The sequence below is a fragment of the Meriones unguiculatus genome, chromosome 6 (assembly GCF_030254825.1).
Source record: "Meriones unguiculatus strain TT.TT164.6M chromosome 6, Bangor_MerUng_6.1, whole genome shotgun sequence".
NCBI lineage: Eukaryota > Metazoa > Chordata > Mammalia > Rodentia > Muridae > Meriones > Meriones unguiculatus.
In genome coordinates, this window is record NC_083354.1 from 28,399,528 (window position 1) to 28,468,809 (window position 69,282).

The following is a 69,282-nucleotide window of genomic DNA, read 5'->3' on the forward strand; positions in this document are numbered from 1 at the left end:
TATTTTCTGGGCCTTGGAGCAGGGAATCTTCTTTTTCCTCTATTCCTATTATTCTTAGGTTTTGTCTTTTTATGTTGTCTTGAATTTCTTGGATGGTCTGTGTCAGGATTTTTTAGATTTAAGATTTTCTTTGACAGATACATCTATTTTTTCCATTGTATCTTACACACCTGAGATTCTTTCTTCCATTTCTTGTAGTCTATTGGTTATGTTAACCTCTGTAGTTCCTGTATTCTTCCCAAGTTCTTTCTCTCCACAATTTCCTCCATTGGTGTTTCTTTAATTTTTCCAATTCCATCTTCAGATCTTGAGCCGTTTTGTTGATTTCCTTCATCCATCTGACTGTATTTTCCTCTTTTTCCTTCAATTCCTTCAGCTGTTTGTTTGAACAATCCTCTGTTTCTTTTATTTCTTTCAGTGATTTAAGCATTTCCTCTCTAAAGGCCACAAACTGTTTGGCTGCAACTTCCTGTATTTCTTTATAGATGGCCATAATCTGTTTTTGTCTTCCTCTATTTCTTTACAGATGGCCATAATCTGTTTGAGTTTATCTTCCTCTATGTCTTTTTGCATTTTATTTGTTTCCTCTGTTATATTCTTCATGAGCATACATGTTAGGTCATCTTCTTGAATTTCAATTATGCTGGGGTGTCCAGAGCTACTTGCCCCTGGATAACTGGGTTCTGGAGATGCCATATTGCTCTGTCTTTTGTTGGTTGAGCTTTTATGCTGGCCTCTAGCCATTGGGCAATCTTAGGTGTTTGGAATTAGTTTCTGGTGGTTCCTTGGATCCTGTGGTGGAAAGAATCCCCTTGGCAGGAAGTTGGTTTTTCCTGAAGGAAGCCTTCTCAGCTTTTTGGGTATAGTCACTGGATGGTCAGTGTTTTTCAGGAGTTGCCACTGCTCACCTCAGGCATAGAGACCTGAGTGGTAACTGTGGTCCTTGTTAGTCAAGAGGACTCTCTTCTCACCCAGAGAAGTCCTGAAGACAGCTGCCCTGTTTCTGGGTTTCTGCTGCTGTAACCTGTGTGTCCCGTGGTTTGGTCAGTTTTGTTAGGGATAACTGGTTTCCCCTTGGAGCAGTATCTGGGAGTTGATCTCGGGGATTCCGCACTTCTGTAGGTCTGAAGTTGGGGCTCTGTGCCCCAATATCCAAGCTGTAATCTGTGGCAGGTGGGTACCGCTCTCCTGGTAACAGCAGACTATCTGGTGCACAGCAGGTCCCTAGGTTGGGCTGGTCGGCAGGACCTTTTCCAGGGATATACTGAGTGGCCTAAGTCCATCCCCTTTTCTTTGTTGCCTATGAGGATTTCTCCTGACAGTGACTCCCAGTCTCTGTTGCCCTGGGGCTCACAGCTCTGTCTGTGCTGGAGAGCTGGGCACGCAGCAACTGTCTGTGCTCGCGGCTAGAGCCCAGTTCAGTGATGGCGGCTTGTACCCACCGGTATGCGAGACTTTTTCTAGGGAAAGACTGGGGGACCCAAGTCAGTCCGGTTTTCTTCCTTCCCTGTGGGGTTTTCTCGTGACTGGGACTCCCAGTCTCTGGTGTTTTTGTGCCCACCGATCCTGGGAAGGTGATCAGGACATGCAGGCGTGTGGCTCTGGTCTGGCGACCTAGTGCCTGCCCGACCTGGGATCTCTTCCAAGTTCTGACTGGGTGGCCTGAGCATGGACCCGACTGATTCCCACACCGTGGGGGTTTCCTCTCACCTGGGAAACACAATCACTGCTGTTTTAGGGCCCAGAGTTCAGTCTCTTGGTCGCTGTACAGAAAAGGTTGTCCTGCTCTTCAGACAAGAAGGCGCCACCATCTTGTCACCTATTTTTTATTTTTTTTAATTAAAATTACACACGCACACCCTCTTCTACTAACCATACACTTACTTCTCTTGGCTCCCTCTTGAAACCATGGTCTCTTTATCTTAATGGTTATTGTCGCAGTATTATATGTGTGTGTGCATGTACGTACCTAAACATAAAAATGCAACCTCTCTAGTTCTTTTGGTGTTACTTGTTTGCACAGGATTTGAGGGCCTACTACTTGGTATTGGATAACCAACTGGGGGCTCATCTCAGGGAATACTATTTCTCGTGTTCTCAGTGTTTCTTAGTTATACAAGGTTTTTTATCTGGGGTAAGACCTGTGAGAGTCCTTCCTTTCAGGCCAGCATATATACTGGTGTTGTCATTGGCTGGGCCTTGTTTAGGCAGCCACATTGTTGAGGTATCCTGAGTGAAGCTTCCCTGTCATTTTTAGGAGACACAGTCTCACAGCAGACTTCCTGGTCCTTTGTATCTTAAAATCTCTTGAACTCCTCTTCCAAGATATTCCCTGAGCTTTAAGGGCACAAGTCATGTTGTAGATGTATCAGTTGTGCTTGTGCACCCAAGATCATGTGCTCTCTCGGTTTCGATTGGCTGATATTCTCTATAATGTTCTCTGGTGAAGGCATTTTATCAATTGAGGCTCATTCTGCCCACATGACTCTAGCTTGTATTAAGTTGACAAAAATACTAACCAGTGAGTTAGGGCCATTAATATTAAAGTTAATGTTGTTATTGAAAGTGTATGTTCATTGCTGTCGTTTTGCTGTTTACGGTGTTAATCCTTTTTTTATTATTATTTCAATTATTATAAAAGTTTACTTTCTTCAGTTGCTTGGCTATGCTTATTTTCAGTTCAAAGAATTGCTCCTCTGTTGGTCTGGTTTACTGGAAAAGAATTCTTTTATCCTGTTTATACTTTGAAAAGTTTTTCTTTGTCCTTCAGCTATGAGAGATAGTTATGCTGCATACAGTAGTTTAAAATGGTGTCTTACTTATGCTCTCTATTATTGCGATGAAGCATCATGACTAAAAAGCAAGTTGGGAAGAAAAGGGTTTATTTGGATTACACTTTCCCATTTTATTCCACCATTGAAGGAAGTCAGGACAGGAACCCAAACAAGACAGGAACCCGGAGGCAGAAGTTGATACAAAAGCCATGGATGGGTGCTACTTACAGGCTTGCTCCACACAGCTTGCTCAGCATGTTTTTTTACAGAACTCCCGTCCCAGGGATGGCACCACCCAAAATAGGCTGGTCCTGTCCATCAATAATTAAGAAAATGTCTTACATCCTGATTTTATGCAGGCAATTTATCAATTGAGGTTCTCTCTTCCCAGATGCCTATAGATTGTGTCAAGTTGTCGTAAAACTAGTTGGCACAGCCACTGGCCTTGGATTCTTCTCCTTCTTCTGTGCCTATAATTAGAAGATTTTGGTCTTTTCACGATGTTCCAAAGTTCCTGCATGTTCCTTTCATGTAGTTTTAGAGAGTTTACGCATTATTTCCTTGAGTGGTCCAGTTCCTCTACTTTATCTAATATTCTAATATCCAATATAAGAATAGTCCTAATATTCTCTCTTCTCTTTGATACATTCTATTGGTAAGGCTCCAATTTAATTTAGCTGAGCAGCCATGTTTCATTGTACATATGATTCCAACAATCTGAAGTTGAACTGATAGTGCCAGTTAACCAGCCTAGCTGGTTAAACTGAGAAAAACAAGATCTAACATAAATTCCTAGGATTTACTTGCATTTATCTTAAGAAACCCAACCTACTAAGTTAATTTTCTAGATACAAGATAACGAATGGGGGGCACAAATATTGGCTGAGCTCCTTGAGAAATCACATATGTTTGAGAATTTTGTAACTTCCTCCTTGAATGGAGTGGATGTTGGGGAGGAGTTAGATGTGTGGTTTGAATGAAAGCAGATTCTTCAATGACTTCAATGACTTCAAATAGTCATTGTCCAAAAGGTTGTGGTGGAGTCTCAGAACTCATGTTTAAAGAAGTGTCAGATACTTATTTGTGCCTAGGACAGCCTCTTGATGGTCACCCACATGGCCACTAGGATGCTGGGCTAGGAATCCATGAAGACTCCTGACCACTCTTTTCTCTTGGGAAATCAGTTCTCAGTTCATAAGCAGATTTTAATTCCTATTACAGAGAGACATGGAGTTTTGATATGTGAAATCCCATTGCAAGAAACCACCGGAGAAGAAGCAGGACCCTGACCATATTGAAGGTAAAAGGAACTCAGAAGACCATTAGCAAAGCCAGTGCCTGACAGACACCAAAATCCTTAAGAGGATGCATGTGGTTGACCCAGCTATTCTTATTTCAGGAATTTACTCTGGGGAGATTTTTTAAATGTTGGAAATATTTATTAATATCATTACAAGAATATTGAATATTGAATTCATCTTTATGTATGAAGAAGGACAATGGCTTAAATGATCCACATTTGGGGAGTAATTAAACAATTATGTATGAACATATTTTTAAAAATGGAAGAGTTGGGGAGCAAGATGGATGGCTCAGTGAGTAAAAGTACATATCTTACGAGCCTAATGGCTTGTGTTGATCCCTGTATTCCACTAGAGAGGGAAGATGAAAGGAATTGAAACAACCTCTAAAAGTCCTCTGACTTCCAAAGAGCTCTGAGGCATGTGTGCACTTACACCACACACACATATACACTCACACTTCTCATACACTCATAGACATTCACATTCACACACACATACTCATACATGAAGTGTTGCCAAGGAAACGAGAATTCGTTTTAAGGATTATGAGTCTTGTAACAACAAATTAAAAGGAATCAGAAGGAAACTTGAGGACCATTTTATTAGTGTCTGATCAAAAACAAGTAGGACAAGCTGTAAATCTTGGTAACTGCCAGCAGGAAAGAGATGGGGGGGGAGGCCATACCTTTGGAGATGGGTCCAAGAAAACAGGCAGGTTTGACAATCAAGGTCAGTAACCATCTGGACAGAGAGTGTGTAGGGAGTCTGCAGAGGAAGGGAGTCCAGAGTGTCAAGAAAAGCATGCATAGATTTTGGATCAGTATGTGAAAAAGAGATAGAAAGCAGAGGAAAAGTTAATACTTTTAACTTAGAATTCAGAAAAGTGGAGAGGCTTAGCTGTGGAAGCCACTACATAGGGGTGAGGGCTTCTGAGAAGTGTATCTTCTTTCTTAGGGGATAAGTATTCCTCCCATTTCTTTACCTTGTCTTCTAGTGACTCTGGTGTGAACTCCCAGCCAGGTGATTCATAGGCTTAGCTAGATTTACTCTTAAAGGAGAACACAGTAATAAGCAACATTGCAATCTTTGGAACAGTGGAGAATGTCATATCTCTAACTCGGGCCAGAAGTAGAACTCAGATTTCATTCCTTTATCCAAGAGGAAACAGCTTTGCGATGGAAAGTGGTGTCCAAATCCAGCTGTAAGGGAGGGCTCCATCAGTTCCATCAAAGGCTGCTAGTCTCTATTTGGCTACCTAGCATTGGCATCTCAAGTGTTGAGACCCTGGAATCGTTTTACATTTGGTGTCAAGTCAGTCTGGCTACTTCTGGCTTCCAGTCAAGGAAACTTCTTGTTTTCCAGTTACTTGAGCTCAGACTGCCTGAGTAGCTTGTATCCTCTAGTCTCATGAGAAGTATGGTGGAAGAACATGTATGGTGATGCAGGCCTGTTAGCTCAGCACTACAGATGGAGAAAAAGGAAGATAGCCACACATTTGATGCTAACCTGGTCTCTATATTGTGTTCCAGATTAGTTTGGGATATACAGTGAGCCCCTGTGTCAAAAATGTAAACAAAACCAGCAGGATGGTGGTGGCACATGCCTGTAATCCTAGCATTCAGGAAGCAGAGGCAGGCAGATCTCTGTAAGTTTGAGGCCAGCTTGGTCTACAGAGTGAGTTCCAGGATGGTGAAGACTATACTGTGAAACTCTGTCTCAAACAAAAACAAAACCAAAAACAGATGACAGTGCTGGCTGGGCCTGCTGCTCAGTGGTGGGTACTGATTAGCAGAGCCAAGGCCTTGGGCTCGTTCCTACAAGCACACATAGCCAAAATTCAATACATTGCAAATATTTGTCAATTTTACACTGTAAAATAGTCTGTATAGTCTATTGTAGTCATTTCAATAATTGTGAGTCGGAAGAATAGGGAACTGGGTGAAGAAAGAGGTTCCAGAAATTAACAAGAAAGGTGTAAGGCTGGAAGCCCTTCCCCACCTGGGCTTCATTAACAAAGGGAGCATGTTCATGAAGAGCTAGCTTTGTAAAATCATCAAGGCAGTAAGGTTCTATGCAAATTTTATATCAGATGTCATGCTTAGCCACTTCCATCCTCTCTTGGCACCAGGTCATAGCCCAGGTCTGGTTTGATTCTGAGCTCATCAGTATCTCTCCTTTAATAAGGACTCTTCACCCTATCACTATCCACATGCTCTCTACAACCCATTGTAAAGAGTTTTAAGAACCTATGAACCCCAGCAGCTGCCTCCCAGACTCAAATCCATGCCTGAAACAGGGAGCATCCGGAGATCATATGAAGCACTAAGACTGGAGAGCAAACATGACAAAAACAATGTGTTTGGAGGCTGGAGAGATGGCCTTACAGTTGAATGGATTTACCCTTGCAATGGAGCCAAATTTGGCTCACGACCCGGAGGCCAAGCCACTCACAACTACCAGTAACTGCAGTTTATGGGGGCCCAACACCTTTTCTGAAATATATACACACATACTTAAAAATAAAATATTCAAGAATAATTTTAACTGAATGATATTATCAGATTGTCACTCTCAGGCTACATAATTGTGCATATTTTTTCTTTAACATACGTGGTAAACCTATGTCATTGTCTTTATACTTCAGAGGTGGAGCTGGGCATGGTGACACATATCTCAGCATCCAAGAGGCTGAGACACTGGGTTTATCATTCCAAGAGATAAAGGGTCCCATGGATTTGCACAAAAACAAAATAACCTTAGCTGGAAGGAAACAGTGGCACAGACTTTTACCTTCAAGACTGATAGTTGACCACTTGAGTGAGAGTGTTTAGGGAGTCTCATCATTGTTTAGGGATTTCTTTTATGGGGCTCAGGAGATGGAAAGGCTGGTTGCTAAGTAAGGGCCCTCTGTTTTGACTGGCGGATTTGAATTATCCAAGTCCTTGGTCATTGCGCATGTCACATGTATGTCATAGAATGTGTGTGATTTTAAGTATATATGTGCCTAAGATAGAAAATAGAGGATTCTCCTTAAACATTAAAGACACAGTTTTGCCTGCCTGCATCTGCACCCAAATCCAGGTCAGTTTGATCAGCATTTCCAATCCTCCTATCCCAATACATTGGGAATGTACTTGACTAGAGACTGACTAAAGTTGATTACTGTTAGGGACAGGGAAATCTATACTGTTGTCCAGAGATGAGGCTACAAGCTGTGTCTTGAAGGAGGGGTGTGCAAAGAGTGTGTACAGGTGAAGGACTTAGGAACACCAAGCACATTATTACAAAACCAAATATGGTACCAGACCAAATGCTCTACTATGCTTGTCGGCTTCACCCTTAAGTGCAAGATTCTGTCTAAGAAAAACAAGCAAACAGTCAAGCTAAAGGACACTTGCAAGGCTCCATGAGTGGATCTGGCTCTCTGTGTCTAGTTCACTGCCAGTCCTCAAGGCCTAGCCCATTGCTTGACACACAGGTAGGTGCTTAGCAAATATTTGTTGATTGAGTGAGTGAATATTGATGTTTCATAGGTTCTCAAGCAACTTCTGTCTTTCACAAGTGGAGGTCAGATGGCAACATACAAAATTTGCTGGTCTTCTACCTACCATGTGGGTCCTGGGGAACAAACTGAAATCATCGGGCTTGTGGCAAGCCTCTTTACCCACTGAGCCATCTTCCTGGCTCAGAGACACAACCCTTTATAATAAAGATATTGCAGACACCAAAATCATCCACATTCCTGTCTCATTTAGAAAATGGCATCCCAGGGAGAAGCCTGCGAGGAGAGAATTTACGAGTTTGATGATGATTTGGCCTCTGAGTTCTCTGCTCTTCTTGGTGTAGACTCACTTCGGATCTTAAAGAGACAGCATGAAGAAGACCACAAAGAACAAATGAAGATGAAGAAAGGTTTTAACTCACAGATGCGCAGTGAAGCAAGAAGATTAAAGACTTTTGTGACCTATGAGTCATTCAAATCATGGACACCTCAAGACATGGCAGCTGCTGGGTTTTACCATACCTGGGTGAAAGTTGGGGTGCAGTGCTTTTGCTGTAGCTTAATCCTCTTTAGCACCAGACTCAAGAACCTTCCCATAGAAATCCACAAGAAATTACGTCCAGAATGTGAGTTCCTGTTGGGCAAAGATGTCGGTAACATTGGCAAGTATGACATAAGGGTGAAGAGTCCAGAGAAGACGCCGAGAGGTGGCAAAACACAGTACCAAGAAGAGGAGGCCAGGCTGGAGGCCTTTGAGAAGTGGCCGTTTTATGCCCATGGGACCTCGCCACATGGACTCTCCACAGCCGGCTTTGTATTTATAGGTAACTAACTGGGTCCCATTTTGTGAGGTGTTTCTGTAAAAATTTAGTTTCCAAACTAAATCAAGAGGGAGGACTCTGGCTAAAATGCTCAATCCCTCTCCCGAAAGGCAAAGAGGATGGACATCAGAAGAAGAAGAAAACAGGAAACAAGTTAGGAGTCTGCCTTGAGGGCCTCTGAAAGGCTCTGCCCTGCAGACTATCAAAGCAGATGCTGAGACTTATGGCCAACTGTTAGGCAGAGTGAGTGGAATCTTATGAAAGAAGTAGGAAATAGTAAGACCTGGAGAGGACAGGAACTTCAAAAGGAGAGCAACAGAACCAGAAAATTTGAGCACAGGGGTCTTTCCTGAGACTCATACTCCAACCAAGTATCATGCATGGAGATAACCTACAACCCCTGCACAGATGTAGCCCATGGCAGTTCAGTGTCCAAGAGGGTTCCATAGTAATGGGAAGAGGGACTGCCTCTGACATAATCTGATTGGCCTGCTCTTTGATCACCTTCCCCTGAGGGGGGAGCAGCCTTACTAGGCCACAGAAGATGACAATGCAGCCACTCCTGATGAGATCTGGTTGACTAGGATCAGAAGGAAGAAGAGGACTTCCCTTAACAGTGGACTTAGGGAGGGGAATGTGTAGAGAAGGGGGAGAGAAGGTGGGGTTGGGAGAGGAGGAAGTAAGGGTTTATGGGGAGATAAAAAAGTGAATAAAGTGTAATTAATAAAATTTAAAGAAATGATGTATTTGTGAGGGGTGGGTGGGATGTGAGTCCCCTGGCCCAGTGGTTACATGTGGTTGAGAAATGCCTGAGGTGGGTGCTGGGAACCAAACTCCAGTCTCCTGCATGAACCTTCTTAACCACTGAACCATCTCTCCAACCTTTCTTTTCTTTTCCTCCTTCTCTTCCTCCTTTTTACTCGTTCTCTTCTGTTCTTGTTCTTGTTCTTCTTGGACTTGGTCTTCTTATTGTTCTCCTTTTTCTTCTTGTTCTTATCTCTGTTGTTCTTGGTCTTCATCTTCTTCATCTTCTTGTTCTTCTTGTTGTTTTGATATTTCTCTTCTTCCTCCTCCTTTTTTTCTCCTTGTTCTCCTCCTACTTCGTCTCCTCCTCCTTTTTCTCCTCCTTCTGTTTCCTTTTCTTCTCCTCATCTGCATTCTTCTTATTCGTGTTGTTCTTCTTCCTCTTCCTTTCTCCTCCTTCTCTCTTCCTCCTCCTTCTTTTACTACTTCTTGTTAATCATTCCTTATTTGTTAATTGTTATATTAAAGATCTAGTTCATTAAACTTTAATAATTTTACTTCCGCTATAATTTACTTTACTGTAGCATTATTAACTTGCCAAATATGTATAAAATAAAAGGTTTTCTGTAAATATGGACAAATTTCTGTAAATGTGGGCCTAGAAATATATTAACTGAAGGTTGAGCTGTAGCTCATTACTTGAGGCCTATCTTAGGATGTGAAAGGCCATTGGTTTAGTCCCAGCACTGGAAAACAGAATAAGAAGACTCCAGAAAACACTAGCTCCATTCATAAGGACCTGAAAATGGATTATGAGATAGCTTAAATCCACTTTCTTCTCATTTCACAAATATTACTATTTATATGTTTCCTTGATTGATTTAATTTCTATAGTTTTGGAAGGGTTTGTTTTTACTTATTTAACTCCCATCCATGAGGCAAACTATCCTCAAGAAGACTACACTTTTGAAAGGCCCCGGCCACACACAGGTGTTAGGACAGATGTGGACGACAATTACAACAGGATCTGTGGGTGCTGAGTACCTGCTTATGCTATACATGGATTGAACACTAATTCTAATTCACTCAGTTTGCCCTTCCCCCGTGTTTGATAGTTGAGTTCACTGAGGCTCAGAGAATTAGAGAACTGTGCCTCTATTTCCATAGACGTGACATGGCAAAGCTAACTCTTAGACCTTCTGACAGCATTATTCCAGGTAGTTCTAGCTTTTTCCTACTTCTCCATCTCTTAGGTCCTGAAAGCCAAAGAGCAGCCTGTATATGTAAGAAACTAGCATGTTGAGGGTTAAGTCTATGGAAGATGGCCATGGCTGGGAAATGTAGGTCCAGAGCTCAGGAATGGGTCATTTAGGGCTGTGGGATGTGGCCACGGATTCAGCCAGAGGAGACATGGAAGAACAAGCATGCTGGGGTCTGTGTTGCTCTGGTTCAGTATGATCAGCTCCAAGACACACCTGGTGCCATCGCTTCCCTGCATCTGTAGGTGAAAGGGACACTGTGCAGTGCTTCTCCTGCAGTGGATGCCTGGGACACTGGGAAGAAGGAGAGGATCCCTGGAAGGAGCATGCCAAGTGGTTCCCCACGTAAGTTTCAAATGCTTCTCTCTTAAAGATTTCAGCTTTTATTTCTGTTTCTGTTGCTTGATATTTAGCAAAATAAAACTGGAGATAAAAGAGCAACCTTGTTGGAGTACCACATGAGTTTTGATCTTTCTCCTGTCCAATATGGGGTCACCCTAGAAATTTTCAAGCAAGGAAATCTGGTCACATAGTGAAAAGCTTGAATCACATCAACTTAAATGGCCCTTTTCTCTTTTGTGTTATTTTTTCTTTTTATCTTTTCGTTTTCATATTTCCTGTGTAGTATGTTGGTGAATGTAGACTGTGTTAATATGTGTGGTGTGTTGGTGTGTAGTGTACATACTTGCCATTGTGCATTCCTGTGGAGGTCACATGCTAACCTAGCCCACCTTCACCTTATCTTTTGAGACAAGCCACATGGGATCCATCTGCCCCCATCCCTCCGGGGTTAGAATTAGTGATATGGTGGCCTGGTCCCTGCTTTTATATGGGCAACACAGATTCTAACTCAGGGCCTCATGCCTAACCTAAGGTGCTTTACCTGCTGAGACAATCCCCAGACCCAATTGTTTACTTCAGTTTTAATATTTGGGACATTGGGGATGTGCATTAGTGCAGGCACCCTCAGGACAGATGTGTCAGACTTCCTTACCACTGCAGTTACAGGTGGCTGCCCAAAGTGGGTGCCAGTGCTGAGCCCAGGTATTCTGCAAGTACATTGAGCGCATGCTCTCCAGCCCTCTCAACAGTTACTACTGTTGTTTTATTGTCCCTAACACTACAATATGTCGGGTCGAGCAGTTTCATGATTTACCTTAACTACCAAATGAATCAATCTGCACAGGAATGGAAACGATGTATTGATGGAAAAGACGAGAACAGTCTTTAAAATATTACAAGTGGTTTCCCATATTCAGAAAAATATGCACCAAATGAAAATTCTCGCTGGATATGGTGGCACACACCTGTAATCTCATAACTGTGGTTCTCCTCCTGCCTGGGGGGCTGCCTCCCAGCAGCTGACGAAGTCAGGAGGAGCAGGAGACGAGAAGCCTGCCTGGAATGGCCAGCGAGAACCATATAGGGATCACATACGCTGGGAACAGCTGATGGGCAGTTCAACTTCCAGAGAACAAAGAATATATGCCCCTGGGAAGTGGAGGGGGCTTAGGAAAGACGTGTATTTTAATTATTTGTGATAATGTGTTTAGTGGTATGATTTTGGTATCTGACATTTATAACTTTAGCATATAACTTTAAATAGTGATTTTAAAAAAAGCCATAGAATTATTGTCTCCTACAAAGATGAACAATAAAGTGGAGTAACATTAAATATCTTAGCTAGTATTCAAATGCCTGCTCCCTTCATCCTCAGTGAATTTTTACATTGATTTAGAGTATGAGTGTGTGTTCCACTCTCTGCTTGCTATGAATCAACCTCTTTGATTTACCGCACATGTGTTTCAAGAAGAGAGCAGCGGGGTATAGCAGTGCGTGCCTATAGCGCAGGCTACTGTTGAGGCTGAGGTGGGAGCATGGCCTGAGGTCACAGTTTGGCATCACCGTCGAAACACAGGGAGACCCTGCCTTGAACTAAAAGTTAAACTAATATGAAGATTGTCCTGCTCTGCTTTCTGTTGCTTTGATAAACACCATGACCAAAAGCAGCCCTGGGAGGAAAGGGTTTACTTGGCTTACATGTCCAGATTACAAACCACACTGAGGGGTGTCAGCGCAGGAACATAAGCAGGAACAGACAGACACTACGAAGGGACACACTGCTTGTCCCCTTGGCCCCAGGTTCATATCCAGCTTCCTTTCTTAGGCCTCCCAGGGCCACTTGCCTGGGGTGGCTCTGCCCACAGCAGACTGGACCCTCCAACATCAATCATTAATCAAGAAAACACCCCACAGACTTGTTGACAAGCCAGTGTGATGGAGGTGTTTTCTCAGCGGAGGATCCCTCTTCCTGGATGACTCTAGCTTATATGTCAAGTTGATGAAAAACTAAAGCAGCACAAGGTTGGAATTTTAAATAATGGTATTTTGTCATTAATATGATTTACATGGTTCTAACACAATGTTAATTCTCATGAGTAAGACTTCAGGAAAAAAAAATGGCCAGTTTTATTGAAGCATCAAGTTCAACAGTTTGATGGGCTTTTAGCAAATATTTCTTGTGATATAGATGGCCTTCGTCACAATACTGGGAGTGTTTTTAACCATATTTTTAATTGTAGATGTGAATTTCTTCAAAGCGAGAAATCGTCAGAGGAAATTGCCCAGTATATTCAGAGGTATAAGGGATTTGTTCATGTAACGGTAATTTACAATGTCAACTCTTTCCAAGATGTGATACGTCAGGGTGATGTTTTGTTGCTGCTGTTGTTTGTTTGTTTGTTTTCCCAAATATTCTTTGTTTTTCTTCCTTTCTCTTCTCATTGTCCTCCCTCTCTCTGCAGAGAGGAAACAAAACTCTTGTCTTGTGAAGCTGGAACCACTTAGACAGTTTCCAGCCTGGCTTTGGTTTGCTTCCGCTGCCTCTGTCATCTTCCCTCTGAGTGAGGCCACTACTCTAGCTACCTCCTGCCTCCTCCATCTGGATGTCAGACTCAATCTTCTGACCTAGTACATGGCAGAGGCTGGGCACTCAAAGTTGGCTCCTGAACTAGTTATTCACACTATATAATTGGTAAGGACTTCCTAGTGGCAAGCAGTGGGAACCCACCTCAAACTGAAGCGAAAGGAGACTGTATTGTCTGACTGACTGAGAGGCAGCCCCTGCAGAGGGCATGGGCTGACAGTTGGGGTGCAGTTTTCTCAGAGGGAGAGCTGCGTGATTGGAGAGGTTCTTCTGAGCAAGGCTCCCTTCCCATGTCTCAGTTCCTCATGAGTCAAAATACACCTCTGTGTGTAACTGCAGTTCTGTGGTTGCACAGGGTGTGTAGTAAGAGTGACCCTGAGAAGCTTCCATTTCACTGATGTTGGCACTGCATCAAAGTTTACAAGATCAATAGAAATCAAACCAAAATTAAAGGACTGCTTTGCTCAAATTCTGCTGCTCGAATGAAAATGCACTTCAGTTTGGGAAGACCTTAAGTTGCAGGCCACAGATAGAGGTATATCTTGTAAGTCAGCCAATCAGTCAGTAACCTGGATTTCTTTCCCCTGGGAGAACATTTTGTGAATTCCTGGGTCAGAAGAGAATTACCCATGGTATCAGGTAAAACCTCAGGCACATTCCAATGGCCTTGCTTGATTCTTTTTTGTGTTCTCATTCTCTCTCTCTTTCATGCTCGAATGTGTATGTGTGTGTTTGTGTGTGTTGTGTGTGCCCCATGTATACAAGTACTTTTGGAAGATAAACAAGATCATCAGATCCCTTGGAGACAAAGTAACAGGCATTTGTGAGCTGCCTGATTGTGGGTCTTAGGAGTTGAACTCAGAACTCTTGGAACAGCAGTAAGTGCTCTTAACCACTGAGCCATCTCTCCAGCCCTCATCACCTTTCTTTAAAAATTATTTTCATGAGTGATTTCTGTATTAGAGAATGACTTTGGTTGTTTTGCTTTCTTAAATGGCTCTGTGTGCTGTTAAGAAGTTAAGGAATATCCACATTAGAATGAGACAAGAGGCCTGAGTGTGTTGCTCCCTTGCCTAGCATGAGCAAGTCCTTAGATTCCATCCCAGCACCCACAGGAAAACAAAACCCGAATGTTAGGAATCTTGCTGAGTTGGGGAGCATCTGTATAGCAAGTAGGATAGACCCTGAGTTCAGCCCCAGCAGAGGTCAGGTACGTGGGGACAAGGGATACTGGACAGGATGAAAACAATCATAATACAGTAAGAATTCCATGGTCGCCTGAGGCTGCTCATCCCTGGAATTCCTGCTCTTGGAAGGTGGAAGGAGACACTTCTGCCCAGGTAAGACTATAATAACAGGTTAGAGGCCAGTATGGGCTGCATGAGGTTAGTGCCAAGTGTAGAGCTCCATGCCTGTGATCCCAGCACTAAGAAAGCTGGGGCAGAAATAGGATGATTTTAAGGATAGCTTAACTTAGCCTACATGGCAACGCATTATGTCTCACCCCCCAAATGAGCAGGAGGTGAAGGGATGTCTCAGATGTTAAGAGTGTTTGTTGTTCTTGCGGAGGACTCAGGTTCAATTCAAAGTGGTAGCAGTTTACAACAATCTGCAACCCCCTCTCACAGGAATCTGACTTCCTCTCTGGCCACCAGAGAAGTCTCCAGGCACACGTGTGGTAGACATACAAACATGTAGGCAAAACACTCACACATACATGTAGTGAGGATTTTGGTTTCTTTAAAAACACAGACAGTTATGGGAATATGTTTTCATTTTAATTGCAGATGTGAGATCTGGGGCAGCTTTAGATTGTCCCCAGAAGCTGACTCTGATTTGCCTCCTACTTTAGCTTGGGTGTGATTTGGCCAACTGCAGGTAGTTTCTGCAAGTGTAAGACTTTTGAAATTCCGGGGACTCTTGAGTGAGTATAGAAATGCTAGAGCTGCCAGTGGGGCTGTGGCTGCTGCTCCTCCTGCTCTGGTAGAGGCGCTGGCTGCTGCAGCTGCTGCTGGTAGTCGCTGGTGCTTTTAGGGTTGGTTGCTCTTTGTCACGCGGTTGTGTGTAGAGATGAGTGGAAGAAATTGAATATTGCTCCAAGGAAATCGATGCCCCTAACCAGCATGTAGTATTCTAACAGTATTGAAGCCCCTCTAACCTTCTTTCTCTTTTACCTAGTGTTGGAGGTTTGGAAGGGTGGAAGAAGGGGCAGAACGGTGGTAGATAAAAGAACCCAATAAAGTACTCAAATGTCTGGCTACACATACATACATACTTACAAGCACACACATGGCATCCTTCTGACTGAAAACACCATTTTCTAATAAGTTGTTAAAATAGCAAACACTATGGGGAAAAGGAGAAGCAGTGTTCTCTAGGTCTTGGGAACGCAGAGCTGTGTCTTTGGCCACAAGATCAAGAGTCTACAAGAAGGGTGACATTGTGGACATAGGTAAATGGGTTTCTCAGAAGAAGGCTTGCTCATGAATGCTACCTTAGCAAAATGAAGAGTCTACAGTCCTGCCCAGCGCACTCTTGTCATTGTTAAATGAGCAGGTTAAAAGAGAAACAGGGAAGGTTGTCCTCAGACTTCCACAGATGTGAGTCCATATATGCAAACGGACTTGCACACACATGAAACACTCCGAATTGTAAGTCTTGAGACAGCTTCCTGATGTAGGGAAAGAAAATGATGAGATAAAGAAGGAAACTAAGGAAAGTCTGAAGTGCCAACCTGCTCTTCACAACCAGAAAGCACACTGGTGAGCACTGAGGAAAACAGTATAACCTATTCCCTATGATCTCAGGGCTTAATGAAGTCAAAAGTAAAATACAAAATGTTTCTAGACTCTAAAATTTTTTCTTAATTAAATTAAAGTATAGTATTCTCTGTGCCAATGAAATACTTAAAGCAAAAGGAAAAAAAATCCTAATCCGAGGATGAAATGTGAACACAGGCAGGCAGGCTTTCATCTTGAAAAACTTGTCAGACCAAGATAATGGGAATTAAATTTTCACGTGCTCACAGCATGAAGAAGAAATGTACCAGTGTCCAGAGACCAGGGTGAGGTAAAAAGTCTAATGGAGACCCCCCCACATGTGGTCATCTCAAGGAACAAGCTGTCATAACAAATGTTTTTAAGGGAGCCACAGGGGAAATGACCTTTCTCAAATCTTCACAATGATTCTGGAAATAGGAATCTCCTCTCAATATTGCTCTATCCCAATGCTAGATAACCAGGGAACAGTCTTAAGTTACATTTTAACACACTGACCATGCACAGAAATGAATAGAATGAATGGAATACCCCAGTCTTTGCCCAGCAGTTCTACCATGGTCTTTCTTATATCTCTTATTTCTTCCTGCTCTTCTAACCACCCTCAATTATTCTGACACAAGCACAGATCATAAGATCATCCCACCTATACACACAACTCACTTGAACTTTGTTATCAAAGCCTGCTCTTCTCACCCACATCTTTTTTCCCAAGCTTACTGCAATGACAGCATCTTTGCTAATGAAGAAGTGAGGAAGGACACTTTTAAGGACTGGCCCGACTAGTCACCTGTGGCTGTTGAAGCTCTCATCAAAGCAGGCCTTTTCTACACAGGTCAGTCGGGTTTTTCCACTTTATTTTTACATTTCTGAGTATGAGTGTTGCCTGAATGTAAGTATGGGTGCCACATGCCTGCCTGGTGCCCTCAGAGGCTAGACAGGGTGTTGGATCCTGGAACTGGAGATACAGTTGCCGAGAGCCAGCATGTGGTGCTGGAAACAAACCTGACTCCTTTGCAAGAGCAGCCAGTGCTCTTCATGCTGAGCATCTCTTTAGCACCCAAGTCAGAATTTTGTGTCTGACAAGTAGTCTAATCTCAAACTTGCACTTTTCTTTATTTTCATTTGTCATAGATCTCTTTGGGGCCTCATAAGACCTTCAGTTTTCCATAATTCCCTCGGTGCTCAGCCTCTGGGCTTGGGGATCGTGAGGTCACTTCATCTGACAGGCCTATTCCACTGGCACAAAACTCACCACGTGGTCTTAACGCATTGTCTTCTCTTGCCAGCCTTGCCTGAGTGTCACGGATGAAGTGCTCCTATTTCTAGGGGAGGAGAGCTGGCAATAATGTGAGCAGAGACAGGGGTTCTTCATAACCTGCCTTGCATACAGGCTCCTAAGTTTGCTCTTCCATCCTGCCCCAGCTACAAATATATTCTCCCGATTTACTCAGTAAGCAATTGCTTGTTAGTTGCCTGTGTCTGTGAATGTCCCATATGTCATCATTGCCCAGATCAGACAGAAATCTCTGCTCTCATGGAGCTCTTACTTCAGTTCCCGATGGCAAATCTTTCAGGATGATGGTTTGGGAGAGGTTACATCAAAGCACACGGTGCACAGGAACCTTCAGCAACTGTTGCTGACTGTTGCTGACCACCCCACGGAAGGACCAAGAGTCCTGTGTGAACTCTTGCCTCCTGTGTGTGGTATTGCCACATAATCCAACTGGAGGAGCAAGCAGGATTTCACTAGTGAAATCTGGAGTCGAATTCTTGTGAGTTAACAGGTGTACGGGCTGTTGAGCTGACCCCATCTCCTTTTCCTAGGCATAAAGGACCTTGTCTGGTGTTTTTCCTGTGGAGGATGTATGGAGAAGTGGGAGGAAGGTGACGACCCATTAGCAGACCACACCAAGTTTTTCCCAAAGTGAGCAAAGTAAATTCTCTTGACTTTGAACTCACTTCATCTGTTATTCCCTCACTGTCCATGTTTGTTATCTGTGGGTAGTGTCTGCTCACTCTCTGGTTCCCCCTGTGAAGGATGCATCCATGTATCTTCATTTCTTTCCTCACATGTATCTTCATTTCTTTCCTTCATTTCTTCCTCTCTCTGTCTAGCTAGACATCATAGTTAAATCTTAATTGAGGTTGGGTCAATATGCACATAGATTTCTTTATGTAGGTCATGCTACCTTAGAAATGCTCTGCAGTCTGTGTTCAGCTCCTCAGGTGTGTTTGGTGTGCAGCCAATGCATACCTTAAAGTGTTCTAGATTTATCTAAGTCTAATTATTAAACTTTAAAATGTAAAGTTTTAAATAACTATCTGGTCTTGAGATAGAATGGAAATAACATCCCAAGTCCTTAAAATATTCTTTAAAAATGTTTTGTTAGTGTATATTAATTATATAAAATAATGACATTTTAATATATGTACATTTATGACCTTTACACACAAAAATATATATATTACAGTGTACGACAATCATGTCACCACCATCCTTCCATTTACCTTCTCTTATCTACCTCTGTCTCCACTTAATCCTCTTCCTTCTAAAAATCATGTTTTAGAGCAGCCCAGGGCTACATAGCAAAACTTTTATTCAACTTAAATAAATAAAAAAATAAATACATAGAATATTTCCATTTAATTTTGAAGTTAGAAGACTAGTGACAGCAGTGGTCACTTCTTTTTTCTCTTACTTTTTAAAGTATTTGGGTTTACTTTTTTATTTTTATTTTTATTTTATTTTATTTTTTTTAGTATTTGACTTTATGTGCATGGGTGTATTGTCTGCATGTATATCTGTGTACTACTTGCATGCCTGATGCCCACAGAGGTCAGAACGAGGGTATCAAATATCCTAGAACTGAGTTACAGGAGGCTGTGAACTGCCTGATATAGGTGTTAGGAAGCAAACCTGAGTCCTCTGCAGAAGTAGTGACTGTTCTCCCACCGAGACATTTTCAGGTTCTACTTTTTCTTTTTTTAATATGGAAGTAATATGCAGGAAATTGTGGAGACTGCAGGGGCTGTCTTCTCAGTCCCTGGGATGGTAAGTAGGGAGGAAATCTACTTATATTTAAAACTTGTTTTATAATGTGTCCATGAAGTTTTGTTTTGTTATAATTACAAACTAGCATATGTAATGTGTATCTAATGTAATTACTTATCTGGTTGAAAGGACAACAACAATAAAGCCTAGGAGCTGAGCGCTAAAGTCAAGAAGTCAAGGTCTCCCAATGCCTTAGAGGCCACTGTGCCACTCCCTTGTCCTGGTTGATACTGTCCTCCTCATCCAGGGGCAAACACAGTCCTGATTTTCAGTTCACTGTCCTTTTACCAAACACGCACACAATCACACACACACACACACACACACACACACACACACACACACACACACATCTACATAAACTTTCAGCTTTGCCTGCTCTTCTTTGGTTGTCTTTTGTTTCTTTTTTGTCTTAGCTCTATATTTGCTGTGTGTGTGTCTGTATGTCTATTGGAGAGAGAGAGACAGACAGACAGACACAAAAGGAAAGGGATAGGAGAGGGAAAGAGAAAGATTGAATCCAGAGTGTCATGATTGCTAGCTACACACTAAACCAGTGACAAACTCCAGAAACTCTTGGTTTACACATATTTCCCCCTAAGATGAACCAAAAAGCGAGAAGCATATTGCTACTGAGCTATAACTCCAACCCTTTTATTGTTTGACACAATATTCTATTAGGTCTACAGAGAGAGTCCTAGCACAGTCATGGCTACACAAAGAACCTCTGTTTTTTTGTTTTGTTTATTTTTTAAGCAATTTAAGAAAAGATTTAACTGTGTAGCGGATCTCGATTTTCAGTATAGCTCATATTTCCCTTGAACTCCCATGTTCTTGCCTCCATCTCATGAATACCAGAAGAGCAAGCATGTGCTATCATAACACCTGGCTTAGTGACTCTTTGTGTTGGGGAAGGGCAGCTGGAGAGAGGTCTTTGAGGCACAGTGTCAGATAACCCGGGATGACCTCTAACTCAGTGTTTAGGGAGGATGGCCTTAAACTCATCCTACTGCCTCCACATCCCAAGTGCTGGATGACAAGCATGCTCCACCACACCCAGATCTTGTTTAGATAGACAATGACAAGATATAAAATGATCACTGGCAATCACAACCATATCCTTTCATCCAAGTGTCTCTCTAGGATACCTCAGGGCTCTTATTTGCTAATGGGAGTCTAGAATAAACATATATTCAGACCTTAACAAGAACAGAATTCCTGAGACTTACAACAAGGTCAAAGTGCAGACAGTAAGTGACAGGGTGTGCTCATTCCTGAGGGAACACTTCCTCCTCCCAAACTCAGGGGCCTTTGCAGAAGAGAGGCCCAAGAGGTCAGAAGAGATAGAGGCTGTAGAGGACTTTGTCTTGGGTTTGTCTTGTTTTGTGCACAGCAGGGTCCTTCCCTCAGGAACTCACAGTTGCTGTGGTTGCCTATCCATACAAGCCTGCCCCAAATCCAGCCAAGCCAAGCCCCACCTGTAGGAGGGGAGCTGTTGACACTTGTTTCTGCTGGAGTCACTCTTCTTCAGCCCTTGGGCCTTGAGGTTTCCCGACCTCTGCTGGATGGCCCTGTGTCCACTCACCCATGAGCAGCACTAATTGAATTCATTTAAAAGAGGATACAAAGCTGGGAGCGGACCTGACTTTAGGAGGAGTCTGGGGAAACTGAAGAAAGGCACTGGGGGTTGATATAATCCACATACGTTGCACACATTTCTGTGATTTCCAAAGAATAAAATACTTTTTAAAAAAGAGCAGGCTTCCAAACCATGGCTCAGAAAGCTCTGCAATTTGATCAGTGCTTATGGATGAATGACAGCAACACCGGGAGAACCTCAGCTGAGCAAACAAATGACCAAACTCAGTAAGAGGGAAAAAATGGCCCAGGTGGCAACAGGTGCCAGTCAGGCTCCTGGTTCTGCGATAAAGTTGGCTTGATCTTGTGTGATCTTATTCAGGTAACCACAGATGAGGGTTCATGAATGTGATGGTCAATAATGCTCAGCAGGCAGCATTTCACAGCAGTTCAAACACTCTTTCCCAGATGTCCCCAGAGCCTCTGTGTGAGGTTGATATAGATGCCTCATTCAGAGCTGAGAACTCTATCATCAATAATTTTCTGTACTGCAGTGAGAAGCTTATCTAGCTAAGGTTCAAAGCAGCATCATTCTTTTTATAGGAACATAAATATTTAGAAGACAATTTGACAGGATGTCCATTAAGTCAAATAGCATTAGTCAACCCTGCTCTGCTAAGACCTTTATAGACTTTCTGGGCCATGTGCTTTTGACCAGGTTTAGTTTAGGTTTTTGTTTTCTTTCATTTTGTCTTTTTGAAATAGGGTCTCACTGTGTTGCCCTTTCTGTTCTGACTTTGCTATGTAGATCAGTCTGGCCTTTGACCCAGAGATCCACTGGTCATTGAGACCTAAGTGCTGAGATTTACAGGCCTGTACAACCAAACCCAGCTTGACCACATATAAAGCATCTGTGAAGCAGCCTCAAGCACAATTCAAAAGCAGTTGGTTATCCCCAAAGATTCAGGCCACTCTTCACCGTTGGCCACATCTTGTCTGGCATGATAGTGATGTTGTAGAATGCAGGTGGCCCTCCTACCCCAGCAGACTGCAAAGCCTCTTCCAGTACTGTGACAAGGAGACAGCATGGAGGAAATTCTGAGTCAGTTCCAGCTTGATTCCTCTCTATCCTGAAAGCAACATGTTCTGTATATTCAGAAATAGGTCTGTAGTTCTGTCCAACCTGTTTTGTGAGACAAGTCTCTCATTAAGCCTGGAGCTGGCCAATGAGACTTACTGGCTGGTTAGTGAGCCCCTATGGTCTTCCTGTCTCTCCTTCTCCAGCACTAAGATTACACTGTCCCTATTGCCTCGCTGTTACACAGGTGCTGGAGATCTGAGCCCAGTCTCCATGTTTGCTCAACAAGCATTTGCCAACTGTGCCATCTCCAAGCCCTGGATATCACACAAATTTTATTTGTGTGATATCTATATTTTTATACTTAATGTGAATTTCATGTAGTTGGCACACTCAGATTTTGTGGGTTTGTTTCTGACAGTTTGACAAGAGTTGATATGGTTAAAAATTATTGTTAACTAAATTCTTAATTGTACACTTTGTTTAGTAATTTTTAATGTCCTTTGTTGTTCTTTTTCCATGACTCTAGAGTTTTCTCATTAGTTAGTCTTTAAACTTTTATTTATTTTTACCTTGTTCACTTAGTTAATGTGTGTTTATGTGTGCATTGTGTGTTCTACATAGGGCCAAATGGAGACAGGGAGTATCCTCTCATTTATGTCACCCTCTTGTTCCCTTCAAGCAGGGTCTCTCTCTGTACCTGCTAGCATTCAGCGAGCCCTAATTATCCTCTTGCCTCTGCACCCACAGTGCTGTGTCACTATTTTTTATTCTTTAAGATTATTTCAGCAGGTTTCACGTACAGGCCCTAACTCTGTTCTCACCCCAATACATTCCCCGAATATCTTCACCATTACTTTACAAACCACATGCATTGTTATTGGAACCCAGAGACTTACACGATGCAAGACTAACAGAATCACTGAAAATGTTCGCTTTCTGCTTCATGCTTAATGTTAGACTAGGTTGCCTAGCAACCTCTGATGTCATCACCTACCTCTGCCAGGTGCAAGCCAGGCATGCTCCAGATATAAAGGACCCTCCCATCACTGCTCTCTCTCTCTCTCTCTCTCTCTCTCTGACTTTCTTTTTTTATTTATATTTTTATAAATTACAGTTTATTCACTTTGAATCCCTGCTGTAGCCCCCTCCCTCTTCTTCTCCCAATTCTTTCCTACCTCCCACGTCTCCTCCCATGCTCCTCCCCAAGTCCACTGACTTTCTTGCTTTTTCTCCCTCCCTCTGTTTCTTTCTGGGGCACCCCTAATCCCTTCTTTCTTAACCCTCCCCCTTCCACGGCCGACTTCCTTCCTTACACCAAACATGCTGTGGCGGTTGTATTATTATAACATTGGTGCTGTGAAACTCGGTGGGCTCTTTGGGTAGTGTCTGGGCACATGGGAACGCCTCCCACCTGTTGCGCCACCCGCAACAGATTTGCGCTCCAGATATAAAGGACTAGGGAGCTCCAGCGGGTCTTGAACTAGACACTCGTTCCGTTTTAAGTGGCTGGAGTGGGTTGACAGAACCATCTCTTTGCCAAAGAAACCTCGGAGCTAAAGCCAGTCCTCACACCTGGTCCTGATCTTCTTGTTTTTTAAAAAGCAAATACAAATCCTTATCTCATGGAACTATTTTATGACTTTTACCTTCTCTGCATAGTTGCGTATTTCTTCTGAAGTCCTCTGCAGAAGTGATTCCAGCCCCTGAGAGCCACCATGCACTTCCGGAATCCAGGGTAATGAGCCCCGCCCCTTCTCTGACTCAGCAACACATGATCATGGGATTGAGCTGCAACTGTCAATTGTAAATGTATCATAATTAGATAGAGTCTACGAGAATCTAAGAAGCACTATCAAGTGCCAGTTAGACAGGAACTTCACAGTGAACCAGGGAGACACAATATCTAGCTTCATGAAATGTACAGTCAGCCCTTCTCCTGTAAGAAGTCTATTGATGAAATTTCAGACTTATTCCAGGTAAACATCCAGACTAAACGGACCCAGTCTGCGGCCCACTGAAGACAGTAGGCTTGACTTGTTACTTCTGAGATGTACAAGGCAAGTTTTATTTAGTTTCATTGGAGTTTTGTTTGGGACAGAGTCTCACTGTGTAGCTTAGGCTGACTTTGAATTTGCCATGTACAAATCCCAGACTGACTAGGAATTTATGATCCTCCTGCTTCAGTTTTCCAAACGCAGAGATTACAAGTCTGTGTTTTGTGATTTGATGTGTGTTCTTTACTTCAGTTGAGCAGATAAAAACAAAGCACCTCTGCATGCTAGGCAAGGATTCTATGACCCGGGTACATCCCTGGCTAGCAGGCAAAAGGCCAGTAAAATCATGAGGTCAGATGACAGTCTGTTTCTCTGAGATACAATCTAACTATCAGTTCACTTGTGACACAAGCAACCTAGACTGTCATTTTGTTGCAATGGTAAGTATGCCGGTTCACACCCCACAGAAGAGAGAACAATGCTGGATGTGGTGGCTCACACCTGGAAAAGAGCACTCTGGAAGCTGAGGCAGGAGAATTGTCAGGAGTTCAACATTAGCCTGGACAATAAATAGTATAAGACACCACCTCAAAATCAAAAACAAAACCAAACAAAAAACACCAACAAAACAATGGAGAATGTTAGGGTTCAGGAGTAGCCCACACTGACCAGACACAGATGAAAGAAGCATACTGAATGCCAGACAAAAACTGACGCGCTAGGGCCACCTCTGGTCTCAGGACCCAGGCAGTGATGCTGAGCCATTTTCAAAGTGAGTGTTCAAAGGAAAAAACCACAACCAAGCAGGAAAAATCATTTTTTTCAGGTACAGTATGTTGATTCAACTGAGAAGAATTAATTTTTGTTTCATGTTCATTGTATCTAGGTAGTTAGAAAAAGTACTTTAAGCTGATTGGCTGGAATTTAGGGTAGGGGAGTTCTTGGGGGCTTTCCATCTTTCTGGGAGTAAGGAACATAGGATGTTTCGATCTTACTTCTAACAGAACTTACATTTATCTTTAACTCAAGCAGAACATGCATTTATCATCTATTGTTTTATTCTAAACAGCAATTATTGAACTATTGGAGTGGACCCTGGTCTCAGGCACTTAGGCCTGAGAACTTGAACTCAATTTTACCTTATGATCAAAATGGATACTTGGAAGTAAAATGGCTTCTGATATGCTAAAGGAAACAGCAGTTTTTAACAGAAGAGCTACAGTTATGCTAAGAACTACAGTAGGTCTCTTTGGAGGAGCTATAGTTATGTAAAAAGTTTAAGCTGATTACAATAGAGAAAAATAAAGGAAAACAAAACAGCAGAGCAATTTTGGATTCCCTTGATAAATCTCTTGTATTTGGAATTTTTATTTCAAATAATTAATTAGAACCTGACTGCAGTTTTTCATTCCTCTTCTTCTCCCAGCCCTTCCCCCACACCCCTATCCACTCCTCCTCTTTTCTTCTTCAGAAAAAGGGAGGCCTCCTGTGGATATCAACTACCTTGGCATATCAACTTGTAGTAGGCACATTTTCTTCTGTTGAGGCTAGATAAGGCAGCCCAAATAGGGGAAAGGGCTCCAAAGGCAGGCAACATAGTCAGAGACATCCCTTACTCCTGCTGTTAGGAATCCTACATGAAGACTAGCTACACAACTGTTACATACATATAGTGGACCTGATTAGTCCCATGCATGCTGCCTGGTTGTCGGTTCATTCTCTGTGAGCCCCCATGGGACTAGTTTAGTTGATTCTGTAGGTTTCCTTGTGGTGTCTTTGATCCCTCTGGCTCCTACAATCCTTCCTCCCCTTCTTCTGCAGGGTTCCCCAGGCTTCACCCAGTGTTTGGCTGTGGGTCTTGCATTTGTTTCCATCAGTTGCTAGGTGAAGCCTCTTTGATGACAGTTATTCTAGGCTCCTGTCTGCAAGTATAACAGAATATTATTAATCATGACAGTGGTGGACTCCCTCTCTTGGAATGGGTCTTAAGCTAGATCAGTCATTGTTGGGTACTCCCTCAATTTCTACTCCATCTTTACCCCTTGTAAGTCAAGGGGTAAATTGTAGGTCGAAGATTTTGTGGCTGGGTTGGTGTCCCAATCTCTCCATTGGATGTCTTGCCTGGTTACAGGAGATGGCTGCTTCAGGCTCCATGTTCCCCATTGCTAGGAGTCTTAGCTAAGGTCACCCTCAGAGATTCTTGGGAGGTTCTATTGCCTTAGGTTTCTAGCTTGTCCCAGAGAGACCCCCTATTGCAGTTGACTCTCTCAGTACTCTCTCCATCCTCCCCACACCTGATCCCTCCTGTCCCCATCCCTACCTCTGCCCTAACCCAGTCTCCTCCTACCATCCACCCTCAATGCCTATTCTATTTCTCCTTCTCAGTGAGATTCACACAACCCCACTTGAGCCCTCCTTGTTACTTAGTTTCTTTGGGTCTGTGGATTGTATCATGGTTATCCTTTACATCACAGCTAATATCCATTTATAAGTGAGAACATACCATGTTTATCGTTCTGGGTTATCTTACCAGGATGGTCTTTTCTAGTTCCATCCATTTGCCTGCAAATGTCATTCTGTCATTGTTTTTAATAATACTCCCTCATGCAAATATCCCACATTTTCTTTAGCCATTCTTCCATTAAAAGGAGTCTAGGTTGTTTCCAGTTGGCTATTATGAATAAAGAGGCAATGAACATGCTTGAGAAAGTGTCCTTGTGGTAGGATGAAGCATCCTTTGGGTATATGTCCAGGTGTGGTATAGCTGAGTCTTGAGGTAGATCTATTCCCAGTTTTCTGAGAAACTGCTAAATTGATTTTCAAAGTGACTGTATAAGTTTGCATTCCCATCAGCAGTGGAAAAATGTTTCCCTTGCTCCATGTCCTCACCAGCCTGAGCTGTGGCTTGAGTTTTTGATCTTAGCCATTCTCAAGGGTGTAAGATGAAATCTCAGAGTCTTTCTTATTTATATTTCCCTGATGGCTAAGGATGTTGAACTTTAAGTGCTTCCCAGCCATTAGAGATTCCTCTGTCAAGATTTCTCAGTTTAGATCCATACTCCATATTTTAATTGTGTTATTTGGTTTGTTGATGTTTAGTTTCTTGGCTTCTTTATAAATTTTGGATATCAGCCCTTTGTCAGATGTGTGGCTAGCATTGCAAGTGCAGAGGATGTAACTCAGATATCATATAGTTTCCTAATAGACACAAAAACATCTTTAGCTCTGAATAAAATGAGGTATAGTAAGATGTTTGGAGTTCAAGAAAAGGAAAAAAACAGTGGTATCAAAGTCAAGGGTGTGTGTAGGCTCATGCCTATAATACCAGCAGTTGGGAAATGGAGAAAGGTAGACAAATACTTCAACGTTACCCTTGGCTACATAGGGAATTCCAGACCAACTACACTACCTGACACTGTCTCAAATTAAAAAAAAAAAGTGTGTGTTTAATAATCTGTGTGCATCCATCCCTGTGTATGGTATTAAACATGTAGCTACTAATGACTAAGCAGGGAGGAATGCTAGATGAACTTTGCAGGACTCTTCTTTTCCTAGATATTACAGTACTGATAACTCACAAAGTCCTCACCCATACAGAAGATGTGTGTAAAATGGATGTACCATCTAGGAACATGACTACTGCACACATATGAAATTTATTCTTTCATACCTGGACTATGCCTTCCTTTTATCAGAATTGAGCAGGCTGGGTTTAGAAGATGTTTAGAAGATCCTCAGTAATAATAGAATGCCCACTCTTAAATCAAGACCCAGTTAGGATTTAATAAAGGATTTCTGTTTCAAAGGAAATCACAAGTGAAAGCAATCAGGAGGACCCAGTTCATCCCACTGAGGCCGGTAAGAACTTGAAAGCACATGGGATTCTGTGTATTTGCACAGAATTGGACAGGACAGCATATTTATAATTGTCTGAGGAGCTCCTAGAGGAGAGCACTGAGGTGAAGGGAGCTGTGGGTGAGAGAGCGCTCCCATGGCATCTTGAGAGTGAATGCAGGACTACCAACAGCAGTCCTCATGCCAGATCCAAAGCAGCCAATGTTAAGGCATCATGCAGCAGGCTGGTCTCCTGAGATCCTAAAGGGAAATTAGGGTGCCAGGATATCCAAGTCCCTGTCAAATGAGAGGCCTTAGACATAGTACCCCACATTCTGATGCTGTGGAAAGATCTGAGAGGGTCTTAGGGTATGGAGGGGGGTCATGGGAAGGAGAGGAGAGTCCTAATCCACTCTTAGCAGACAAACAAAGCAATCAAAGAGATGTGAAGGTACACCTTCCTCTGCCTCCCTTCTCTCCACAGGCTTGGCTCTGAGGGAAGCCCAGTGGTATCAAGAGGCAAAGAGTCTGAGTGAGCAGCTGCGAGGCACCTACACCAAAGCCACTTTCCGCCACATGAATTTGCCAGAGGTGTGCTCCAGCCAAGGCACTGACCACTTGTTTGGCTGTGATGTGTCCATCGTTGCAAAGCACATCAGCAGGCCAGTGCAAGGGGCCCTGACAATCCCCAAGGTCTTTGCCAATATCAGCTCAGTCATGTGTGTGGAGGGGGAAGCTGGCAGTGGGAAGACAACCTTCCTGAAGAAAATAGCTTTTCTCTGGGCATCAGGGTACTGTCCCCTGTTGAACAGATTCCAGCTGGTCTTCTACCTCTCCCTTAGTTCCACCAGACTAGACCAGGGTCTGGCCAGCATCATCTGTGCCCAACTCCTAGAGGCAGGAGGCTGTGTTAGTGAAGCATGCCTGAGCAGGACCATCCAGCAGTTAAAACACCAGGTGCTGTTCCTGTTGGATGACTATAATGGGGTAGACTCGCTCCCCCAAGCCCTAGAGACACTGATTACAAGAAACTACTTGTCACAAACCTGCTTATTGATAGCTGTCCATACAAACAGGGCCAGGTCCATCCGTCCATATCTGGATACAATTCTAGAGATCAAAGAGTTTCCTTTCTATAATACTGTCTCTGTATTATGGAAGTTCTTTTCACATAATATAATCCGTGTACAAAGGTTTTTCAATTACTTTGGAAAGAATGAACATCTGAGAGGAATTCACAAAGCTCCTCTCTTCATGGCAGCAGTCTGTACTGACTGGTTTCAAAATCCTTCTGACCAGCCCTTTCAAGATGTGGCCATTTTCAAGTCTTATATGAAGTACCTGTCCTTCAAGTACAAAGCTGCAGCTGAGGCCCTCAAGGCCACTGTGTCCTCATGTGGGCAGCTGGCCTTGAGCGGGCGTTTTTTTTTTCATGCTTTGAGTTCAACAATGATGACCTCACAGAGGCTGGAGTGGATGAAGATGAAGACCTGACCACCTGCTTGATGAGCAAATTCACCGCCCAGAGGCTGAGACCAGTCTACCGGTTTTTAAGTCCTCTCTTCCAAGAATTTCTTGCTGCCATGAGGCTGACTGAACTTCTGGGTTCAGACAGGCAGGAAGACCAAGACCTGGGAATTCATTATTTGACACAAATTAACTCTCCCTTGAAGGCTCTGACCACCTACAACAACTTTTTGAAGTATGCCTCCAGGTATCCTTCATCAAAGGCAGGGCCAGAAGTTGTGTCTCATTTGCTTCAGCTGGTGGATGAGAAAGAGTCGCTGGAGAACATGTCTGACGATGAGGATTACATGAAGCTGCACCCGGAAGATTCACTGTGGATGGACTCCGTTAAGGGATTGTGGCCATTATCTCCTAAACTTTTCTCTTCATTAATTTCAGAGTATTTACTGAGCATTGCTTTAAACTTTGCTTATGAAAGCAACACGGTTTCTGCATGTTCTCCATTGATTTTGTGATTTCTTCAGGGAAGAACACTGACTTTAAAAGTATTGAATTTACAGTACTTTTGGGAGCACCCAGAAAGCCTGTTATTATTGAAGAGTATTGAGGTCTCAATAAATGGAAATAAGTGGGTACAGCAAATATATTTATCATTAATAGAAAAAAGTTTGAAAACATTACAGCCACCAACTGTAGATCAGGACCATGCATCTGCCTTTCAACCGGTGAATGAATGCAAGAAAGATTTGGCTGAAAAAGAAGAGATTGTGAGGAACTATGCGGATATCCGACACCAGGCCCCACCAAATATCAGTACTGGCTTTTGGAAACTGTCACCCAAGCCACACTCTTCCCAACCTAGGGATCTTTCCCTAGGTTGGAAGTTGCAGTGGCCGACATGGGCCCAGCAGACCAAGCACTGCTCCAGGTCCTAATGGAAGTCTTCTCAGCTTCTCAGAATATTGAGCTCTGCTTGTCCAACAGCAGTGGCTTTCTTGAAAGCATCCGCCTGGCTCTGGAGCTGAATAAGACCTCTGTCACCAAGTGCTCCTTATGCAGGCTGGAGTTCAGCACAGCAGAACAGGAGCTGCTTCTCACCCTGACTGCCCTGCAGTCTCTTGAGGTCTCAGGGATGAACCAGTTACCAGGTATCCCTGAAGTGTGCTTTCACAAGCAGTCTGGCTGACTCTGTTTTCTTGTAGGCATAAGGTTATTGAGTAATTCAAGTTCTGATTTCTGTACTCCCCACATCTGGTTGCAGTCTTTGTTCTGAGAATCTCCCGCCTCAGTATTGTGTAAACACTGCTCCCCAGTTGTTGCCTGATAGGCTAATAAAGCAGCTTACAGCACAGTACTGAGAAGTTGCTCTACTGTTAATCCTCTAGGCTAGTCTGGCTTCCTCCCCATGTAAATCCCCAAGATACTTGCACTTATGGCATTCTCTGCTCCAGCTGCTCTCTCCTCATGTCTCATGATGAAGAATTCAGATGGAAATCTATAGAGGCTCAAGATTTTAAAAGGCTTAAGGAGGAAAAACAAATTGTGGCTTACACTCACCATGCGTTGAACGAATACTTAATAACTGGGCCACATGGAATTGCATAACTCCAAAAGACTGGAGAGATTTGATGACAGCCATTCTAGAGCCTAGCTCTTAATTGCAATGGCTGGCATGGTGGAAAGATGAGGCTTCACTTATGCATTAATGAAATAGGACTAGAGGAATTGATATTGTCAAAGATGGTAAGGAATGGTTATATGGCTCCTGAATGCAGGTTATCCAAGGCAATTCCTTAATTTCAGAAAACTGACTAAGGGACTTCACTCAAGGTCTGACAGAAAAAAACAACATGAACCATTAGTTTCCTGCCCACCAAAAGAGGATTATTAAAAAAAAAAAAAGAATAAAAAGAAAAAAGAAAAAAAGAAAATTCAAGGCCTGATAGGACAAACAGGGCTACTAAAAACTTAGATAAACCATTTAAAGGAGATAAAGATGCTCCTAGGGGATAAAACAAGAGGCACTAAAGATGAAAAATCAGACATTTTGGCAAACGCTATAAATGATAAAAGGCCAAAATTAGAATTACAATTAGATATCATTGAGATGGAAGGATTAGTGTCTCCTGGAGCATATGTAACAATAATTTTCCAAGACTCCTGGTATCCAATTTGGCCATTTAAAAATGTATCTACACAGCTCCTGGGAATTGTGTCACTGTCGCAGGTAAAACAAAGTCTAAAATGTCTTAAATGTGTAGGGCCAGAAATCCCAACAGGAAAATTAAGGCCATATATGACTGATGCAGCCCTGAATTTACGGGGGAGGGATCTGTTGCAACAGTAAGAAGCATGGATTGCCATTCCTCCAACTGAAGGGACAAGCCATAAAATCAGGGATGTTCCTGACAAAGGTAGTAAAACTGTCCAAGTTGTCCATAAACAGAACACAGCACAAGCTGATTCTCCAAGGTCATATGGAGGAGACCCTGCTGACACAACACCAATGGCCTTCCTGTTAAGGCTGACTAACCAACCTATTCGAATAGAACAATGGCCTATGAGAAAAGAGAAATTACAAGCAGCTTACAGCTAAGAGCTGAGTGGAGGAGAGAATAGGGCTGGACTTCCTGCCCTCCGGGGTGGGGGGAAGAGTTAGAGGATGAAGTGGGGAATTTCCAGCCATGGGCAGAGGTCCAAGAGACATGAAGAGAGAGCAGCTGGAGCAGAGAATACCATAAAGTGCAAGTATGTCAAGGATTTATGCAGGAAAGAAGCCAGACTAGCCTAGAGGGTTAAGAATAGAATAATGACTGCTCAGTATTGTTGTGTAATTTGCGATATTGACATACTAGGGGACAACTGGGGAGCAGTGTTTACCCAACATGGAAACAGGAGATTCTCAGAACAAGGGTTGCAACCAGATATGGGGGGGGGGTACAGAAATCAGCATTTAAATTACACAATAACTTTATGCCTCCATTTTCTCATCCTTAGTTTTAGATGGATGAAACTTCAGCTTCATCTCTTCATAAATGTTCCTTTATAGGAGAAGTTTAAATGCTTTCACTGTTTGGGGCAGTGCATAGATCATTGGAAGGTCCTGAATTATAGAATGGGTTTCACGTAATTCAAGAATAGCTTCTGTGTTTCATTGCTTGAGAGGTTGTTAGGGCACTTAACTGCTTGTTATTAGTCAATGTTGGACTGTGTGTGAGATGTTGCTGAAGAGATATCTGCATTCTGGGTGCGAGAAGAAGGAGGGAGGTTAGCTTCTCCGGAAAAGGAATTAAAAAGTAGGAACAATACAGTCTTACTTCTGTTTCTGTTGCTGTAATAAAAGATTCTTACCAGAAGCAACTTGGGGGAAGAAAGGGTTTATCACATCTTAAACCTCCCGGCTAGCACAGTTCACCCTTGAAGGATGTCACAGAGGGAATGCAAGCAGGAACCTGGAGGCAGGAACAGGAGAGACCAGGGAGGACTCTGGCTTCCTTTACATGGCTGCTTACATATCTGCCTTCTTCTTCAACTCCTGACCATCTTTCCAGAGCAGCACCACCATCCCCACTGAGTTGGCCCCTTGCTCATCAATCATTAATTTAAGGGATTTTTTCCAAATTTAGGATCCTCTTCCCTAATAATTCTAGCCTGTTTCAAGTTGACAGAAACCAACTAGGAAAAATATCTCCTATTAGTTGTCTTTAACATTAGGTAATATTTGGTTATTTTCAGTACAGGCTTCATCTGACTTTCATTAAATTTGTTTATCATTACTTAGAAGTTTTGACAGTCCTGTAAATGTTTGCTTTTTTTAAAAATTTCATAATCATAACTAGTTTAGTTCTTGTCTTTAGCTGTGTGTTACATGCTTAGGAATGCTTTTCTTGTCTATATCTGAATGTTTTTTTGTTTTTTATTGTGTGTGTGTGTTTGCAGATGTGTGCATGGGAACGGAACCGTGTCAGAGCATGCGTATAGGGGGCAGGGACAACCTCAGGATTGCCATTTTTCCCTTCCATCCACCTTGTAGCTCTTAGGGATCAAAATGAGGTTGGCAGGCTTGGTACAAGTCCTTTTTCTCACTGAGCCGTATCCCTGTGCCATACACTCCTCTTGTTTAGGAATTTCCTGCTCATATGGAATTTGAGACAGAGGCTCAGTGTTCTGAGACAGATCCCTTCTATAGGCTCGGCTTCCCTGGGACTTACCATACAACACAGGCTAGCCTTGAGCTATGTATGGTAACCCCCTTTTTTCAGTCTCCCAGCCACTGAGGTCACATCTGTGAGCCACCACACCTTCTTCATATTTAACCTGCTGAGGAAATCCCCCACTGTGTTTCATGGTGGCTTCTTCACTATACTTTCCCACCTACAAGGTGCAAATCTCATTTAGTCTTATTTTTCCCTGTCATCTGCTTCATCGTAAATATATTCTAGTAAGTCAGTAAGTCATATTTAAGGATCCATGATGAAGCCCAAGGTTGTGAAAATTACTTGTTTTCTTCTAAGAGTTCTAGTGTTAGTTGTTATAGTTGTCATTAGTTCACTTTGAGTTAGCTTTCATGAATTGGAAGTGAGAGTCCAACTGCACCCTTTTTGCATGTGCAAAGTCAGACATTCCCATGCTGTTGGTTGGAGAGAAGCTTTACTTATTTCGTAAGTTTAGAGACCAGTACGGGGTTTTCCCTGTAGTTTATGATTAGCAGATATTATAGCTGACAATATCTTCCTGGATGTGCTTCCTAGACTGGTGTTAGGAAGTCTAAGAAACTTCATCTTGAAAGCATGAAAATGGCTGAAGGTCGCAGCACACTTGAGAACTTCCACTGGGGACCTTGAGTGATGGGAACTATGTGCTGCTTGCCAGATCAACTCTTTGCTAACTTGAACAAGTTCCCGGGCCTGAAAGAACTGTCTGTGAGACTAGACGGCAAAGCAGATGTGCTTTCAGTCCTTCCTGGAGAGTTCCTAAACCTCCACCACATGGAGAAGTTATCCATCCAAACTTCTACAGAGTCTGACCTCTCCAGACTAGGTAAGGATGGTGCTTGGATCTCCAGCTCATGTCTCAGCTGGAAAAGCTACTTGGCTAGTAATTGGTAGAACCATTAACTAATCATTAGTTAAACCTTCCCTGGGCTTCACAGCATGAACTGTGTCCTTGGGAAGGTGTGGGAACAGCATCTTCCTCCTTAAGAGGGCAGAGATTTATTTGTTACCAGAGTCTTTAACGTGTGGGGAACTGTTCTCAGCCCTTCACAACAGCTGACTCAGTCTTCACAGCCCCTGTGTGAGATAAGGTATGAAGATTATTGCTGATTGTCAGCAGGGGAAATGAGGTCAGCGATGGCTCAGGGCTAAGGAAATGTGTCTCCAAACAGAAGGTTTGACTGCACAGCCTGAGCTTTACACTCCTAACACTTCCTCTCCTGTTGGTAGGACCCTGATGTTTGAGTTTGCAATCTTCCCAGTCCAGATAGCCATTCTGAGTTTGGCACTAGATGAAGGACTTCCTCTTCCCAGCAGGGCCTCCTACTCTCTGCCTGACCTCATCTGGAAAGTATCTTTAGGCATAGATACCTCTAACCATATCTGATATATGGCTGTTGGCACAGTTGCCTGCTAGCTCTCCCCTCCCTATGCCCATATGATAATTAGGTACTGTGTTCCCGTTCTTATGGTAAGAGCATCCTGTTTAATGCAAATCAAGAATCCTTGAAGTGCCAGTTATGTACACGTATCCCGAGAGCCCTCACCCACTCCCCAAGGAATATAAAATTGTTCTCTTGAATTAAAATTGAACTGTCTCCCTGAAGTGGTTCCCAGAGGGTTTTTTTCCATCATCCTAGCAGCCTTCAAAGGCCTGCATCTCACCTTTTGCTCCTCCTGCTTTCATTGGCTTGTGGCCAACAGTTCCCCAGGGAGGAGAACCACTGCTGGCACCCAACATGGGGCATAACCCCAGCAACAGAGTTCATAAATGTCACTGGTAAACTTTCACTCAGTTTCTTATAGAAAGCTATTCTTTCACATGACTGTGTCAATTAGACACAACATGAGCCCAACAAATATAGTCTGAGCTCTAGATACTTGCCACTGAGTCACTACATTATGAATGTTGTGTCATTGCCTGTTTAATCACTGTGGCTGGAACTGATAGATTGGGGGTCCAATTCTGATAGAAACATTCAGCCTCTAATTTCTGAAAATCTTTCATATTTTACAGTTAAATTGATTCAGAGCTCTCCAAATCTTCATGTCTTCCATCTGAAATGTGATTTCCTTTTGAATTGTAAGTCTCTCATGGCTGCACTTGCTTCCTGCAAGAAACTCAGAGAGATTGAGTTTTCTGGACGATGCTTTGAAACCACACCATTTGGTAAGGACTGTACAACTTTGACTTCAGATGCTCCTGTGCAGTTATTCAATACTCTAGGATTAAAATGCAATGGTGTCGTGGGAACTGTAACCATGCCTGATCATCAGTGAGGCTTTCACAACAGTGAAGTGCATCTGTTTACAATTTAAACCTTTCATTTTCAGAGCAGTGTCTTCTATTTAGTCATAGTAATTCTGAATATTATATCACCTTTCATCACTTTTTAGATACTCCTTATCTCAACAGTACTGCTCTGAGTCATAGGTAATGTGTTTGACCCAACTAAATTTTATTTTTCCTTTCATAGTCAACATATTGCCAAATTTTGTTTCTCTGAAGACATTAGATCTTTATTGTCAAAAATTTCCAGATAAGAAAACATCAGAAAAGTTTGGTAAGTTTATAGAAGTGTTTCTTAATTTATTATTTTCCTCCCCCTCTTCCTCCTTCTCCTCCACTTCCTCCTCCTGCAGTGAACTCACAACAAATCAAGGTGTGTACAGTTGTCCCTTTACTTCCATGACAGTTAAGTCCAGGAGCTGCTGCTGCTGTAAACACTAGAACATCCTCTACTCTATGATACAAAATGGTGCAGTGTTTTCCCATGACCCCACACACATTCATAAACTTTAAATAACTTCTCCATTACTTACAATGCCTAATGCCATGTAAAAAAAAAGTTACATTGTGTTTTTCTTTTTTTAATTTTAATTTTATTTTATTTTTAATTACACTTTATTTACTTTGTATGCCCCCTCTAGTTTCCTTCCTCCTCCCCTCCCAATTCCTCCCTTCCTTCCCCTTCTCCAAGCATGCCCCTCCCCAAGTTCACTGGTAGGAGAGGGTTTCTTTTTCATCCTTCTGATCCTAGTCTGTTAGGTCTCATCAGGACTGGCTGTATAGTCTTACTCTGTGGCCTGGTAAGGCTGCTTCCCACTCAGGAGGAGGTGATCAAAGATCAGGCCAATCAGTTCATGTCAGAAGCAGTCCCTGTTCCCATTACTATGGAACCCACTTGGACACTGAACTGCCATGAGCTACATCTGTGCAGGGGTTCTAGGTTATCTCCATGCATGGTACTTGAAAATCTGTGTTCAAATTTTCTGGTTCTGTTGCTTTCCTTATGGAGTTCCTGTCCTCTCCAGATTTTACTCTTTCCCACTTCTTTCATAAGATTCCATGCATTCTGCCCAAAGTTTGGCCATAAGTCTCAGCGTCTGCTTTGATAGTCTGCAGGGCAGGGCCTTTCAGAGTGTGTTGTTCTTAAAGTAAGGAAGAGGGGGAAACGTCTGGATATGTTTAGCACAGACACTTAAAAAAATGAACCTGTGGTTTGTGGAATGTGCTGACACAGAGGGTCATGCACCAGCCATGCTGGTCCTTTGGAGGACACCATGGTGATACTCAGTCTCACCGCCAGATACTATTGCTCTCAAGCATCCTCATGCTTAAACTCATTAAATGCAATACTCTCAGACTCACTGACACCTTAGGATAAAAGTTGGTCATGGTGGCACTGTGTACCTCAATTGTTGGACACCCATTCTAGATGTGCTCTATCTGTTCTGTTTCAAAGGTTTCAGAATCTACACAAAAACTTCTATTTATGTTAAGAAAACTAATCTGTGATAAACCATACTGAACACAATGACAAGTATAGAGAGTTTATATACTTATTTTTTAGTTAAAAAAATGTTAGAAGGCCAGGTGGTCGTGATGCATTCCTTTAATTCCACCACTTGGGAGGCAGAGGAACGTGGATTTCTGAGTTAGAGGCCAACTATTCTACAGAGTGAGTTCCTGGACAGCCAGGGCTACATAGGGAAGCCCTGTCTTGAAAAACAAACAAACAAAAGAAAGTTTAGAAAAATAATACAGTTTCATGGGAAACACTAATGGGGAAAATGGAGGCCATGGTGATACGGGGTGCAGAGCTCTGTCTTCACAGTGCTTCCCAGACTTTTGTAGGAGAGGTGACTCCCCCTTCCTCTTCTCTTCTGCAGAGGCAGCTGCCACGTGTGTTTGCTTTGGCCTTGGAGGTGCTGGTAAAGTGGCAGGGACAACATCAGGCACTCTCAAGGCTACTGTCTCAGGTTGGCTGTGTAAAACTCACACTGCGAGCATCAAGTTTCCCCACTGCTGGAAAAGAAAATTACAAGTATTAAAGCAGAATGCTGGTCAGTCTAAGTTAGCAACGCTTTGAATTCCTGTGCCCAGCTTGTTAATGAAGCCTTAATGAAGTGGATTATATTTCCTTTTTTAAAGATGAGTGCACACACATACACACAAACAGTCACAAAGTGAATTTCAGGATTTCCCTCACAGAGGTCAGCCAAAATTATAGCTTTTTCAGGAAAAAGGCCGGAGATGGCTCAGCAAGTAAAAGGCCTGGCACCAAGGCTGATGACCTGAGTTGGATCTCTGGGGCCCAAATGATGGAAAGGAAAAGAGCCTACTTCCAAAAGCTGTCCTCTGATCTCTAAACCCCTAAACCCATACTATGCTACATGTATGCCAAAGTACATGCACATATGCACTCTCAAGTATGTACACACACACACACACAAAATACATATAGGTACATGCTGGAGTGCAGTGCCAGTGGGTTCAGAACCTGAAGGAGGAAGTGTACAGTCCGTGAATGAAGACTTGCATCAAGGGATGCAGTTCACACACTCTGACACTGAGACAGCTCAGGGCACCCTTACTTATACATCCATTTTTTAACAGCTGAAAAGGCTTTACATTCATTTTCTCATGCAGTCTGTTTTAAGACCTTCCTATGTGTAGCAGTAATGTTCACACTGTACTTTTCCCTTCCTTCTCCTACTCAATCTCCATGGTTTCCTGCCAACCCATGAACTGTGTCAAGAAAGAGGAAACAGCTTCAGCAAGCAGTTACTATCTAACCCAACACACTGGTACTTAACCAAGTGACCATGGTTGGCAGCAATTGTGGTTGCAGTATAAAGAGATGATAGATTACAACACAGGGAATTCTGACTTAATTATTGGCAACTGGCATCCTCTCATACCCTAATCAGGATATTTAATTCCTTTAATGCCCAGGGCTCTCTGCAAATTAGCAACCTGAATCAATTCCTCACCCTTGGTTGGCTTGCCTCTGAGTGTTCCTATTTCGTCTTGGAACTAGAGATCCATCAAGACCTTCCTAACTTTTTGATAATCACATAGCTATTGTTTGGAACAGGTTGGTGGGCAAATTGTTGTCAGAACCAAGTTTCTATGTGGAGAGAACATCCAGACAATAGCTGATGTACCTAGACCAGGCCCTCACATTGGCTCAACCACATCATCATTAACAAACTCCCACAATCCTCAGAGCCAAACCAGAATCAATCACAGCCTGATCTGAGCCTTGCAAATGCAAGGCAAAAGTGAACCAAGCATTCCCTCGGGAAATGCCAGGAGATTCTGCACTAATATCTCCACAGGTCCTTGTCATGTGGAGACCTAAGTCCTCTGGCCTTGTAATAAGGGGAGCCGCCAGCATCACACTCACGCACCATTCCCAGAAGAGGCTTGGCCGCTGCCAAATATAATTTAAGTTGTTTTTCAAATGTCAAAAAGAAAGAACCACAAATTGGAAATATGTGTGCAAACTCATAGTTTGTTATTCCATAAACACACAAGGATCTATATACATATATAGACATCTAGGTTTCTACATACAGGTATCTCTTAGGACTGTCACAGCGACTGTCTTTTCCAGAAAGTACTTTTCCAGTGTTCAGCTGCTCATTTCTTTTCTTTTTCTTTTTTTAATTTCGTATTAGTTTATTTACTTTACATTCTGAGGGTCACCCTCCCTCCCCACCTCCCAGTCCTCTCTTTTCCCTCCTTTCCCCTTCCCCTTTTCCTTCCCCCAAGAAAAGGGGAGCCCCCCTCCCTCCTGTATTAACCTTCCCAGCACATCAAGTCATATCAGGTCTGCTCTTATCTTCATCCCCGGAGGACAGGCAAGGCAGCCCTACCAGGGGGAAGTGATCCAAAAGCAGGCAATAGAGTCCATATTAAAAAGAGCACCCCCTCCATTCACCAGGTGACCCACGTGAAGACCAAGCTGCCCACTGGCTGCATGTGTGCAGGACCCTAGGTCCACACCATGCATGCTCCTTAGTTGATGTCTCAGTCTCTGAAAGCTCCCGTGTCACTGGGTTAGTTGTCTCTGTTGGTCTTCCTATGAGGTTCCTGTTCCCTCCAGGTCCTTCCATCTTTCCCCCAATATTTCCTCAAGACCCCTAGAGTTCCTCCCATGCTTGGCTGCACATCCCAGCATCTGTCTTAACCTGCTGTTGGCTGAATCCTTCCAGAGGACCGTCAAGTTGGGCTCTTAACTGAAAGCATAGCAGAGTATCATTATTAGTGTCCAGGGCTAGCTTTTCTACTGTGGGGTGTGCTCATTTCTTTTCCATTTTAAACAGTTTTGTTTTCTGGTCACAGAGCTAGGATAGTTTTTTGGGTAGATCTTAAATAACCCATTTGAGAAAGACCACTTAGAATATGGGAGTGGTTCTTAGTGCCCCTGATCACAGCTCCTGGGAGGATGAGACAGGAGATTATGAGTTACAGGCCAGCCTGAGCTATAGGGTGAGACTTTGTCTTTTAAAAGCCAAAATAAATCATTTAACCCAACTAAATGAGGCTCACACCCTGTGCATACTAATGAAACTACCATCAGGGCATATTTTTTTACACCCAGCTTTGCTGGTTTAAGCAAGAAGATATGACAAGAAACTTCCTGAGGTTTCATAGGTGGCCCAGCAGAGCTGCTGGCTACCCATCTTGCTGTGATTTTACAAAAACAATGGAGTGAAAAGAAGGCTCAGTTATTTGGCATGTTTGTGCCTGTGGATGTGTGTGCATGTTGGTGGCACTGGTATGGAACACAGGGTCTCAAGCATGCTAAGCAAGCACTGTGTCATTGTGTCAATTGCCCAAATCTCTGGAGTTGCTTTCTAAGTACTCTTTCCTGAAAGAATCAGAGTCTGTGGATACATCGTTCATTCAAGAACTGGAACAGGAAAAGCCAAAGATGAATCTGTAATATTGGTCCATGCCAGAAAGTTTTCAAAATATTTTCTGTGGGTCCTCAGGAGTAGACTTAGTGATCATGTGATCTACAGAATATCCTGCTAAGTAAGAGTGAACTTGGGAAGGAAGGCTTTCACAGAAGTGTACCATGCTTTTAGTGTCTAGTGTGGGTCATGTGGCTGTGAAATCACTGGGGTGATGGCAGGAGGAGTGATGATAAAAAGGGGGTCGAATCAGTAGAGTGACCTGACGCCAGAGGAAGCTTGGCTGTGGGAGAGAAAGTGGAAATGAGGAGACAGCCTGGACTTGGGTGAAGAGACAGGTTGGGGAAGATGCAGAGAGCAGCAGGGAGCAGCTGTGTGCTGACCCCTTCTCTTGCTCTTGGAGAGGACCAAGATGCATAGGACCTGTTAGCAGTGGGGTCTCCTAGAGTACAGAATACCTGGGTCACAGCTGCTCATGGTGGAATAGTAATGGAGGATGACTTGCTGTGTCTCCCACAGCACTGGCTCTGGGTTCTCTCAGGAACCTGGAGGAACTGCTTCTTCCCACTGGGGACGGGGTTCACCAAGTGGCCAGACTTATTGTCCAGCAGTGTCTGCAGCTTCAGCGTCTCGTCTCCGAGTTCTTGCCTTTCACGACACCTTGGATGACGGATGACGATAGTGTGCTGGAAATTGGTGAGTGTAAAAGCCACTAACATCACTGGAGCTGCCTGCTGCAAGTGTGTACAAAAAAACTGTGTGTAAACTGTGCAACCTACTTCCTCATTTTGTCTGTCATGCTGCTGCTTCTCATGCCCTTTTGCAGATTTAGGTTCATCCTGGTTAGACTGGGAAGGTCATCAGTGTCCTTTGGGAGCTATAGAAGCTATTCAGTCTGTGTTGGGGATTGAACCCAGTGTGTCACTCATGTGTGCTGGGCCAGTGCTCTGCCACTGCACCACAGCCTAGTCGAGTCTTCTTTATGACACTTGGTGCTTCACAAACTTGGCAGTATACTCTATTTATTGCTTGAGCGATTACAATATGTATAGGAAGTCTTCACTATAGGGCCGGGCAAGATTCTCCAGTTTACGGTCTTGGGGATTTTGTTTTCTAAGTTCAGTTAAACCAGAATTAGAACACAGACCAATGCCAGAAGCTCAGGCTCAATCCCCAAATAAAAAAAATCGATTAATTGATCTCTGGCACCTGTCTAACTTCTTTATAGCTCCAGTTTGTTTTTATATCTTCAAGCTAGGTGCACAGCACATATCAAGTTGTAAGATCTTTCTGGTAGACCAATGCTCTTTACCTGTGATAGCACTTCATGTCTCCTGCTCACTTCTTGTGTACTAAACATAGGCATCCAGAATCATTTTTATGTCTTTTTCCTGCCCTTTAACCTATGTAACAAAATTTGAGGTGACTCTCTTCCACAGTTAATTAATAGATGAACCTTTTAATCTATAGTTATAGATTAATAGACTTAAAAGTTAACCCCAGGAAAGAGATTACTTGGTAAAAGTGCTTGCCTGACATGTATAAAGCCCTAAGCTTGGTCCCTAGCACAACATACAAACAGGCATAGTGGTTATAAGGGCACACATCTATGATCCCAGAACTCAAAAGGTGGAGGCAAGAGGATCATCGTCATCCATATCATTATCCTTGGCCACATAGCAAACTAGGGGTCAGTATATGTTACAGAAAACCCTGTCTCAAGACAAACAAAAAAACTCACAATCACCAGAATAATACCTGATACAGGCCTGAGTTTGCAGAGATGGCTCAGTCTGTAAAATGCATTCAGACGATGCATGGAGCTCTTTTAGTGTGATAAGCAGCATGCAACCCAAAGAGGGGGTGTGATGGAGCTGAGGACAGGAGAATTCGTGACACTTACTAGTCACACAATCGAGTGGAGTCTTCAGTCTCCGGGTTCAGTGAAAACTGGTCTCAGAAAGTAAGGTGTAGGGCAACTGAAAAGACATCCACCATTAACCTCTGGTCTCCACACACACCCCATATGTGCATAATACGACCCCCCCACACACACACACAGAGACACAGAAAATTAAAAAACCGAATCCATTAATCTTTTTATTTGCATTTATTATACTATGTTATATTATGTTACTATAGTTGAATTGTCATTTTTTTTTTTGAGACACTGTCTGCTGATTAATAGTTCAATCTGGACTTTAATTCTCTTTTTAGTCCTCAATGGCCCTGAACTTGTGATCCTCCTGTCTCCACCTCCTCAGAACTAAAATGACAGAGATGGTGTGTCAACCCTCTGTGTATTTTTATTTGATATTGGTTTCTTTATTTCTTTTATAGGATATGGGTGTTTTTTCTCTGCTTTTTTGTTTCCTACATTTATTAGCTTATTAATTGCACATATTTTCTTCAGCGTGGTTTGATAGTGTAAATGTAATTTGTATTTGCCTGATGTTATCATCTTGGAGGCTTACTGATGAATAAGCTTACCCTTTCTTGCTTTTTCTGAACTCTGGCTGGCTGGTTCAACTCAGCTGTTCTGGCTTAAACTCCTCTCCTAGTTGACTGCTTTAGTCTGTCTTCTCTCAGCTTCTCACTGAATTGCTGTACTTGGCCTCAAACTAACTCTGGCAATCTGTTCTAATCTTCTGGCTCCTTCTCATTCTCTGGCTTCGACAGCCTCTGTTGACCTGCACTGAACTGCATGAGCTCAGGAACAAACTCAACTATACTACACTGCTTCCCTTCACCAGGGCCCTTTTCCTTCTGCCCGAAGGACTCTATGTGTTTCTTCTACTCTGGATTAGCTAGTCATGACTTTTCTCCCATTTTAATGATGAGGAAATGGCTTTTGCCTTCATATTTGAAAAACTTTTCTAGTGCATTCTATTTTGGAATTATCTATTTTGGAATTACTTTCACTGAGGTTTCTGGCCTATGTACCATTTCTTTTGTTTAGTGTCAATTCTCATGTTATGATGTCCTTTAGGGTGAGGTGTCTTTTCCCCTACTCAGAAGCTTTTAAGATCTTTATTTTTCAGACAGAGTCTCACTATGTAGCCCAGGCTGGCCTGATCCTGCTTTGGCATCCAGTGCACCAGGAATTAGAGGCGTTGCTTTGTCGAAGTCAACATAAACTCCATTTTGTCTTCCCATCTGTTGAAGCTCTAACCCCAAAATGACTGGATTTGGAAACAGGGGATTTGTTATGACCACCACACCAACTAACACAGCAGCTGTGGACAACATGACTAGAAGTGGTTACTCTACTTGGGGTTTGTAGAACTGATGGAGAATGTAGCTTGGTAGCTTTTTGTCAGTTTTAGGGCATTCTTGGTCAATACACTCTGCCCAGTTCTCCTTCACCAGTTGCTTCTGCATACGGCTGAAGAACTCGGCCTGATTTGGGGGTCAGAGAAGGTTTCTGGAAGTGAGATTACTGACAAGACTTTACAAAGATGGTGGACACACAGCTGGGAAATGAGACATTAGGGCATTTTGAATAATAAAATTACTTGTGTCCTAGAGCCTGGTCCATTTGAACAACTTTTAACAATAAGCACAAAAGTGTTTGAAGCAAGAGGCAGGAGTTAGCTCCTGAAAAAGAGAGCAGACAGGACAGGAAAGGTACTCCTGGAGTGGGTATCATGGATGCGTTGCAAACATTGCGTTTCATCTTGTCACTGCTCAGTACTGTTACTCTACAAACGATATTTAAAGTGGTGATTAAACCAGGTATGTTGTCATGTGCCTGAAATCCCAGCTCTCCAAAGGCATAAGGAAGGCAGATCACTCTCTGTAAATTGAAGACCAGCCTGGTCTGTTCTGTGAGTTCCAGGCCGGCCAGAGCCACATAGTAAGAGCCTGTCTAAAAAATTAATAAATAGAATAGAATAAAATAAAGGTAATTTAGCCAGGAATGGTGGTAGTACAGCCTTAGAATTTCAGCACTCACAGGCTGAGGAGGAGAATTAAGACATCAGGTGTGATTGCTCTATAACCATGAGAACCAGATTTAGGACTCTGGAGACTGCTGGTTTCTAGCCTAGTTGAGTAAATGAAAGGCTCATGTATAGGGACAGACCTCTGCCTCAAGGGAAATGATGTCATATGATAAAGACAACCGATGCCTTCTTCTGGCTTTCCCAGGCACCATGCCCACCTACACATGTGTAATATACACAGTGTGTATATTACATGTACACATAAGACTTTGTCTCAAAAACAAAGAGGGAGGATAGTAATCTATGATTTTCTTAAGAGTTTCATTTCTCTCCCATTCAGAGGAAATCTGGGCAGCATTAACTTGGATGGCTTCTTTCTTTCTCTGTTTTTTTGTTTTGTTTTGCTTTGTTTTGTTTTTTGTGTTTTCCAAGACAGGGTTTCTCTGTGTAGCCTTGGCTCTACTGGACTCGCTTTGTAGACCAGGCTGGTCTCGAACTCACAGTGATCTCCCTGCCCCTGCCTTCCAGAGCATGGGGAATACATGCATATGCTGCTGGGCCCAGCTTTGTATAGCCTCGTTCATCTCTGTTTATTATAAATCAATATTTTGCCTTACTCCTTTCTCTTACATTACGTCTCAGACCCAGAATCTTACATTTTGAAGCAATAACCTCTGACCTTCTTCCTCTTGAGAAAAGTCCATCATTCAAAGCAATGAGAAATATCCCAACTATCACTGAACAGCCCAACTTAGAGCACAGCTGAAACATTAGGGCTTCTGTCTTTAAAGTCAAACTATAGCATGATTCTTAGTGAAATCAAACCAAACAATTGCCCAAATTAGGGGACACGGTTGTGACAATTAAAACTGAAGCAAAAAACACTGCTAGCAAAAACCCCACTTTCAGTCATAGACTTGGTTTGAGAACTTACTCTGACCTGCCCCAATTTCCTCCAGAGTTCTAAGGAACCAGGAAGTCATTTGGGCACACTGGAGCACAGACACAGGGAAAAGACAAGCTTTTTGGAATAGCACCTACCCTTCTCTGCAAAAGGGGAGACACTATTACCACAATTTCTCAGTCCCTTGTACTATAACCTCTTCCTATGTGCCCCGCCTTGGTGTATGTCCTCCTTTGAGACCAGAACAGAAGTCCTCGTTGCCCAGACAGCTAAAATGCTCTGTTCTCGACTTCTGGTTTCTTCTTCTTCCTTGCAGTTTGGCCACGTGGTTCCATATCAACTAGGCAGCTGTTCAGGGCTTTCAAAGAAATATCTTTAAAACACATTTAAAGCCAAGCATTGTGGTATTTCCTTTAATCTCAGCTGTCAAAAGGCAGAAGAAGGCAGATGTGAGTTCTAGACCCGTCTCAGCTAAATAAGTGAGTTCTAGGACACCCAGGGCTGTATAGTGGGACCTGGTCTTAGAAAAAAATATGATTAGCATTTTTCATTGGTGGTGGGTGTGAGGTTAGTTACAAATAACTTTGTAAGCTTTACTCAAGTCTTCATAGCATTGTGTCTTCATGAATATTTTTGTCTGCTTTCTTTCCAGCCAAGGGAGCAACCAGCAGAGGCTTCCAAAACCTTGAGAACTTAGACCTTTCAATGAATCACAAAATTACAGAGGAAGGATATAGACACTTCTTTCAAGCCCTCAACAACCTGCCAAACTTGCAAGAGCTGAACATTTCCAGGCATATCCCAGAACGAATCCAAGTGCAGGCCACCACTGTCAAGGCGCTGAGTCAGTGTGTGATGAGACTGCTCAGACTCACCAGGCTCAGGATGCTCAGCTGGCTCCTGGATGAAGAGGACATGAAAGTGATGAACGCTATGAAAGAAAGACACCCTCAGTGCAAATGCTTGATTATTCACTGGAAATGGATAGTGCCATTCTCTCCTGTCATTCAGAAGTGAAGGATGCAGCTGAAGGCTACTGACAGTTCTACAAACCCAATATTCGAATACATTTTACTTTAACTGACTATGGGATAATCCAAGCATTTAGGAGACTAAGGCAGGGAGATCAAGAGGTTGAGTTCACCCTGGGTTACATAACTAGTCTTTACTTTAGACCCAGATCAAAATCAAACTGTTTAATAACTATTGCATATACAAGAATTGCCAGGCTGGTAACTGTTTGAATGCCTGCATACCTCCATGGAACTATGATGAACAGTGCCTTGGCAGTCCCTACATAGTCATGTTTAAAGATTAGAGCTTCAGTCACGTTCATACAGAAAACCCTCCATTTCCAAGGTCAACCAGAAGGGAGAGGCTGGGGAAAGAACACTGATCTATGTAAAAAGCACAGCATGGGAGGAGTATTTGATGGAGGTTAGAAACAGTTTTAATATTGAATTAGTCCCACACATGATGAAGCACGAGTCAACTTCACCACAGGATGCAGCTGCCTCTTTCCAGGAGATGCTCTGGTCTTTGCAAGGCTTTTGTGTGTTCACCAGCCTTGGTGTGACCATGCTAGCTTATGCCATCTCTCATTTGACAAAACGAGGGAAAATACGGGCTTAGAGATGCTTTTGTTCTAGAGGCTCTGGGGAGTTACATATGTTATGATAGCTTTATAACTTTTCTCTGTTCAGGGTATAATCTGTTCAGGTTTTAATCTTATACCCTGAATTTCTGGGTATTTTAAACTTGATTGTGATAATTATTTGTCATTTCATAAATTTCGCCTCTCTAGAAGCAGTGGACCTAGAAGAATAGAACCAATAAATAAGGTAGACTAAAGTCTCATGCACTGGCCAATTTTACTCAGAGCATCAGACAATTTATACTCTGATAGACAAGAAAAAAAAAAGTACTGAGTAAAGTTCTCATGAGTTTAAGCTGTATATAATCATAAGGACAAGCTGCATTGTAGCAAAAACATTTTTCTGTGAACAGCAGTTCTCAGCCTGTGGGTATTGACCCCTTGGAGATCAAACAACCCCTTCACAGAAGTTACTCAAGACCATCAGAAAACATAAATATTTATGATTCATAACAGTAACAAAATTACAGTTATGAAGTAGTAATAAAAATGATTTTATGGTTGGGGGTCACCACAACATGAGGAACTGTACTGAAGGGTCACAGCACTGGGAAGGTTGAGAACTGCTGGTAGAGAGGCATACAAAGGATACTTAAAACATGTAATAGAATAGCAGCAAACAATGCGTAATCTGATGGAAACCTGCTCCTATTCACTACATCTGGGAGGGGCACAAAAACACATTCCAAGAACAATTCCATCTTTTGAAGACACTGACGTCACAAGACACTTGTTTTCTTGGAGTGTTCTCATAAGCACTCAAGAATTCTCACACGACTCCCATCCTTAGACCATATTCTAACATATAATGTATATAAAAACACCTATACACCTTAAATATATATGCTTTTTACTTTTGCGTTATGAAATAAAGCTTGGAAAGGTTGAACATAAAAATAATTAGCATTGGTTATCTCTGAGGACTGAGGAAGGTGGCATTCTTGATTATTATTTTTCTCCTTTTTGTATTTTTTTGTTTGTTTGTTTTATAATTTCTTGTTACTTTAATATTTAAAGCAAAACTTTAGGGTTGGGGTGTAGTTCAAAGTGCCTACAGAGTATTCTTGAGACCTTAAGCACAGTCTCCAGAACTGCCAAAGAGAACATAAGAAAATAACTATAAATGTTAAGTAAGCTAGGGCTGGAGGCTCAGCAGTTAGGAGCACTGGCTGATCTTCCAGAAAACTCAGGTTCAATTCTCAGCAGTCTCTTGGAAGCTCCACATTGATGTACATACAGACAAAACACCCATTCACATACATAATTTTTATAATTAAATAAAGTATCTTGCCATCAAAACAATAGCACACCCTCCCTCTGGGGGATCTGATCTCTCTGCTTATCTGATATGTCAAGACTTTTGTAATCAGAAAGGTTTTACATGTTATATCAGAGTTCACTGAAGACCAAAATCATGACGCTATTACCATAGGGAAGTCTGAGGAAAGTACGATGCAGTCGTGAGCTCTGAGGACTGGGATGAACAGAAACTGGCTTGAAAGGAGTAACTCTGACCACACTCAAGGTCTTCACCCTCGGCTGAGAAACCCTGGTGTTTAGAGCAATGCATTGCAGGACAAAGCCATGACACCAGAGCTTGCTGGGACCCCGGAGCTGCAGCCTGGGATCTGCTGGGCTGTATTTGGTGCAAGAGGCCTCAGAATTCGCAGCCAGCACTTGTGCTGCCCCGGATGTCTGCAGATGGAGCCGGCACAGGGAAGACGGAGCAGGTGTTTTCTGAGGTCAGCGAGGAACCCCGTTAGTAGCTCAGCTGCTGGTAACAGGACACTTAAGATGCGGACTGCAAAGCAGTCACTGAATGTACTAGTGTAAGAAAGTCCTCCCTACCTCTCCAGAACCAGCAGAAGCGCTGGCTCCCTCGGTGTCTCAGCAGCGCCCTCTACTGACAACACTGCATGCAGCTTTGAAGGGACCAGTGTCCAGATCAGGAAGCCTGTACTGCCTGAGTGCTGAATTGGGAAATAGGCAATGACATGGTAACTGCTTGAACTCATTATATGTAGTAGTACAGATGGGGAAAACCTAGGTAAGCTGTGTACAGTAGCACACGAGTGTAACGCAGCTACTCTGTAGGATGAGGCAGAAGTTCCAGGCCAGCCTGGGCCATCTAGAGAGACACTGTCTCAAAACAAAATTGAGGAAGTGCTAGGGATGCTGCTCTGTGGTCTGGCGTTCCTAAGGCCCATAGTACTGCAAAGTCAAAAGAAACAGGGGCTAGGAAGATGGTTCTTGCAGAGGACCCAGGCTCAATTTCCAGGACCCACATGGCAGCTCACAATCATCTGTAACTCCAGTTCCAGGGCATCCAATGTTCTTTCCTGGCCTCTCTGAATACCAAGCAAACACATGCACATGGCACACACACACACAGAGAGAGAGAGAGAGAGAGAGAGAGAGAGAGAGAGAGAGAGAGAGAGAGAGAGAGAGAGAGAGAGAGAGAGAAAACACCCATAGCCATAAAACAAAAACAAAAGCCTTTAAAGAAAGAGTTCTAATAAGAATTCAGTGGTTCTGGTTTATTCCTCAGCACTTACAAGGAAAGAACAAAACTACTGAAATGTGTGTTTCTGATCACATACTCCATATACCAACTCCCTGATCCCATCCAATGGGCTGCCTTTCTGAACACTGTATCTTCTTAGAACATCTGCTTTATGTTTAAGTCAATAAAAAAAAAAAACAGAAAATCAATTTTACATCAAAGCATAGTATACATCGAGCACAAGTGAAACAAGTAACAAGAAATAACTGTGAACTCATGAAAATAGATATTAAATATTTTATTTAGCACCAAAGGAAACAAGTCTAGAAAACAGCTTTCTCTGGAAGGGTACTTCACAAGCAGTGGTGGGTTTTTGTTTTTTGTTTTTTCATGCTATCTACTTTATTTGGGTTCTTATACCTCTACCTTCCTTCAAACTCCCCAGCACTAGGTAAGAGAGAAATGTTAGAGGGGAAAGAGGAGGTAGATCTCTTTAGACTTAGCTTGTTGGGGCAAGTCCAATCTCTGTAGTCAGAATATCCAGCAGTCCAGCAAATGCAGCAGCAGGACAAACCAAGAGCAGCAGTGGGCAGCAGCTGTCCCCTTCTTTCTCAAAGCCCCATCTCTCTCTAGGCTCTGGCATGTATACCCTCTCAGAGTCCTCAGAATTAAACTATTTGCAGCTGGCAAAGATGACGCTCTTCTTAGAGCATGAGACAATCATAGTTAACAGGTCTGGACAAACTAAAGCAGCCCGGTATCGCACACCTGGGATTAAAACAAAATCATGTTTATATAACTGAGTTTTGAAAGAAACCAAAACTTCCACTACAGTTATGTCCTCTCCCCCAAGCTTTTAACTCCCAGTCCACCACAACAGCAGTTTTAGCATCACACAGACCTACACACTAATACATTCGTTGCAGTCAGAATCTTATCCTGTTACTAGCAGCTGAGCTACTATCGGGGTTCCTCACTGACCTCAGGAAGCACCTGGTCTACCTTCCCTGAGGCATCACTCCTGCTTTCCTCCTCAGAGAGCTGCAGGTCAGCCCTCTGCTGTTTCCCCTCTCTGATCACATGTGTGGTGGGGGAAGTGGGGGTCTCTGTTAAGTGCACTTCCTGGAGCCGCTCATCCCGCTGAATGGCTTTGACCTCCATCTCCACCTCTAGCCTGAGACTCTATTGATATGACTCCAAAAGGCATTGAAATATCACATCTCCAAAGCTAACTCCCCTTCACCAAAGTACTCTTATTGCACATTTTCATATCTTAAAATTCCAGCTTTATTTCTCCACTTGCTTTGTGAAACCCATGAAGTTATCCTTAGCTCTCCTCTTATGGAACATATAATCTGACAAATCCTGACAATTCACTTACAAAATACTGTGGGTTCCACATGAGTAGCCCACTTCCTTGAAGTCTGTGGTGCATCTTCATCATGCAACCAGAGGTTCCTCGTGGAGGTCAGATCATGCACTGCCTCTGACTCACTCTTCTCCACGGGGCTCACAGTTTAAGGAAAATGCTGTAAAACTGTCCACACATAGCCTGACCCTTGTGCCCTGCTTATTCCCATCTCCTTAATCTCGCCTTCCTTCCACTCCTTACTGGTCCTTGAATATTCCACACACATTCTTATGTTTTTGAGACAGGGTTTCTCTGTGTAGCCCTGGCTGGCCTGGAATCTGGTTCATAGACCAGGCTGGCCTTGAACTCACAGAGATCTGCCTGCCTCTGCCTCCCCAGTGCTGGGACTCAAGGTGTGTGCATTTTTTATACAAGGGCCTTTGCTGTTTGTTGTGAACTACTGTGAACTACTCGGAGTGGGAACTTAACCTACTGTGTTTGCAGCTGGAGGTATTTAGGTATTGAAGGTATTTAGGATAAAGTCATCAAGATGACACTCTAGCGGTTGGGAGCACTAGCTGCTCCTTCAGAGGACTGGGGTTCATTCCTAGTTGGTGGCTCGCAACTGTCTGTAACTCCTGTTCCAGGGAACCTGACACCCTCACACAGACAGACATGCAGGTAAAACACTGATGCACATGAAATATAAAGAAATGAAAAAATATGAAGCTCCCGCTGAATCCTGGTGGTTTTCTGAGAATCCAAATATGAACACATACACACAATGTATGCACTAATCATGCTCGTTGCCTTGCCTCTTGCAATATTATGCCTCATTCAAGGTCAGCACACTAGTCAAAATCATCACCCCTGAAGCTCCAGAACTGTGAGCCAAAACAAATATTTCTAACTACTCCTCAATAGGCTACTTCCCACTTTGTGAGAGGCGAGACCGCACATGTACACTTGGGCATACATATGGCCATTTCCATGTGCCCTTTGTCTTTGTCCTGTATTACTCCCTCAAGAGCCTGGGTGTGGAGTTAGGCTGATGGCCAGTACACTGGTGATCCTCCTGCCGTTACCTAACTGTTACCATGCTGCTTTTACTCACCCGAGCATCTCCACTACCTTGATCTCTCTGCTTTACTGTATGAGATGTGATCTCACTATGTTGGCCAGGCTGGTCCCAAATGATAAATTCTACCTCAGCTTTCCAAGTAGCTGGAACTACATTACACCAACATTCAATGCATCCTTCACCAAGAGCAACTCCCAGCATTTACACAATGTTGAGTATTTGCTTGAATGAATGACCTCAGTTCAAATAAATGTATTAGGTGCTAAAGGGAGTTAAAATTAGTGTTAATATCCAACGTCTGGTTAGGTTTAATGGAAATGTTAATAATTAAATTTAACCTCCCAATTAACTAACTTATGCTGAATCTATAATAGCTAGTAGTTAAGAAAGGTAATGTTCTCTTCTAAAACCTCAAGTCACAGAACATATTTTGCAAAGCTACTTACTAGGTATTGACAATTCATTAATTTAATCATGCTGACTTGACAGCTAACATGCTAGGCACAGAGGGAGCTTAGTTAATTTAGTTTACTTAGCCAAGACTTAGCAAAGGATAGCATTTGCCACATTCTGTTTTTAAAGTAGTGGAGATCACATGTAGTACCTTGCACGTGTGCTCTACCAATGGGCTCCATCTTCAGCATAAAATGCTGATCATATTTAACCTCCAAAAGTAAGTAAACCAGGGAGAAGCCGGGTGCTTAAACATTAATCCTTACCATAAGAATATAATGGAGGTGGTACCTGGAACAGCAAGGCCATGATGGGAAGAGAATGGCATGGGCAACTGGGTCAGGAAGTAGACATGATTAAGGAACATCATAGAGAGAGAGGGACACGGGAAGGACAGACAAAGAAAGGGAGGTGCAGAGAGAACAGCACGGCTTCTACAAGACAGAACTCAGTTAGGGAGTGGTAATACCTGCCTGGGAAGCCATCTTTTGGGAGGCTTGTGAATCACAAGCAAGCCAGGCTGAAAACAAGACTGTTTCAATGAAGAACAGAGCTGGCAAGGTGGCTCAGCAGATAAGGGTGCCTGTGTTGTAGTAACTAAAATGGGGTTTGGGCCACATGATGTTTATTATTATCCCTATAATTATCGAGGCAGTATCATTTAACCCACTATCACAATTAATAAGACACAGGCACCTGTCAAATTTTATAATTTCCTCACATTGGGCCAGGCAGATATTTCACCTACGCTGTCTCAATATCCTCACCATCCACTCCCCAGCCCCCATCAAATGCCATCTGCCTTAACCATTCCTATCTGAGCTACCTTCCACCCATAATCTTATAAATACTTGGCTTATATTTTTGATTTTGGTGTTTTCTCCATCCGACCATCCTTGGAGTCCTACCTCCTGGCAGACATGGTTCCTTCTCCACCCTAACCCATACTGGTATCCTCCTTCCTCCTCTCTTCCTGTCTTTCTGTGTTCTTCCCATGATTTTCCTCTTCCCAAAGCCTGGGAACCTTAGCCACACCTACCCCATTCTGCCCTGTCCAGATTTTAGGCCTTTAATCAACCAATCAGGTATAATGTCTTAGGCAGCTTTACACAACAAGGATAGGCTTATCCAGATCTTGAGGGCCAGTAATTAGCATCAAAACACAAGCATTAGACCAACCTCCCACACACCAGGCACCAGATGACCTCAGTTTAATCCCTAGCACCTACATAGAAAAAGAGAAGACTTCACAAGTAGTTCTCTGACCTTATATTTGAGCCAAAGAAAACACACACACACACACACACACACACACACACACACACACACACAACCAGAACACACCATGGTTCCTTCCTGGTCAGGATAGCCCCTGCAACTTGAGTTAGCTTTTGTCCCCCTATCTTGGAATACCAATTTGTTCTACTTTCTGCAATTACTTTTTACCCAAGTAATAAGTCTGGATAGTTTTCTTTCTGTATCTTTAAATAGAATCAATTTCACTGTATATATCCCAAAGGAAAATAGTTATAAAATCAAGACTTTTTAAAAAAGGACTTTTATTTGTTTTTAAAGGCATTAATAAAAATCTTGACACACTAGGAAAGTTACAGTCTACAGCTGTGCTCAGACAGTTTCGGCAGACTGGCTTCCATGCATTACATCTCCCCGTTCGATCCTCAATCCACTTATGCTCTAAACATGCTCCACTGGTGATTCAGGCATGGACCCCAGAATGGGAAAATGCGATGACGTCACTCAAACAAGAGTCCACAAAGATGATGGTGACACTTCTGTTCTTATGGACCAGGGACATCAATGTACCATCTCCTAGGGAGAGAGCTGAACCTGAATTTGAAAGAAAAGTCTAGTCAGTTATAAAATACAGAAAAAGAAACTGCATCGGCACTTCTGTATGCAAGTGTGGAAGTCAGAGACAACAAGTAAGAGCTGGTTCTTTTCTTTCACCCTGGGGAATGAATTCAGACCATCAGGCCTTTGGCCTCCAAAACAATCTTGTCAGTCCCAGATCATATTTTTAAAAAGAAGGCAAAGAATAAAATATGCTAATATAAACATAATATTGGTTTAAAAATTAAGAAGTACTATATTTGATCTTTCCTACTAGAATTTAAACATATTACAAATTATCAAATCTTTTTTATTTTTCCTCATTAAAAAGTAGTGACTGAGCCAGGCATGATGGCACAGGCCTTTAATCCCAGCACTTGGGAGACAGAGGCAGGCAGATCTCTGTGAGTTTGAGGCTAGCCTGGCCAACAAAGTGAGTTCCAGGACAGCCAAGACTACACAGAGAAACCCTGTGTCATAAAACCAGGAAAAAAACAAAAAACAAAAAAGAAAACAAGCAAACAAACTAAAAACAGTGACTGCAACAGCATAATGAGTATTTTTTTTTTCTTTTAATATCAAGCTTCAACTGACACATTTTGTGGTTAATCTTGGCAGGTTTCTTGAAGTGTGAGATCAATGAATAACAATTCCCAGTGATGTTAAAAATAACATAAAAGCTTTAGGTAATACTTGTAGAACTGTTTTTTTTTTTTTTCCAAACCATGTTTCTGTCAGAGTAAATGAAAGTGCATGAAAATGATGAATTTTGTAATTTAAGTTACTTCTGATTTAATATATATGTATTGTTTAATTCTTTATTAATTATACTTTATTTACTTTGTATCCCCCCTGTGGTTTCCTCCCTCCTCCTGTCCCAATCCCTCCTTTCTTCCCCCTCTGCACGCATGCCCTTTCCCAAGTCCACTAATAGGGGAGGTCTTCCTCTCCTTCCTTCTGATCCTAGTCAATTAGGTCTCATGAGGAGTGGCTGTATTGTCTTCTTCTGTGGCCTGGTAAGGCTGCTCCCCACTCAGGGAGAGGTAATTAAAGAGCAGGCCAATCAGTTCATGTCAGAGACAGTCCCTGTTCCTATTACTATGGAACCCCCTTGGATACTGAACTGTCAGGGGCTACATGTGTGCAGGAGTCTTAGGTTATCTCCATGCATGGTCCTTGGTTGGAGTATCAGTCTCAGGAAAGACTCCTGTGCTCAGATTTTTTGGTGAACATTTTTTTATGAATATTTATTTAAATGTAGTAAAACTAGAAATTAGTTACTTGTATTACAATGTTAAGTGTCTCTAAAGTTAAAAATGAATTAAAATGTTTAGGGCCTCCAGAAAGTTACAAGAATTATATATATATATAAACAGCTACCATTTCCAGGGCCATGCCTGTTTGTTGCAGGATATTTGATTACACTGTCAACCCCGAAATTCTGTTATTTACTAGAAAAACCTGTTTCTAGTGGTGTGGTGTGGCTTAGCCTTGCCACACACCTTTAATCCAAGAGCTTTCTGCTTGAACACTGTGAACAGAATTAAATAAGGACAACCACAGTAAAGAGGCAGAGCAAGCAACCAGTTGATAGGACGTGATTATAGGATTATTAAGAAAAAAACCCTGAGAGTAAGAGGTAGTCAGCTGGATGGATAGAGACACACAGGAAGTAGAAGGGAAGGACATTTAGTTTAAAGGAGGTTGTTTGAGACCCTTGAGAGATGTCTGCTGAGAAGGAAAATCAGCTGGGTGTTTTCTCTTTCTGATCTAGGAGACTTTCACCACAACATCTGGCTCCCAAGCTTTCATTGGTAAAACCAAACGATGGAGATTTTGTTAAAAACACCTTTTGGGAGGGAGAGGCAGGCGAATCTCTGGGTGCTCAAGGTCTACAAATCGAGTTCCAGGACAACCAGAGCTGCACACAGAGAAACACTGTCTCAAAGAACAAAAAACAAAAACAAAAAAAGACAAACCGAAACAAAAAACAAAAATTAAAAACAAAACCTACCTGTCTTCTTTCTGCCATGATGATCATGGACTAATCCTCTAAAATTGTAAGCAAGCCCCCAATTAAATGGTTTCTTTTATGAGTTGCCTTGGTCATGGTGTGTCTTCCCAGCAATAGAACAGTAAATAAGACAACAGATAATACAGTGTACTGCACACTGCATTACTTGTCAAAAGAGCAGGTGGGTCTGGAGAGATGGCTCAGGGGTTAACAGCATTTACTCTTAATCTTGGAAGACCCAGGCGAGTTATAACCACCCATTTAGAACAAGTTTCATGGGATCCAACGCCCTCTTCTAGCCTCAAGGGCACCAGCCATGCACATGGAACATAAACATACATGTACACAAAACCTCCACACACACAAAAAGTTTAACCTAAAAATTACATGTGGATCTGGTGGCAGAATATTTGCTTACTACTTTTGTGTGAGGACCTCGCTTTAATCCCTATCACACCCCTCACCCAACATGCACACACAAGCACCCAAGCCTGACAGGGCAATGATACTGCAATTATCTTCACACTCTACACCAGATGGTAAGCCAAGTACAGTGGTGCAAAGCATAATCCTTGCACTATGGATACTGAGGCAAGCATCTTGGAGTTCAAGGCCAGCCTAAGGGTCTTTGTTTTGTCAACATAACCAAACGATCCAGCAAGTATTTGGAAGATGACACTTTGACACCACGAGAATTTGATCATGTGGGGATAATTCAATATTTAATCTAATTTTTGGCAGACTTTAGTGGGGCTGGAGAGGACACAGCAGTTAAGAGCACTCGCTGTTCCTCTAGACTATGAGTTCCATTCCAGCACCATGACAAGCAGCTGACAACCACATGTAACTCAAGTTCCAGGGGATTCAACACCCACTTCTCTAGGCATGAACCAACCTCGCCCCCAACACACAGGGACACACGCACATGTGCAAATCCAAAAAACCCAAGAAAACAAAACCCAAAAACTTTTCCTATAGTTTACATAAACATTAATTTGTAACTGTTCAAAACACTCATTTCCCACAAACTTTAAGAGTTATACAAGAAAATAACAGACTTACTGCTTAATTTGTGGGTGAGCTCTTTCCTTCCTTTTTATTTTGTCTAAAACCCTGTAAAGAATGCAAATAAAAAGTTAAAAGAACAGGGAACACACTAGATAAATGTGTGCATAAACATTTCAGGCCAAGTTTGATGCCCAGCCTGGTGATGCAGCATTGTGAGCCAGCATCAGGAGGCTGAGGAAGTAGGACTGGGAGTTCAAAGTCATCTTCAGCTACACAGTGAGTCCAAAGCCAGCCTGGGCTACAGTAAACCCTGCCTCATGTAGGGAGTGGTAGCCCATGCCTTTAATTCCAGCACCAGGAAATAGAAGCAGGCAGATCTCTGTGAGTCCAAGGCTAGCCTGGTCTCTCTTTTAAAAAACAAAACAGAACAGAATGAAGCTAAAACATAACCCTTAACCTCAACTTAGTGATGTATGCCTAATGAGCCAGTGCTTAGTAGACAAAGCGAGAGGACTGTGATATGACAGCCAATCTGGGCTAGTACAAAGCTGCCCTATACAGAAACACGCTATGCAAAAACAAACAAATGACAACAAAAACCCAGGAGACTGGGAACAGTTTGGTGCTAGAAAAATAGCATATTCATAGCAACATATTTATTAAATTTAAAAAAAATTTATTTTATATGTATGAGTATTTTGCTTGCATACACAGAGTACCTGTACTGTCTAGAAGAGGACATGAGATATAGCAAAACTTGAGTTATACACGTTAGGAGCAGCCATGTGGGTAACCAGGAATTGAAATTGAGTCTTCCAGAAAAACAGCCAATGCTCTTGATTGCAATGACATCTCTCTATCCCAGAAACATTTTTACAGCCCCAAATTGACAAGATAAATAGTCATTAATAGTAGACTGGAGTAGCCAGGTGTGGTGGCACATGCCTTTACTCAGGGAGGCAGAGGCTGGTGGATCACTGTGAGTTTGAGGTCTTCAAAGACCAGGACAGCCAAGGCTAGAAAGAGAAACTGTCTCAAAAACAAAACAAAAACCAAGACAAAACAACAACAACAAATGTTGTTGTTGTAGAATGGATAACAGAACACTTATGTATTTATATACAATGGAAGGTAAGAGCTACACCTACACACAAGATTTAAACACTGAACTGCAAAAAATGGCCAGGCTGGGATACAGTTCAGTGGTAGAGCTTGGGAAGCATGCAAAAGGCCAAGGATGTGATCCCAATACCCACAGATAAACCACGTGTTGAAAAAACACAAACAAACAAACAAACAACAAAACCAGACCTTTGAAATTAACTACAATCATATTCAGGAGGGCTGATGAAACATGTCAATTTTTAAACTTTAAGGTAGTCTTAAAAGCTGCCTTAAATTTTTAGGCTCCATAGAACAAGCCACATTTGTAGTCATTCAAGAGCTGGCTTTAGGTGCAAAGCTCAGCAGTGTACACCTTCACAGAACATGTCAGGACATTCCCAGGGAATCCTTACCATATAGTAGCCAGTATGATAGCCACTCATGTACCAAGAGATTAGCATACTGCTCAGAGCATCAGTGTCATCCAGACAATCTGGAGATATGGGAGGGGGTGGAGGAATTATCTGGAAATGGAAAAATCCAGTTAGAAAACAATGAAATCCAAGGATTCACTCAACACAGAAAAGAGTGGATATTAATTGAATCTTTCCCACACCCCGGGGGATGCCTTCTACTTAATTTTTTTAAAATCTAGCACTGGAAGAAAGCAAACCATATTAAAAGACCAACAAATTTAACGAAGATCAAAAAAAGTTACTAAGAGTGTCTTTGTTCCATTATGAAGCTATCTATGCATGAGACAAAACAGAGATTCAGTTTTCCCACAACACACACACACACACACACACACACACACACACACACCATTTTCAAGGCCACTGAAAGGAAAAATTTGAGGTAGGCCATCTGCCTGACTTCCACCCAAATACAGTCTGCCCTAAAAATATTCTTTTAACTACTGTTAATATCTTAAAAACAACAACAACAACAACAACAAAAACTACTATTAAAATCCCATTAGAGCCAGGTGGTGGTGGCACAGGCCTTTAATCCCAGCACTAGGGAGGTAGAGGCAGGTGGATCTCTGAATTCACAGCTAGTTCCAGGACAGCCAGAGCTTTTACACAAAGAAAGCCCATCTCAAAACCAAACCAAACCAAACAAACAAACAAAAAACCTCCATTAGGACAAAAAATAAAAACCCAAGAGTAAAACAATGACAAAGAGATGGCCATGAGAAATGACATGCCAAGAAGCTTTCACCCATGCTGCAGGAGACACAGCATCCATCTCCTCCATGTGCTGAGGACAGTCCTTTCTAACAGAAAGCAGCACCAGTAAACTGGATCCCAACTACTGAGGGAGGAAATATGCAAACCAGAGCTTGGAGGCGAGCCTGGGAGAGCACTGTGTCTGTGTAACAGAGGGCTTTCAAAACAAAAACGTGAGGTCTACAGTTTTACTCATTAGAATCCAATCTTGGGGTGGCTTAAGGTAACACGCTCATATCTTCACATGTAAGGAGGTCACTTGGGAACCCACAAATGTTTCCCTCCTTTGCTAGAACAAACTGCTGGTTAGGAAAAGACAGTGTTCTTCCCTACCTGTGGATTCCTGACCTGTGGTCTTACTGTATGTATCCCCCATTCAGTTGGGATTATTGATTCTTACTGAACCCCTATGCCTTATTCTGGCGTCACCGCATACTCAAAGAGAGCTGAGAAAGGGAAGTCACTGCCCATCCCCGGGTGCTTCCATGCTCCTCCTTTCCTTGGCTAACTTAGAGGAGCCCTTACCAAAGCCCTCAGCTAATTGCCCAGCTTGTCTCTTCCCTGCTGTAACTGGACCATGCCTTCCCCTGTACTGCTCTGAAATGTTCTTTCCCACCCTCAGCCCTCCCTTATTCACCAGGGCTAGACTCCAAGCCCAGGCTTTTTTGTAGGAATACACAAGTTGACACACAGTGTCTCCCTAGAGTGTTATGTGCTGTTTAGTCCTGTGCTTCTCTCTTCTGTATGTGTGTATATGTGCTTTGTGTACTCATGTGTACCTTGAGTCCCCAACTAGACTGTGAGCTCTCTGAGAGCAAGGGGCTGTCATTTCTTCTTCACCCCCTATTGAGTCCAGCACAGGGCTGGGATCCCAGCTCTCAAGAATACACTTGTCAACAGGCTGATGGAACAAATGCTGGAGATTGTCAGGGGTAGGGGGGTTGGAGATTGTGTGCAAGGGGAGAGTACACATGGGTTAGCTAGGTTGAGTTGGGCTGTGGGCTGACTCCTTGGATCCATAATGGATGCTCAAGGCCTCTGGTCCTTGCATATTGGAGTTGGTAGGACCAGGAGGAACACCATTCAGCACAAAACATACATCATGGCTACACAGGAGTGCAGACAAGTGGACATCCAGGTTGGCTGGTCCTGGGGCCCCTGACATCAAAAAAAATTGTGACTCTGTGGAGAGCCGGGGTTTGGTTGCCATGGCGCTGGCTTCCGCCTTCAAAACTGGTAAACCGTTATGACCATTATGACCATTGGGCAACTGTCGTCACGAGCCCAGACCGGGGCGTCATTTGGGGTGATGGGTGAGCAGCCAATCAGGGACTGACACATCCTAGGCGGAGGACAGTTTCCTATATAAGGGATGGGTATCTGCCATTTGGTGTCTCCGTTTCTACTTGCTGTAAGCTTATGCTCTCCCTCTCAAGATGCATTAAAGCTTTACTGCAGAAGGATCCTGTGTGTGCTGCGTCGTTCTTGCTGTCGAGATGATAGCGTGAGCCATATCTGTTGCCGAAACCCGGGAATATTGACCACAACATGGTCAGCACCTTCGGAGACCCCTTGATTTCAAGGAGGATTCAGAACTGCAGGGAAAGGTAAGTTCGGAGAGGTATGCATGTCTCTGAAATTTTTGGGCCGATTCTTGCTGTGATATTTACTGTTATGGTTGCACTTCTCTTGTCCATTTGTTTTCGGGGTGGCTATTGTTAAATTTGGAGGGTGTCTATAAGACCGAGGTACATGAGCGGCAAGACCTCCTAAAACCCTGTTATAAGTCTCCTGTAGATAAAAGAGCAGCAGAGAAGCCTCTCAGAGTGGGTAGAACGCAGGCTATAAGATGGATGTAGATAAGCCACAGGCGTGGTAATTTTACTTTCGTTTTACTCGGTGGCCATAAGGCAGACGTAAATAAGCTGCAACCGCCATGGGATCCACGCCATCTGTTGTAACCACACTCGAGGCAGTCTTAAAACAACGGGACATTAAGATAGCACACAGAACCCTTAAGAACTTTGTAAAAGAGGTGGATCGGGTGGCTCCCTGGTATGCATGTTCAGGGTCCCTCACAGTTGCATCATGGAATAAGTTAGGCAAAGATCTTGATCGCCACCTAGCGAACAATGACTTGAGATTGGGCACCAAGGCAATCTGGAAACTTGTTAAGAACTGCTTAGAAGATGATAATTGCAAAAGGGCAGTTGATGAAGGACAGGTCGCCCTCGAGGAAGTTCAGGACAGCATGTCAGAAACCGAACGCAGTGAGAGGTTGGGTGCGCTCAAGAAAAAGGATACCCATAAAATCAAAAAAGCTAAGGATCCTCCAAAAAAATGAGTGCAACCCCCTAAAGAGTCCAGCCCCCCGTTTAATCCTCTAGAGGAAAGACCACATGGACTCTATCCTGTAAAGGAGCTAAAAGCACTGAACCTCAACAGTTCTGAGAGCTCCAACCCTGGTACCTCTGACGCAGAGACTCTTGATTCAGAGGAGGAGGCTGAACTAGATGAAGAAGCGGCCGCCAAAATAGCTCAGTTGGGAGAGCGTTAGACTGAAAGGGGAAACAAAAAAGGGGAATAGTGGATGTTCTTCCCTCAGTGCCACGAGTGACTGTTTCCTTGGCACTCTTTACTCTCAATTTTTTAAATTTGGACAATCAGGGCCACTCGGTGGCTGATCGCCACTGCTTAGAGCCTGATAGGCCTAAGGAAATGGTCAAATGGAAGGATGTCTTGACTGGTCAATGGAAAGGCCCGGATCCTATCTTAATAAGATCCAGGGGAGCTGTTTGTGTTTTTCCACAGGGTGAAGACCATCCATTCTGGGTACCTGAAAGACTTACTAGGAGGATTGTGGAATCCACTAAGAGAACAGATGATGAGAATGTGGAATCATCTTGTTATGATGATGCAGATGTTAACACTCACGACAGGGGAACACCGTTGGGGAATCATGTCTGCATTCCCAAAGCCTATGCCGGTCAGACATAATTCATTGGTTTTTCCTAAATTTTTCTCGTCCAATACAAATCAGACGTTTTTTCCGCCTAGTCCTGTCTGTGTTTATTCCCCTTTTTTACTTGTTTTGTCCAATAATTCTTTTAGAATTTGTACCAATGAGACATGCTGAATGTCGCAATGTTGGAATGCCAGGCGTTACGCTCGTGCCCTGGTTGTTAGACTCCCGCAGTGGATCCCAATCCCTGTGGAGACTCCATTCACCCTCTCCCTGTTTAGACAGAAGAAAGATTTTGGCATCATCACAGCCGTTGTTACTGCCATCGCTGATTGCAGTCGGCTTGGCAATGGCAGGTGTGGCTGAAGCCATAAACCTTCATGCATCTACTAGCGCACAATTAAAAGGCAGATTGATGGTTCTTAACCAGCGTCTGGATCTTGTGGAAGAAAGAATAGATATTTTATCTCAATTGGCTCAATTAGGGTGTGAAAGAAAAATAGGAGCACTCTGTATTACCAGTGTACAATATGAAAATCTTACCTGAGCCGCTAATTTGTCCTGGAAATTGTCCCTATATCTTGCAGGAAATTGGTCAGAAGGATTTGAAGAAATGAAGAGCTAAGGGCGGCGGTGGCGACCATTAATTCTACTCGAGTGGATTTATCGCTCACAGATGGCTTATTATCCTAGGTTTCTTCCATCTTTTCTTATTTTAAGGAATGGGTGGGCGTTGGGATGTTTGGCGCTGCCCTGTGCTGTGGTTTAATATTTGTCCTCTGGTTGTTCTGCAAACTCAAAACCCAACAAAAACGTGACAAGGTGGTGATCTTACAGGCGCTAGCCGCTCTGGAGCAAGGCACCTCCCCCGATATTTGGTTATCCATGCTGAGAAATTAATGTTTGACAAGGTTGCCTCTGTCTTTGCAGGCACATGCCACAATCTGGATTTACAGCCCTTGCACTCCCTGGGGATCTGTTTCCCATTGCACGGGTGTAAATCACAATTTTTCTCTTGCCAAATGATCTGGAAAGTCAGTGACGGAAGAGTGCATATAAGTCTTCACCGACCTAAGACAGGACAGCCTCACAGTGAGGAGGTTGCTCCAATGACGGTCAACAGCTGAAGCATTGCCTTCCACCAGGCTCAGATGTTGGCTTTCTGGCATAATGCTGTATTGACAGTAGGAAGCTTACTGTTCAAACAAAATAAAAAAGGGGGAGATGTGGAGAGCCGGGGTTTGGTTGCCATGGCGCTGGCTTCCGCCCTCAAAACTGGTAAACCGTTATGACCATTATGACCGTTGGGCAACCGTCGTCACGAGCCCAGCCCGGGGCATCATGTGGGGTGATAGGTGAGCAGCCAATCAGGGACTGACACATCCTAGGCGGAGGACAGTTTCCTATATAAGGGATGGGTATCTGCCATTTGGAGTCTCTGTTTCTACTCACTGTAAGCTTATGCTCTCCCTCTCAAGATGCATTAAAGCTTTACTGCAGAAGGATCCTGTGTGTGCTGCGTCATTCTTGCTGGCGAGACAATAGCGTGAGCCACAGACTCAAATAAATGTTCTCTTCAACAGTTGCTATTTGGAGCAGTCCTTGAAGTACAAGGCTGTGGGACGATACTGGCTTATACCTCAGTCTATATCTTAGCCTCCATCACTTCTGGGGAGTGTTTTATTCCAGGTCACATGAACTTGGTTTTCTTTCTTTCTTTCTTTCTTTCTTTCTTTCTTTCTTTCTTTCTTTCTTTCTTTCTTTTTGTTTTGTTTTTTCAAGATAGGTTTTTCTCTGTGTAAGAGCCCTGCTGCTCTGGACTTTCTTTGTAGAGCAGGCCGGCCTTAAACTCATATAGATCTGCTTGCCTCCCTAGTACTGGGATTAAAGGCCCTGCTCAGCTCCTAGTACTTGTCTTTTAAAGTGGACTAGTAGCTGTTCTGCCCAGTTCACGAGCCCCAAAAGACCAGGAATAACTAGACTCTGCTGCAAATACATGAGGTCCTTTTTATTGTAAATTACAAGCTGCAGCTTGGGCCCACACACTCCCACCACCAAAGTGGTGGGAAAAGAGAGTGCTGCGCCCAGGTTAGTTGGATGATATATAGATTCTGGTACCTCCCAGCATGCCCAAGGCAGGGGCAATTCCTGCCTGGCAAGCATCTATTGGTCAAAATGCTACGTTTTGAATTGATTGGCTATAGGAAGCTCCCCAGACCATAATCACCTGGTGTCCCTCCCTAGGGGGATGGGCCAGTTTCCTAGCAACTGTTATCTCTAGTGGATGGGGAAAGAATGCAGTAAGGCAGTCCTTCCTCTCAAGGCATTACTAGACTATTCCACCCACATATTTCAGGCCTTAATTAATAGTACCTGCTAATTTTTAATCTTTTTGGTCTCTCATTTCCCCCTTTCCCATGATCATTTGAAGACCCAATCTTGGGTCTTCCAGATATGACCCCTTCTATCCTATAGATGTGCCTTTTTAGAATGGGATCTGGGCACCATTAGTGTATTGCTCTCAAGCATTTCTTTATGAAAGCCATTAAGCAATTGAAAATACAAAGCCCAAAGATTCTCAATTGAGGATCTTTCTTCCCAGGTGCCTCCAGGTTTTATTAATAAAATACTATGCAGAACTTGCTTAAAGTGCATTGGGAACTTTTGACTGAAAAAAAAAGGTTAAATATTTGATGGGATACACTTACATTTGAACATTATACAATGTTTATTGTATAATTTATGCTTTTTAGAGCATAAATTAAGTATTTTATTTCTTCTGCCTGCATTTATTTTTTAAATATGTAAGCTTACTTTTATTTTATTTTCTTTTTTTATTAATTATATTTATTCACTTTGTATCCCACCTGTTGCTCCCTTCCTCCATCTATACCACCCATACTCTTTCCCCAGTCCACAAATAGGAGAGGTCTTCCTCCCCTTTCTTCTGATCCCAGTCTATCAGATATCATCAGGAGTGGCTGAATTGTCTTCCTCTGTGGCCTGATAAGGCTGCACCCCCTGAGTGGGAGGTGATCAAAGAGCAGGACAAGCAGTTCATGTCAGAGACATTCGCTGTCCCATATCTATGGAACCCACTTGGACACCAAAGTGCCATGGAGTACATCAGTGCAGAGGATCAAGATTACCTCCCTGAATGGTCCTTGGTTGGGGTATCAGTCTCAGAAAAAAAAAAAAACAAAAAAAAAAACTCTGCCTGGAATTTTTGGTTCTGTTGCTCTCCTTATGGAGCAATTAAAAACAAGGAAATCATGAAATCTGCAGGCAAATGTTGAGACTGGAAAAGATCATCCTTCGTGAGGTATCCCAGAAACAGAAAGACACACAGGGTCTATACTCACACAAAAGGGGATATTAGACATATAATATAGGATAAACATACTAAAATCTGTAAAACTACAGAAAGTAATCAAGAAGGAGATATCTAATCAAGAAGGAGCATCTGGGTAAGATGCTCAATCCTCATTCAGAAAGGCAAAGAGGATGGACATCAGAAGAGGAGAAAACAGGGAACAGGACAGGAGCCTACCGCAGAGGGCCTCTGAAGGTCTCTACCCTGCAGGGTATCAAAGGAGATGCTGAGACCTATAGCCAAACTTTGGGCAGAGTGCAGGGAATCTTATGAAAGAAGTGGGAACAGGACAGGAGCTCCAAGAGGAAAGCAACAGAACCATTAATTTATTTTTATTATTTTTATATCATAATCAAAGTTTTCCTTCCCTCATGTCTTCCAAGTATCTCCTTCTCACCAAACCTCTCACCCATCCTCCCATCCTCCTTTTATCCAAGGAAAAGGGGAGGCTTTACATGGATATCAACCAGCCTTGGCATATCAAATTGCAGTAGGACTAGGATATTTTCTCCAATTGTGGATAAACAAAGCAACCCTGTTAAGGGAAAGGGATCCAAAGGCAGGCAACAGTCAGATACAGGCCCTCCTTGTGTGGTTAGGAGTCTCACATGAAGGCCCAGCTGCATGATTGTTACATATGTGCAGAGGGCCTAGGTCTGTCCCATGCATGCTCTCTGTTTGGTAGTTCAGTCTCTGCAAGACTCTATGAGCCCAGATTAGTTGATTCTCTAGCTTTTCTTGTAGTGTTTTTGAGCTCTTTGGCTTCTTTAATCCTTCCTCCTCCTCTTCCTAAGGATTCCCCAAGCTCAGCCTAATGTTTGTCTGTGGGTCATTGCATCAGTTTCCATCATTTGCTGAGTGAAGACTCTTGTAAAACAGATATGCTAGGTGCCTGCCCTTAAATACAGTGCAATATCACCAATAGTACAAGAGGTGGGCTCTCTCTCATAGCATGGATCTCAAAATTGGCCATTCCCTCAATTTCTACTCCATATTTACCCCGCACATCTAACAGGCAGGACAAATCATGGATAGGTTTCCCCCTACTGGAAGTATTGTGTGGTTACAGAAGATGGCCATTTCAGGTTCCATATCCATATTAGGAGGAGTCTTAGGTTGAGTCACCCTCAGAGATTCCGGGGTGCTTCTGTTGTCCCAGTTTTCTAGCTTGTCCCATACATGCCGCCAACTGGTTCCAGTTCTCTTACCAAGTACTCTTCCTCTGTTCTCCCCAAACCTAATTTCTCCTGCTCTCCTCCCCAACCCTCCCCTACCCAGTCTCCCCCTTTATCTACTCCTGATTCTATTTCCTCTTCTGAGTGAGATTCAAGCTTCCCCCTTGGGTCCTCTTACTTAGTTAGCTTTCTTGGTCTGTCAATTGTAGCATGGTTACCCTATATTTGATGGCTAATATCTACTTATGAGCATATGCCCCATTGTCTTTCTGGGTTACCTCACTAGGGATCATCTTTTCTAGTTCTATTCATTATCTGCAAATTCCATGAGGATTTTGTTTTTAATAGGTGAATAATATTCATTGCGAAAAGGCACCACCTTTTCTTTATTCAGTCTTCGGTTGAGGAATTTCTAGGTTGTTTCCAGTTTGGGGCTATTAGAGATAAAGCTGCTTTGAACATAGTTGAGCACGTGTCCTTATGGTTTGGTGGAGCATCCTTTGGGTATATGTCCAGGAGTGGTAGAACTGGGTTGTGAGATACAACTGTTACCAATTCTGAAACACTACCACATTGATTTTCAAAGGGGTTGTACAAGTTTACACTCCCACCAACAGTGGGAGAGTGTTCCCAGTGTTCTACATCCCCACCAGCATGAGCTGTGGCTTGAGTTCTTGATCTTACCTATTCTGAAGGGTTTAACATGCAATCTCGGTTATTATAATTTGCATTTTCCTTATGACTAAGGATACTGAACATTTCATTAACTGCTTCTCAGCCATTAGAGATTCCTCTGTTTAATTCTATGGTTAGATCTGTACCTCATTTTTAATTGGGTTACTTGGTGTGTCCATGTTTAGTTTCTTGAGTTCTTTATACATATTGGATACCAGCAATCAATGCAATGGAGGGTATACAATGTGTTTTTATTTCAAAATACCACATCTATAAATATGTAAACATTTTAGGTATCAAGTAAAATACTTAAAAGATATATAGGCACATACTCAAGCCATTTATCCCTTTGGCTGTTTTTATATAGAAGAAGGTAAGTTTAGTGGATTTGTTACAACCGGTACTGAAGATAGGCTTAAACCAAGGTTGTATAATTAATGGAACAAGAATATGACATTTAATGTGTCCTCATTACTTAAAGAATTAGACCAATATTTCTGAAGTGTGTTTTGATGAACACTTGTGCTTTGAAATGCACAGCACAGAAACATTTGGTTAAACGTGAAATAATGAATGCTGATTTGAGACTGAGCTTCAGAAAGGGAAGGTGCTCAAAAGTTCGACAGGAGAAAAGCTGGTTTAATTTGATTTAGCTAAGGCTAGCCCAAATGTAACTTTCCCCACATTGTTTTGGTCTCTTATCCCTCTGAAATCACAACAATTTTGTGTGATGCTAAATGTAGTCCTTAGTCGTGTGTTTTAAAATGGCATATTAGTGAGTAATGGAAAGTCATCTATTGAAATCATGTGTGTCTCTTGACTGTCAGTGCACAGGTAGGCATATGTGTTCACTGACATGAGGGTAATCTCTGAGTTGAGAGGCCTGTGATCCACTTCATTAAGGTCACTGGGAGAGGAGCCATGAGATATGACCAGGAGGGTGAGGAAAGACATCATGCTTCATGGGAGAAGCACAATAAAATCGTGATTTTTGAAGATGTAAGAAGAAAAAGCATTGCAGGCTAAGGAAATTTTGAAAAGCTCAGTGTGAGGATCTTATTAAAATCAATGATTGGTCTTTGGGTTTAGGTTAGAGTTTTGAAACTGAAATGACTAAGATTTAAAACATATTCATGTCAAAAGGAAACCTCTGCTCCATTTCATCCAGTCATCAAGTCATCCCAGAAGGCAAATTTGTAATATTTCTGTTTTATGCGCAGGTTGACCGTGTTGAGGATTAAACTGAAGCCTCCTGCATGGCAGGTAAAAAAAACTGACTACATCTTCAGGTTGTATGTTTTCTAATTTAAAAGTTGAGTTTTGTTTGTGATGTGCATGTGGTATATGTGCAAAAGTGTGTGTGGGTTAATGTGAATGTGCACACGTGTGGGGAGTTTTACTGGGTTGTATGTGCACAAATGTGGGAAGGTTTATTTTGCTGAGGTATATCCCTCTTATC

The 69,282-nt window shown here is 42.7% G+C and overlaps 1 pseudogene; it reads left to right on the top strand.

Annotated features, from left to right (window-relative positions):
- Positions 1-7,836: 7,836 nt before the first annotated feature.
- On the top strand, positions 7,837-46,404 carry LOC110544820 (baculoviral IAP repeat-containing protein 1b-like; annotated as a pseudogene).
- Positions 46,405-69,282: the final 22,878 nt, after the last annotated feature.